The sequence below is a fragment of the Castanea sativa genome, chromosome 1 (genome assembly GCF_040712315.1).
Source record: "Castanea sativa cultivar Marrone di Chiusa Pesio chromosome 1, ASM4071231v1".
Classification (NCBI taxonomy): domain Eukaryota; kingdom Viridiplantae; phylum Streptophyta; class Magnoliopsida; order Fagales; family Fagaceae; genus Castanea; species Castanea sativa.
Genome location: NC_134013.1, coordinates 27,204,291 through 27,276,379, shown reverse-complemented (window position 1 = coordinate 27,276,379; position 72,089 = coordinate 27,204,291). Strand labels below are relative to the sequence as shown.

The window sequence follows — 72,089 nt, the reverse complement described above, 5'->3', positions numbered from 1 at the left end:
TGGGCTTTTTGAGCCATAATCCTGTTATCTTCTTAGGATTAGGACTCAAACCATGACCTTACAATTGGCACCGTCTGTAGGAAACTGCTTGAGCTTTAGTGAAACTAGCGTTCAGTCATGGTGGGTTCAGGGCCAAACCGGGAGGAGTCTGTGGGATCCCAACGTCAAGATCAGTTTCTCAATCTTGAGCGAAGAAGGGACTGAGGGGTTAGTGTGCATACCACACATACCAGTAGGAGCCAGTCCAGGAGTTGGAGTCACATCTCTCACGAGGCAACTACTAGAAGTATGTAGTTAGAAATTGATTTTTTGCGAAGAAAGTTATGCCGTGAGCGACGTAGAGGAACTCCTTCAAGTTTTGACAATTCTTCTTACTGTGAAAGTGACAATAGCTACCGCCTAGGTCAAGGACTCCTCCTAGTGAGTCTTTCTCGTGTGATGAGAAGCGTCGTGGTAGGCGAAGAGGGAAAAGTTTGTCCCATAAGGGCCTGGGCAATGATGCCATGAGCAAGGCTCTGAATCAAATCTCCAAGTTATCTTTTACTAGGAGAATAGAGAGAGGAAAGCTTCCTCAGCGGTTTACTCAGCCAATGTTCACCATGTATAATGGCAGGACAGACCCTGTGAAGCACGTGAGCCATTTCAATCAGAGAATGGTTGTTCACTCTAAGAATGAGACTTTGATGTGCAAGGTGTTTCCATCCAGTGTAGGGCCAGTAGCGATGAGATGGTTTGATGGTCTGAAGGAATGTTTTATTAATTCCTTTAAGGAGATTACAAGGGCATTTAGCTCTCGGTTTGTAACTTGTAGTAGGATTCCTCGGCCATTGAACTCCTTGTTGTCTATGAATATGTGAGAGGGAGAAACCTTGAAGACGTACTCTAACAGATACTGGCAGATGTTTAATGAGATTGATGGGGGTTTTAATGATGTGGCTATAAGAACATTCAAGGTAGGCCTACCTGCCGAGCACGATTTGAGGAAATCTTTAACAGGGAAACCAGTTAGTAGTGTGTGTCAACTCATGGACCTTATTAATAAGTAAAAAAGGGTCGAGGAGGACTAACAATAAGGTATAGGGAAGGCTAGGGTGGTCTCTCGGGATAGAAGGAATGTTAAGTCAGACAGATACAACAATAACCAGCCTCGGAGGAATTTTACTGGGCAATCTGGATCTACTAATGCTCAGATGGTTAACATTGCGTTTTGAGAACCCGTGCATCAAATCCTGGAAAAAAAAATCAAGAATAAGCCATACTTTAAATGGCCAAACAAGATGGGAGGGGATCCCACGAAGCACAATTAGAGTCTTCATTACCAATACCACCAGAAGCGAAGACATACCACAAAAGATTGCAAGACTCCATGGAGTCATTTGGAGCAGCTGGTTAGAGGTGGGAAGTCAAAGCAATTTCTGTATCAGCCCAATGGGTAAGGAGGCCAGATAGGGTCAGGAATTCAAAGAGATGCTCCTTCAAGACCACCTTTGGGCACAATCAACGTTACCCTAACTACTCCAAGGAGAACTAGCTCTCGCCCCTCTAGGCTGATGTTCATAGCTCGGTCACTTGTAGAGGATTCCTCCCCTTAACCGAAGAGGAGTAGGGTGGAAGTTTGACCCACGCTAAGTTTTTCTAACGAGGACAAGGTTGGTACCTTGATGCCACATGATGATGCCTTAGTGGTTACCCTCAGGATAAGGGGTATGATGTGAAGCGGGTGTTAGTTGACCAAGGCAGTGGGGCAAAGATTATGTATCCTGATTTGTATAAGGGGCTAAAGTTGAAACCTAAGGATTTGGCATGCTACAATTTACCTCTGGTAGGTTTTAATGGGAAAGTTGTTATTCCAAAAGGCCGGATTAGACTATCAATACAGAAAGGTTCAGAAGTGGTTAAGGTGGACTTCATTGTAGTGGATGCTTACTCTCCCTACATTGCCATTGTGGCAAGACCTTGGCTTCATGCCATGGGGGCTGTTTCTTCCATCCTACACTTGAAAGTGAAGTACCCATCCGAGGACCAGGTTGAGGAACTAGTCGGAAGCCAATCTATGGCTAGGCAATGCTTAGTGGCTGTAATTAGGCATCAGGCTGAAGGCGAGTCCTCTGCTGAGCAAGAACTATAGCAATCAAGGATGCCAAATTTATCTATGGGGATAGAAGGGGCAAAATGTGAGGAGTTAGAAAGGGTTAATATAGGTGACGATGGGGAGAAATTCTTCAAGGTCGGAGCTCAGTTGCCTGCTTAAGAAAAGGAATAGCTGATAGTGTTTCTCAGAAGGAATATTGATGTGTTTGCATGGAGTTCTTATGAAACTCCTAGGGTCCAAGTTTTATTTGTCATCATTTAAATGTCAATCCAATTGTCATCCCTAAAAAGCAACCACCTCAGCATTCATCTAAGGAACATTCTGATGTTGTCAAGGAGGAGGTGAACAAGCTTAAACGGGCTAGGGCTATGAAGGAGATGTTTTACCCTGAGTAGTTGGCCAATACTGTGATGGTAAAGAATAAAAATGGGAAATAGAGAGTATGTGTAGACTTCACAGATTTGAACAAAGCTTGGCCTAAGGACCCCTTCCCATGTCTTGAATAGATCAATTAGTGGATGCAACTGTAAGCCATCCTCGGATGAGCTTTTTAGATGCTTTTCAAGGTTATCATCAAATACCATTGGCTTTGGGTAACTAGAAGAAGACAACTTTTTTTTCGCCTACTGGAAATTACCACTATAAAGTGATGCCTTTTGGTTTAAAGAATGTAGGGTCTACCTACCAAAGGATGATGACCAGGATGTTTCCGCAACTAGGAAAAAATATTGAGATTTATATAGATGATATGATGATAAAGAGTAGGACAGAGTCCAAGCACATTGGTAACCTCGGAAATATCTTTGGAATTTTAAGGAAACACAAGCTGCACCTTAATGCTTCCAATTGTTCTTTCGGTGTTAGTTCAGGTGAATTTTTAGGTTACATGGTCACTCACTGTGGAATTGAAGTCAATCCTGATCAAATTAAAGCAATTAACAATTTGCAACCCCCTCGAAATCCTAGGGAAGTCCAAAAGTTAACGGAAATGATTGCTGCCTTTAATTTATTTTATCTCTCGATCAGCAGACCTATCTTCCAGTTGTTGAATAAGTGGAAGGGATTTAAATGGATCGAGGAGTGTGTCCTGGCCTTCCAGCAGCTCAAGGAATACCTTTCTTGGCCACCCATTATGTCTAGGCCCGAGAAGGATGAAGTTTTGTTTGCCTACATTGTTGTAACTTCTCATGCGATAAGCTTAGTGCTGATACGAGTTGAAAATGGAGTGCAGAGGCCAGTCTATTATGTAAGCAAGTCATTGTACGAAGCAGATTTTTGTTATTTACCATTAGAGAAGGCCATCTTGGCCGTTGTACATGCTACACGTAAGCTCCCCCATTACTTCCAAACTCATACAATCGTAGTTTTGACCCAATTTCCTCTTCAATCATTACTGCGGAAGGTTGATTACACAGGAAGGATTGCCAAGTGGGGTACAATTCTAGGGGCTTTTAACATCAAATATATGCCTCACACTTCTATTAAGGGTCAAGTTCTTGCAGATTTGGTGGCCGAGTTTGCTGAGCCTCTTTTTGATGAGAAAGAAGAAAAGCAAAACATGGATAGAAAAACAGTTGATTTCCTTGAAAGAACCTCTATCCTGGAGGGTGTACATTGATGGTACTGCTAATCAAAAAGGATATGGAGTGGGGCTAGTTGTGGTGTCTCTTGAAAAGATCATTATTGAAGTTAGGTTTCGTGGCCCACAACAACGAAGCTGAGTATGAAGCTTTGTTGGTAGAGATGGCAATAGTTCAGAAGATGGGAGGGAAGGCAGTAGAAATATATTCAAATTCAAGGTTGGTTGTTGGACAGGTAAAGGGAGAATTAGAAGCCAGAGACCTGAGAATGCAAGGGTATTTGGGTCAAGTCAGGCATTTACAATCAGGGTTTAAGTCTTTCACCTTTGGAAGCAGAAATACACACGCCGACTCTCTTGCTACGCTTGCGACCTCCTCGGCGCAGGGTTTACCTCGGGTCATCTTGGTTGAAGATTTGTGCAAGCCTGCTAAAATGAAGAAGGAAAGAGTGCAAATTCATCAAATCAGAGTAGGATCAAGTTGGATGGATCCCATTGTTTTGTTCCTCAAGGATAACATCCTACTCGAGGAGAGAGGAGAGGCTGATAAAGTGCGAAGAAAAGCTCCTCATTACTTGTTGTCCGAAGACCAAAAGTTGTACAAGCGCTCTTTTTGGGGCCATATTTGCTGTGTATCCATCCCGAGGCATTGGAGCCCCTTTTAGAGGAATTTAATAGGCCAAGAATGTATTGACCCCTTGTGATGAATTAATTGATTAATTAGCCAAATTTATTAATTAATCAAATTAATTTGCAAACGCGTGATAGTACAAACAAATCACCAATTTACTAAAGTATGCGGTGGAAAATAAATTGACATGGTGGTTTGTTTACGAATGGGGAAAACCTATACGGCAAAAACCCCACCGGGTGATTTTAAGGACATCACTTCCAAGAATTCATTATTATCACAACAAGCAGTTACAAGTAAAAGAATCACAGTACCTTATACCAACCTACAGTTGAACTCTTACCTCAATACCCAATTGGACTTGTTCTTTAGTGACAATCTTTCATTTTCAATGCACAGCTCCCAGTACGTAACTAACCAATTGCACGGATTCCAGTACGTGACTTCAATCACCAACTAGAGAAGATTATTGGCTGCAAAATTCTTCAATTCATCACACGATGAGAATCGAGAAGCTCCTTGGTCACGAAACCCTACTGTGTACAAACACAACAGTTTCTTCACAAGAAAGATGAATTAGGGCAAATTCTGTCTCTAGTCACAATTTGCATGAACAAACTTTGCTCAACACTTGTGCAACTTGTGTCTTGGTTTTGCAACCTTTGATGGCCCTTAAAATAATCCTTTTATATATCTAGGGTTGTGAGAAAAGAAAGCCTAAACATACAATCACGGATTGGATGAAAAATAGACCAGAAATTCTGAGTTTCATAAACCTCGATAAATACCTTAGCTGTCGAGCAGCTGTCAAGCCTCGGGCTTAAACAGCTCTTTTAATCCTCGATAGATACTAGCTGTCGAGTTACAATAAACAGCACTTTTCACACTTGAATCTTAGACAAACTTGCATGGCTTCAATACTTAGGCTTGAAACAAGGTTTCTTGAAGTATTAAACACATCATAGATCTACCCAATTACATGTAAAGTGTGTTTTGTCAAAGGATTACATAAAATAGTGACATATGTTTCTAACATTGAATCACATATGTCCTAAAAGAATTACATGAAGGGATTTGCGGAAGTCATATAGGGGGCAGGTCACTGTCTCATAGGGCCCTCACTCAAGGGTATTAGTGGCCAGGTATGCAAGAGGAAGCACAAGAATATGTGAAGAGATGTAACCAATGTCAGAGGTTCGCTCCAAACATTCATCAGCCATAGGGTGTTCTCAATCCTCTATCCAATCCTTGGCCTTTTGCTTAATGGAGATTGGATATTGTGGGGCCCTTCCCCAAGGCAGCAGGAAAGAGAAGGTGGCTTTTGGTCCGCACTAATTACTTCACTAAGTGGGTTGAAGCTAAACCCTTGGCAAACATCAGAGATGTGGATGCTAAGAGGTTTGTTTGGAAAAATATTGTCACTCGGTTTGAGATTCCTCACTCCCTTATCTCGAAAAATAGGCTCTAGTTTGATAGCAAAGCTTTCAGGGGGTGCTGTTGTGAAATGGGTATCAAGAATAGGTATTCAACTCCAGCTTATTCACTGGGGAATGGACAGGCCGAGGTTGTCAATAAGGTCATAGTAAGTGGGCTCAAGAAGATGTTGGATGATGCAAAGGACAAGTGGCTAGAGGAGCTGCCACATGTGTTCTGGACATATCAGACTACCCCTCGTAGGTCAACAGGGGAAACGCCTTTTTCAATAACTTATGGAGCCAAGGCGGTAATTCCTCTGGAGACTAGGTACCCAACATTAAGGACAAATTCGTTCACTCCAGGCAGCAATGACAGTCTATTAAAGAAGAGCTTGGATTTTATTAAAGAGCGGAGAGAAAACGTCATGGTTCAGTTAGCATACTATCAGTAGAAACTCAAACAAGGGTATGACTCAAGTGTAAAATTGAGACCGTTAGCACCTAGAGAAGTGTTAAGAAAAGTTGTGGGTACTACAAAAAACCCAGCATGGGAAAAGTTGGGGCCTAATTAGGAATGGTCATACCATATTACTTCAGTAGCTGGTATAGGTGCTTATTTCCTTAAGGACTTAGACGAAAATGCTATATCACATCCTTGGAATGTAAATAATCTGCGAAGGTATTATTATTAATGAAAAGTAGCTCTGCTAAGTTTTTATTCTGATGTTATGTGTTGTCTTCATTATTTGCTTAAGTATTAAACAGAACATTGGTCATGTTTGGCTCCTCGGACCACATACTTTGGGTAAATTAATATTCTTCATTACATATTTAAGTGTTAAAAAAAACCTTGATTATGCCTGGTTCCTTGAACCACCTACCTTAGGTAAATTAGCACTACCAAACATTTAACTAAGTGTTAAACAGAACCTTGATTATGTCTGGTTCCTCGAACCACCTACCTTGGGTAAATTAGCACTACTAAACATTTAACTAAGTGTTAAACAGAACCGTGGTTATGTCTGGTTCCTCGGACCACCTACCTTAGGTAAATTAGTACTACCAAACATTTAACTAAGTGTTAAACAGAACCTTGGTTATGTCTGGTTCCTCGGACCACCTACCTTTGGTAAATTAGTACTATCAAACATTTAACTAAGTGTTAAACAAAACCTTGGTTATGTCTGGTTCCTCAGACAACCTACCTTGAGTAAATTATCATTGTAAAGTATCTAACTAAAAATTAAACAGAACCTCGGCTATGTCTGGTTCCTTAGACCACCTGCCTTGGGTAAATTAACATCTCTATGACTCTGAGAATACTAAACAGAACCTCAGCCATGTCAAGTTCCCTGAACCACATGCCTTGGGTAAATTAGTAACCAGACTAGCCATGGTGTATAATCAAAGTCCTCATTGTGGTAATTTAGTTGAAAATGCGCACTTGAGTATCATTTAAAGCATTTGCAAGTATATCCATGATTAGTTCATAAGCTAGTTGTCATCTACAATTCCTTAAAAATGCTGCTACGGGAAAGGTTATAAGGAACCGTGGATGGTAATTATGCAGGGTCCTTTAAGTTAATTATGCTTAAGGTATGCTTTTGAAGTTAATAGTATATTTTACTGAGATTATAAACTTGGATGGTTCAACCTATTCAGTTGTTGATTGTATGGGATGTGGCAACTACATTATCACTTATGCAAATAACTAAATGAAGCTATATCTCATTTTCATATTGATTAAGTATTAAATAACACACAAACCATGCTAAGATTCGTATAAATATCACAAGTATAGAAGAAAAGCTCATAATTTTCATTAAGCTAAACCTTAAGAAAAAGGCAAATTGATTGCAAATTTTGAAAACAAAAACAATAGTTAAAAAAAAAAAAAACTATTCTAAGAATTATTTGATTTTGAGTACAAGCATGTCTTTCGCTGGGGCCTTGGCAGACTAGATAAGGGTTACAATTGAGGATGCTGGACCTTTACCCTTGAGGTCCTCTTTGGTGGGCATAGGAAGAGTAGACAAGACAATCTCCATATTGTGGGAGGCTTCTTTCTTTTTGGAGGGGTCCTTGGGGGCAACTGGAGGCTGGGTGGCATTAGGGACCACTTCCATGGTTGTGTCTGCTTCCTTTTCAGCAACCACAGACTGCTTTGCCTCTTTGGAAGGGCTGTTAGAAGAAGGAAGGACCTTGGCCAGGCTGTCCTTGCTAGTATCTGCCTCCTTGGAGGCAGCGTCAGCCTTGGAGCCTAAGGAGCTTGAGGCACAGATGGCAGGAGGATAGTATACACTCTCTGCTCTCTTAAGGGTAGAGGAGGCCTCAACCCTAGCTTGGTTTAGTGCCTCATTCCACACTTGGAGGCAGTAGTACCTACACACCTCTAAGACCTTAGACCTCAGCCTCTGCCACTCTCGCTTCATATCCATCCCGCTCAGCTTGGTCCTTGGCCTTCTTAGCCTCCTCCAACTTCTTTGTTAGGACTTTTATTTGGTCCTTAGCTATGGCAAGCTCATCCTCGGCCTGGCGGAGTTGCTTGCGCTGAGCCTCTGCCTGCTTCTCCGCCTTATGCAAAGCAGCCTCGATGCTCATCTTCTCCTTGTCAGCTTCAGTGAGCTTGGTGTTCAGCTCCTAGATCTTTCTCACTACCACCTTGAAAGCCTCCACGACAGCAATACGCCTAGACTCTTCATCCTTCATCAGTCTATGGGAGCTGTTCACTATTTCCTCGGCTCTGTGTGCAACTTGGACAGCCTTTCAAGGAAGAAAAAAAATATAATACAAAGGTTAGAGAAAGCAAGTATAATTATAAGTATAAAAGAGCCAGTTAGTGGACTTACCAGAGCGAGGTCCCTCTTCAAGCTGAGGAACACCTCATGCTTCCTCATTGACCTCAGGTCGGCTATGTCCCCAGGTAGCAGTAAAGCCTGCTCCACGACATTGGCCACTGTTAGGACATATGTGTTTCACTTGTTAGGAACATATGTCATTATTTTATGTAATTGGCAAATCCTTTGACAAAATGCACTTTACTTATATTTGGATAGATCTAGGATGTGTTTAATGCGTCAAGAAACCTTGTTTTAAGATCAAGTGTTAAAGCCATGCAAGTCTGTCCAAGAAACAAGTTGAAGAAGTGCCTATCATTAAAGCTCAACAGTTGTCTCGACAGCTTCATCTATCGAGCTTTAATAAGCTATTCTTGCCCGAGGCTCAACAGCATCTTGACACCTCTAGCTGTCGAGGTTTAAGAAAAACAATTTTTCAGATCTATGGATATGTCTTTGGGCCTTCTTTTCTGATAACCCTAGACATATAAAAGGATTATTTTAAGGGCCATCAAAGTGGACACAATTTGCACAAGCATTGAGCAAAGTCTGTTCAAGCAATTTGTGACCGGAGACAAAGTTCGGCCTAGTTCATCTCTTTGTAAAGAAGCTGCTGTGTTTTTAAACCATAGGGTTTTGTAACCAAGCATCTTTTTGTTCTTCATTGTGAGGATGAACTGAAGAACTTTGCCGCCAACATCTTTCTCAAGTTGGTGATGAAAGTCGCGTACTGGGATCTGCGCAATTGGTTAGTCACGTACTGGGAGCCGTGCATTGAAAATGAGAGATTGTCACTACAGAACAAGTCCAATTGGGTATTGGGGTAAGGGTTCAACTGTAAGTTGGTATAAGGTACTGTGATTCCTTTACTTGTAATCGCTTGTTGTGATAATAGTAGATTCTCGGGAGTGGTGACCTTAAATCACCCGTGGGGTTTTTGCCTTAGAGGTTTTCTCCATTCGTAAACAAATCACCGTGTCAATTTATTTTTCGCTGCACTTTAGTTAAATTGGTGATTTGTTTGTGCTACCACGCATTTGCATATTAAATTGGTTAATTAATTAAACTTGGCTAATTAATTAATTAATCCATCATAAGGGGTCAATACGTTTTTGGCCTATCAGCCACGTATCTAGCCTTCCCTTGTTGGAAATCCTTGATGGAGGCATCAGCGAGTAGGGAAACTCCATCCAGCACTATAGTAGGAGTTGAGGCTGGAACCTCGACCTGAAAGTCACCTCTTTGTCCACCATCGTCTGCGTTACTCTAGCTTGTTTAGCCCCCTTTTGGGGCTTGATCTCCTTTGAGGAGTGGCTTTTTCCTCCTTCCACCGCCTCTTTACCTCTTTGATCCCTCTTCCTCTTAAGGTCAGCAGGGTTAGGTCGGTGAGCTTGGGTGGGTGAAGGGGTGGGAGGTTTGGTCTGGGCAGCTTTCTCTGGCGCATTGCCTCTGACTTGGGACTCCATCAGGTCCCGAAGGCTTGATCTAGTCTTGCGTTGGAGTACCATGGCGTCTGGGACGATGGGGTCTTCCTAGGAGTGACTTACTTGTGCTAGAGGAAAATGGCTAAGGTCACCAACTAGGATTTCTGGGGATGGAGGTAGGTTGAAAACTTCAAAGTCATCTTCGGAGTCTTGGACTTTAACTATCTTTTCCTCTTCCTCTTCTTTAACAACAGGCTGGGAAGGGGTGGCTTCCTCGGCAATATACTAGAGCAGCAGGGTTACTTTTAGTACACCTTCTGAAGCAGGGCTTGGATTAAGGAAACTCAGGGCGGCAATGTTTATTTGGTGCAAGTGCAGGTCTTTCACCTTGATCACACACTAGGGCGCCTGAAAACTAGACGAGAGAGGGTTGTAGCCGAGAATGAGGTGGACCGCTCTTAATTGTCTATCCTTATGAACGAAGACCTCGGCCTTAATTATTTTATCCAAATCCTACTGATTGACGAGGTTTAGGTTCGGAATAGCGGCGTACTTATCTACAAAACCATCAGGAAAACAAAGAAAGAAAAAAACATTGTCAAAAAAATAGCATTAATCAAAGAAAAATTTGAAGATGTCAAAGAGAAAAAAGGGTGACTTTAAAGTAATAAACCTAGACCTAAAAACCCCACCTGGTGTCCCATCTCTCGTCAGGCAGTGGAGGCCATCGTGTCACTCCCCTAAGACAATTTGAAAATCTTTATTCATGCTTTTGTTAGACTTAGGGAGGTATGAGATGAGCCTAAGCTCAGGAACCCTAATATTTAGATAGTATCCCTGACATTTTAGGTTGTGAAGGTTGTAAATCTAGTTGACATCGTGGTGGGTGAGGTTTAACCCATCTTTTCATTAAGGGCATCTACACTACCCAAAATCCTATTAGGAGCACACTGGGTGGGAGAAAGCCTATAAGCTATTAGGTAATCCCTAATAACTCTACCCATGGGGATTTTCATCCCTCCCTCTATAAAGGCGATCAAAGGGATTACTACTTCTCCCTCCTACATCATTGTGTGTCATTCCCCTTGTTTGCAGTACCTAATAGAGACCCCTGGTGGAATTCGGTATTGAGTCTTAAAACTCTCTATACCCTCTAGGGTGTCTACTAGGTAAGCGAATCTCCCAATGTGAAAAGAAAGTTAAAGAAACTAAAGAGACGAGATCAAAGTGGATAGGCCGAGGAAGAGAAAGATCTAAATAAACTGGAAAACAAAAGGGACCGAAGAGAAGAAAGAAAGAAAAAATTGCTAAAAACAACTTACGAGAAGGAAGAAAGGCTCCTTGAACTAGCTCTTGAAATTTGATAATGCAAAAAGTGAAGTAGATAAAACTTCTGAGCAATATATATATATGAGAGAGAGAAAAGCAAGCGAGAAAATTCCCGCTCGAATTCCCATGAAAACCCCCAGCCGTTGGATCCCCATCGTACCGTAGAACGTGGGAAACACGGAGCCGCAGGAATTAATTGTAGGCGTGTCCTGAATGCCGAAACGTCAGGAGCGTGCTTCTAAGCAGTTGAAAAGACACCTACATAGACAGAAATGATGTAAGAGAAGAGCAAAATTGGAATTATAGTATCAAAATCCCTTTCTTTTCTAAGGAGCAAAAGAAGGAAATTTTGAGGGGTTATTGTAGGTATAAAGGGCCTAGGAGTATATATTGAGTCATGGACCTTGTCTGAGGATGCTTAGTAGTTCGAGGACAAGTAGATGATAGGGAAGAGGTACGAGTCAGAGTGCCACGAGCAAATTATGACTGCGAAGATTTGGGAAGGAAGTCCGAGAAGGAATGCCTCCTCGGCTAAGCAGAGCAGAGGTTAGAAGGTTTGGTCTACCATCAAGAGCAACACTCTAGAAGATTCTACTGGTAGGGATAAGCATCAGGGGAGCATAGTATAAAGGGAAGCTAAGAAATATCTAAGGGAAAGCTACTACCACCGCATTGAATGCTCTGCAGCTAACACTCTAAACAATTATGATCAACCTTACAGCTACCCACCAAAGGCTTCGGGAAAGTGCTAATGGGACAAGAATCAAAGCCAGCAATTTGACCCACATGTGAAGGGTGGAGATGAAGAAAAGAGGAGTATATAAGAAAGAAAGAAATCCCTTACAATAGGGGGGATCAGAGGATTGATAGAAAAAAAGACTGTAGCAACAAAAACTGAAATTGTAATATACTCTAAGAGCAATATATCCAAGAACTATTCTCATCAAACATTGCCGAGGAAGGATTTCTTCACATAATAATTTTTTTTTCTTTACTTCCTCGTCATCTTTAGTCCATCACAACCCTTATTTAATTCATTAAATCCTAGTTTTTAGTCGATTCTCTACAAATTCATTATGTTGGGCTTTTTGGGCCTTAATCCTGTTATCTTCTTAGGCTTAGGACTCAAACCGTGCCCTTACAATTACAATCCAAATTCTTCATCTAATCCTTTTATTATTATAATTTATATGTTGATAAAAAATTTTAATTTGATTATAATTCAAACTCTTCATCTAATCTTTTTTTTTTAATTTAAAAAACAAAAAACAACAACAATCTTCATCTATTCATTTTTTTTAAATTTCAATTATATTACTTCGTTAAAAAAAAAAGAAAGAACAACATCATACCCTTAAAAAAAATAAAAAAATAAAAAAAGCTAAGCATTCAACAACAAAATCTTCCTCTTCACACGTAACTTTTTTTTTAGATGATTATTGTTCATACCGATTTACCAAAAATGTTTTTGGATAAAGTTTAAAAAAAATTGTAAACAAGGTAATAAATATTTGAGTTTAAAGTAAACACATTCTCTTTCTTCTTCTTCTTCAAAAAAAAAAAGTATCTATATAAAATAAATGCTTATTCTTCAAAAAAAAAAAAATTTGTTATAAAAGAAAAGTTTCCTTACATAAAAAAAATATTTTCTTTTTTCTTTCTATTCATATGATTTTTTTTTTCCACTTTTTATGGGATTTATGAGATAGCAACAAACTAATTGATTAGAAATCTTAATTCCAATAAGATTTAAATTCTAAATCAAATTTCTTCATTATTATTTTTTCATTTTGTTTAAGCTGTTTTTTTTAACTTCAAAAAAATTAAGAAAAACTTCTCACACACGTTTTAACCCAATTCATAATATTAAACTTTCGTACTCATTTATTCTCTTCTATAATAATTGATTCAGGTTTTAGTAATAATATTTTTATCAATAAGTTTTTGTTAACATGATTTAAAAAATAATTGAACAGAGAGATAATTTATTAATGTGATTTAAACTCCACAAAAACTTTTTTAAGGGATTGGTTTAAAAATTTTAAAAATAATTTTATAATTATTAACTACTATGCGCTAACTTCTAACTACCAAAACTCACAATTGAAATACTAATCCATATGAGATACTACTTCCAAAGATTAATATCTTAGCTATCATATATTATATGCTGACTTTTTCTTTTTTTTTTCAAAAGAAGCGTATCTCTCTCTTCCCACAAAACAAATGGATTATAATAAGAATTAGCTAGACAAAGGTAAGACTACACCATCTTTTTTCTACAATAAATGTTAAATTCAGATTATTTTTCATGCATATACACACACATGTAGCATGCAACGCACAGGATTTAAACTTTAAGTTTAAACTTAAACTTGGTAAGGTGAAACTCACTTAAGTTTCATGCCTTCTTCCATACTTTCAAAGACAAAAATTAAATTCTCATGTGAGTCTCTCTCTACTTCAAACTTTTAAATGCTTAATAATTTAAATTATTCTTAATTATTGAATTGAGGTTTCACTTAAACATGATTTCAATTATTATTTTAGATAGTTTTTAACTATTAAATTCAAGGTTTTTCTATTTAAATATATGTGATTAACTGAGCCTTAAAGTTTAATGTATTATTGAAAATCATTTTATATATATTTTTAGGTACCTCTAGTATCTTCCATTCAATTTTATATATATATATATATATATATATATATATATATATATATGCATTTTATGATACCTTAGTTTCACACAACATGCATTCATTATGTAACTTAAAAGTAAAATATTCATTTTTTTTCATTATTTATTTTAAGTAAATTAATAAAAAAAATATTTACATATGAATTTTGATTAATTCGTGCATCGCACAGGCATAATGCTAGTATATATATATAAAACCAAAGTCTCTGAAACTCTCACAATTTTTCACGTTAACACAATATTTAAATAAAATTATCATTTTATTTAAATAAAATTATTTTTGTTTAGTCCAAAATTAACAAGAAGTGAAATTTTATCTCTCTAACAAAGTCCAACTTAAACTTAAACTCAAACTCATCATTATCATTTTTTTTAAACAAAATATTTTCCATGTCAGCATAATATTTAAATAAAATTATCATTTTTTAAAAAACTGTTTAGTCCAAACTTAACAAGGAGTGAAACTCTATCTCTCTAATAAATCCAACTTAAACTCAAACTCATCATTATCATTTTTTATTAAAAAAAAAATATTTTCCACTTCAGCACAATATTTAAATAAATTATCATTTTTTTTAACTGTTTATTCCAAACTTAACAAGGAGTGAAACTCTACCTCTCTAACAAGTCCAACTTAAACTCAAACTCATCATTATCATTTTTTTAAACAATTATTTTTTATTTAGTCCAAACTTAACAAAAGTGAAACTCTATCTCTCTAATAAGTCCAACTTAAATTTAAACTTAAATTCAAACTCAAACATTGATAATTTATCTCCAAATTTGCTAGGTTAATCATGGACACTATAAAAGCAAAGCAAACCCCAATATTTTTTTTAAAGCCGAGTAGAGGTATGAGCTCTTCTTATGTTATTTTCTTTTCATCTACTTTGTTAAAAAAAAAAATTATTTTATGGTTTTTCATATATTTTTTAAAAATTAATTATCGTATATGAACCACCAAACTCTTTTTAGCCATTTTTTACAAGATAAAAAAGTTTGCAATAATTGAAAATTTTTTTTCGAATGTAACTCATCTTTCTCTTATATTTCTCTATTATTTAATCATATAGGTTTTGTTTTATTTCAATAATTTATAAGTTGTGAATCATCTGATTCTTTAATATTTTTTGATCTTTTAGAAGTTTTAATATCAAAATTTTTGAGTTTTTTTTTTGCAGTATCTGAAGCTATCTGACAAATTTTTTGTAAGCCATTGCGTGTTTAAGCAATGACTTCTTTATCAAATTGTAGCACAAATTGAAGTCACACAAGAGCAAATCATGCAATGGTATAGTTTCTTAAATTTTTTTATAAAATTATTTAGTTTACCTCACAAATAAGTAGGTTCCCGTATATAGCACGGGTTAGCGACTAGTATTGCATTAAAGCAAAAGGAAATCACCACAGTTCAGTTTATTGTTGATACGAAGTTCAGAACAAAGTGCTTGAGTAGCAAGAAATCAAATGGTTAAAGTGCTGAATTGCCTATGAAAATTTGCAATATGTTATTCTCAAAATTTCTTGCATCAAAATTGGAATGTATTTGACCTTTTTTAAGGAGTTGCAGTACAAATGACACTTCTACTCTGGTTAAGTACATGATAGTGAATATGAGATCATGATTCTCAGTCAGCATTACATGTGATTTAATTCATCAAATGAAACAGGCCACAACTCTATTTAATATTTTTTTTATTTGATGTTAATTTTAACAAATCTACCATTATATTTTTTTTTTATATCTTCCATGCTTGCAAAATTTCAAGAAGATTAAAGATCAATAACTTCGACATCAAATAAATGTTTAAATTTCAAATTCTTATAGTATAAAATTATGCATAAAAAATTAGTTTATTGGCTGAATAATAAATAACTTTTGATTGATACAAAATTGAAATGTTGTTAAGGACATAAAGAATATACAATATGAAAATTAGTTTTTTAAAATATGTAGTTGTAGGGGTATTGGGCCCAATAGCATATGAAGGATGGCCCAACGAAGTATTTTGGGCTGGAAACCCAAAATCCGAAGACATCAAAATGGCCGTGGACTATTTACATATCCAAACACGTCCGAGGAGTAGATTTGTCCTCGGATTTCAAGGCCGAGGACATAGAAAGAGAAGTTTGGTATCCCTGGGTTATATTATAATGAGTCCTACAATTATGGGGATGCACGGTATACGTGGAGGGCGAGAGAAAGAACGGTGGAATGTCTAAAAATAAAGCTGCTACCACCGCCCATACATTAAAAGCTCTGTAAATTGATACACTGACTGTATAGATGGAAGGATGGGACCTGAACATCGAGCTTGGAACTTGGTCCCTAATCCCAGCGGGCTTTAGGGAAGAATGGATGGGACAAGTATCCAAAAAGGGGGATTGCAACCAGAAAAGTGGAAGGTGATGAAGGGAAAGGAAAGGATATAAATAGGAGGAAAAGCATACGAAGAAAAGGGGGGACTTTTCTGAGTAAAAGAGATAGAGCCAATAGTAAATGATAATCAACACTTGTATCCAAACTTGAGAAATATCATTAGAAACCATCCTCGGACACAATCCGAGGACGATTTCTCAGTCTTACTCTTTGCAAACGATTCTTTGTTCTGTTCTATTGGGCCCAAAGCCCGTTCTTTTTGTAATTGTCTAAACCATCCTTGAAATCTAAATTACAAGCCCATCCTCTACAAATTCATTGTAAAGAAAGGTCTTTCAAGCCCATTTTTCTCCCAGTCGTAGTTTGGGAACTTGAATTGTGTCCTTACAATTGGCGCCGTCTGTGGGGATTTAGTCTTTAAGGAAGTTTAGGACATCATGGTAGGATCAGGACCACAACGCAGTGCGGAGTCCGTGGGCTCTCAGCGTGAGGATCTCTCCTTGCATCCTGATCACGGAGAGAACCGAGAGGGAAGTGTACATACTACACATACCATCAGAAGTGCAAGTCATTCGCAAGGAGGAAGCGAGCTCCTTATGAAAGAAATGCCGGGGCCATGCGAAGGAGATTGACGGCCTAAAGAGGAGATTGCGCCACGAGAGGCGAAGGAGAACTCCTCCGACCTCGACCCCTCTTCGGAAGGATCCGAGGATGACAATTACGGGCAAAGATCCAGAACTCCCCCGGGTGAATATGCCTCTTCCGAAGAAGACAATGCGCATGGGAGACGTGGCAGAGACTACCCCACAGGGGCTTAGGAAATGACGCAATGGGAAGAGCATTGCACCAAATCTCCGAGTCACCCTTCGCGCGCAGATTGGAAGAAGGAAGGTTGCCTCGGCGCTTCACACAACCGGCCTTCACTCTTTACAATGGTCGGACGGATGCTGTAGAGCACGTAAGCCACTTCAGCCAGAGAATGGCAGTGCATTCCAGGAATGAAACTTTGTTATGCAAGATTTTTCCTTCTAGCCTAGGGCCCGTAGCCATGAGATGGTTTGACGGCTTAAGGGCAGGCTCCATTGATTCTTTCAAAGAGCTTACTAGGGCATTTGGTTCTCGCTTTATCACGTGCAGTAGAGTTCCTCGTCCATTGGATTCTTTACTATCCATGGCCATGAGGGAAGGGGAAACCACGAAAACATATTCGGACCGGTGCGGGAAATGTTCAACGAAATTGACGGAGACTTTGACGATGTAGCAATAAGGACCTTCAAGGTCGGCCTACCAACGAGCATGACTTGAGGAAATCCTTAACGAAGAAACACTGTCGAAGCGTACGTCGGCCGATGGATCGCATCGACGAGTACAAAAGGGTTGAGGAAGATCGGCGGCGGGGAAAGGGCAAGGCGAAGGTTATCCCACAAGAAAGGAGGGATTTCGGGTCGGACCGATACAACAACAATAGGCCTACGCGGGATTTTTCCGGGCGGTGGCCACATACCCCCACAAGTGGTCAACACCGTCTTCGGGGAGCCGGTGCGGCGGTGTTGGAGAAAATAAGGCATGAGCCTTTTTTCAAATGGCCAAATAAAATGGCAGGGGACCCTTTGAGACGCAACCAAAATCTCCACTGCCATTATCACCAGGAGAGAGGTCATACCACCGAGGATTGTCGCACTTTGTGGAATCATCTGGAACAATTAGTTAAAGAGGGAAAGCTGAAGCAGTTTCTGTACCAACCCAACGGGCGAGGAAACCAATCAGGAGTGGCAAACCACGACGGTCCTTCATCCAGACCTCCTCTAGGTACTATCAACGTCATTTTTGCGGCACACGGTAGGGTGGCTCGGCTCCTTTCGGGGTAATGTCGGTTGCTCGAACATTGGCCGAGGAGTCACGGGATCGGCCGAAGAGGATCAAGGCAAGTATCCTGCCAGTCCTAAGTTTCTGCGAAGAGGACAAGATGGGGACCATCCGGCCTCATGATGATGCCTTAGTGGTAACCCTCGAATTGGGAACTATGATGTAAAGAGGGTAATGGTTGATCAAGGTAGTGGTGCGGATATCATGTACCACGACCTATTTAGAGGCTTGAAGTTAAGAGTTGAAGATCTTATGCCATATGACTCACCCTTGATAAGCTTCGAAGGGAGAGCTGTCGTTCCAAAGGGACAGATTAGACTGCCTGTGCAATCAGGTCCAGAGGTAGTAGACGTAGATTTCATCGTGGTCGATGCCTACTCTCCCTATACGGCTATTGTGGCAAGACCTTGGCTGCATGCGTTAGGGGCTGTTTCCTCAACCTTGCATGTCAAAATCAAATTTCATTACGGAGATCGAGGTGGTGGAGTTACTTGGGAGTCGGTACGTGGCTCGACAGTGTGTCACGGCTGCAATTCTGCGTCGACCAGAACCAGACTCCCCGTCCTCGGCTAACGGTGAAGCATAGCAATCAAAGTCTCTTCCCATAGCCGAGGTAGATGAAGCAACGTGTGAAGAATTGGAGAAAATTATCATAGACAATGATCCTGAAAAGTTCTTCCAGGTTGGAGTTCAATTGCCGCAGGAAGAGAAGACAGAGCTGATTTTATTTTTAAAGAAAAATATGGATGTATTTGCTTGGAACGCGTATGAGGCCCCTGGGGTTGATCCGAACTTCATATGTCATCATTTAAGGGTCAATCCAAATGTAGTGCCGAGGAGGCAACCACCTCGGAGGTCCTCAAAGGAACATTCGGAAGCCGTCAAAGAGGAAGTGCTCAAACTCAAAGCGGCAGGGGCTATCAAAGAAGTGTTTTATCCTGAATGGTTAGCCCATCTTGTGGTGGTGAAAAAGAAGAATGGGAAGTGGAGAGTAGGTGTTGATTTCACAGATTTAAACAAGGCTTGCCCAAAGGACTCATTCCCGATGCCTCGGATTGATCAGCGGTTGACGCTTCTTGTTGGACATCCTCGGATGAGTTTTCTTGATGCTTTCCAAGGTTATCACCAGATACCTTTAGCCGTTGAGGACCAGGAGAAGACAGCATTCGTCACTCCTACGGGAAATTATCATTATAAGGTAATGCCTTTTGGCTTGAAAAACGCAGGGGCTACCTACCAAAGGATGATGACGAGGATGTTTGAGGCACAGCTAGGAAAAAATATTGAGGTATACGTGGACGATATGGTAGTAAAGAGTAAAGAAGTTTCTGCACATCTGGAAGATCTGAGCAACACTTTTCAGAAGCTAAGAGAGTATAAATTGCGGCTCAATGCCTCTAAATGCTCTTTCGGTGTGGGGTCGGGCAAGTTTCTAGGATATATGGTGACTCACCGAGGAATTGAAGTGAATCCTGCTCAGGTTAAGGCAATAAGCAGCTTACACCCACCTCGGAATCCTAAAGAGGTGCAAAGACTAACAGGTATGACTGCTGCTCTCAACCGATTTATATCTCGGTCCGCGGACAGATGCAGGCCTTTCTTTCAGTTATTAAATAAATGGAAGGGTTTTGAATGGACCGAGGAGTGTGCAACAGCTTTCCAACAGCTAAAAGAATATCTCTCGCGACCACCAGTTATGTCTCGACCGAGAGGTTGATGAGATTCTGTTTGCATATATTGCGGTGGCTAAACATGCGGTTAGTACGGTTCTTATCCGAGATGACAATAACATCCGAGAGACCGGTGTACTATGTAAGCAAATCGCATGAGGCCGAGCTGAGTTATTTGCCACTGGAAAAAGCTATCTTGGCTGTGGTACATGCTACACGAAGACTTCCCCATTACTTCCAGTCTCATACGGTTGTTGTTCTTACACAACTCCCTCTCAAATCAATTTTGCGAAGTGCAGATTATATGGGAAGAATTGCCAAATGGGGAACTGTCCTAGGAGCCTTCGATATCAAGTATATGCCTCGCACCTCTATAAAGGGGCAGGTCATCGCGGACCTTGTAGCAGAGTTTGCTGAGCCTTCGTTAGAAGACTATCAAGAAGGCATGGGTAAAAAATCAGTAGGCATGATTTCGTGTGAAGGGCCTCCGTTATGGAAAGTCCATGTTGATGGAGCAGCAAATCAGAGGGGATCAGGTATCGGATTAGTTTTGATATCCCCAGAGGGTATTACTTTTGAGAAATCCCTGAGATTAGGATTCTCGGCCACCAACAACGAAGCAGAGTATGAAGCGGTCCTCGCAGGGATGAACATGGTTCATAAAATGGGAGGAAAGGCGGTGCAAATGTTCTCGGACTCACTATTGGTGGTAGGCCAAGTAGAAGGGAAGCTAGAAGCAAGGGATTCCAGAATGCGAGAATACCTAACCCAGGTCAGGTTTATGCAATCTAAATTTGAGTCCTTTCTACTATTGCATGTATCCAGATGTGGCAATACCCATGCCGACTCATTAGCCACACTCGCGACGTCCTCGGCACAAAGTCTACCACGAGTTATCCTCGTTGAAGATCTGTTGAAGCCCACTGGGACGGATGGTAACTCCACTCAAATTCTTCAAATTAGGACAGGACCTAGTTGGATGGATCAAATAGTAACATTTCTCAGAAATGACATCCTACCTGGAGAAAAAGCTGAAGCGGATAAGGTTCGCAGAAAAGCCACTCGTTTACGGTTATCCGAGGACCAAAAATTGTACAAACGTTCCTTTTCGGGACCATATTTGCTATGCATACACCCCGAGGCAACGAGCTTCTTTTGGAAGAGCTACACGAAGGGATTTGCGGAAGTCACACAGGAGGAAGGTCTTTAGCTCACAGGGCCCTTACTCAGGGCTATTGGTGGCCAAATATGCAGAGAGAAGCGCAAGATTATGCAAAGAAATGTGACCAATGTCAAAGGTTCGCTCCAAACATACATCAACCAGGTGGAGTCCTAAATCCTCTATCTAGCCCATGGCCTTTTGCCCAATGGGGCTTGGACATTGTTGGACCCTTCCCCAAAGCAACGGGAAACCGACGGTGGCTTCTCGTGGGAACAGATTACTTTACCAAATGGGTTGAAGCTGAGCCATTATCAAACATCAGAGACACGGAAGCAAAAAAGTTTGTATGGAAGAATATCGTTACCAGGTTCGGCATCCCTCATACTCTCATTTCAGATAACGGTTTACAATTTGATAGCAAAGCCTTTCGGAAATACTGCTGTGATCTGGGCATTACGAATAGATATTCCACTCCGGCTTATCCCCAAGGAAATGGGCAAGCCGAAGCTGTCAACAAAGTAATAGTGAGCGGACTCAAAAAGAGGTTGGGTGACGCCAAGGGGAGGTGGGTGGAAGAACTGCCACATGTCTTGTGGACGTATAGAACTACACCACGAAGATCCACAGGTGAAACACCCTTCGCCATGACTTATGGAGCCGAGGCAGTAATCCCCTTAGAAACTGGGTTCCCAACTCTGAAGAAAAGCTCCTTTATTTCAGATAGCAATGATGATCTATTAATGAGAAACTTAGACTTAGTTGAGGAACAGCGAGAAAGCGCCATGGTTCAACTAGCTTATTATCAACATAAGCTCAAGCAGGGATATGATTCTCATGTGAAACTTCGACCTCTTGGACCAGGTGACTTAGTATTAAGGAAAGTTTTGGGCACGATGAAGAATCCTGCGTGGGGAAAATTGGGGCCCAACTGGGAAGGACCTTATCGTATTACTTCGGTCGCAGGAATAGGGGCCTACAATCTGGAAGATTTGGACGAGAATGTTGTACAACGTCCCTGGAATGTAAATAATCTACGAAGGTACTATTACTAAATAAAGGGCACTTCGGCCGTTCTTTGTTGTAAACTACATTATATTCGTTATCTTCATTCGTCTAAGTATCAAGCTGAAACTTGGTATGCCTGGATCCTCGGACCACATACCTCGTCTAAATTGATATTCTTTACTAAGTGTTAAACAGAACCTAAGTTACGTCTGGTCCTCGGATCATCTACTTTGGGAAAATTAACACTTTAAATTTATTCATCTAAGTATCAAGCTGAAGATATGCAGGCAAGGACCCTCGGACCACATACCTCGTCTAAATTGATATTCTTTACTAAGTGTTAAACAGAACCTAAGTTACGTCTGGTCCTCGGATCATCTACTTTGGGAAAATTAACACTTTAAATTTATTCATCTAAGTATCAAGCTGAAACTTGGTATGCACGGATCCTCGGACCACATACCTCGTCTAAATTGATATTCTTTACTAAGTGTTAAACGAGAACCTAAGTTACGTACGGTCCTCGGATCATCTACTTTGGGAAAATTAACACTTTAAATTTATTCATCTAAGTATCAAGCTGAAACTTGGTATGCCTGGATCCTCGGACCACATACCTCGTCTAAATTGATATTCTTTACTAAGTGTTAAACAGAACCTAAGTTACGTATCTTCATCGGATCATCTACTTTGGGAAAATTAACATTTTAAATTTATTCAACTAAGTGTCAAGCTGAAACTTGGTATGCCTGGATCCTCGGACCACATACCTCGTCTAAATTGATATTCTTTACTAAGTGTTAAACAGAACCTAAGTTACGTCTGGTCCTCGGATCATCTACTTTGGGAAAATTAACATTTTAAATTTATTCAACTAAGTGTCAAGCTGAAACTTGGTATGCCTGGATCCTCGGACCACATACCTCGTCTAAATTGATATTCTTTACTACGTGTTAAACAGAACCTAAGTTACGTCTGGTCCTCGGATCATCTACTTTGGGAAAATTAACATTTTTAAATTTATTCATCTAAGTGTCAAGCTGAAACTTGGTATGCCTGGATCCTCGGACCACATACCTCGTCTAAATTGATATTCTTTACTAAGTGTTAAACAGAACCTAAGTTACGTCTGGTCCTCGGATCATCTACTTTGGGAAAATTAACATTTTTAAATTTATTCATCTAAGTGTCAAGCTGAAACTTGGTATGCCTCGATCCTCGGATCAATTACTCGATCCTCCTGGAGTATCAAATTTCAATTCAAGTTGTTGCTAGTAACTTTGGTAAAAGACGAGAAGATGATATTTATGGAATGATATGATCAGCATAAAAACAAAAAAAAATATATGTATAAGAATCATCTAAAAAACAAACATTCATTCTTGTATTAAATTCCAAAAAAGTACTTTTGCACCTATACTTAGGTATTACACTTGGAGACAAAATAAAAATAAAGAAAGGAAAGACAACAAGCAAGTCAGCATTTCAGCTTAATCTTCAGAGGGCCTTTGGAGTCTTGAGGAGATGGAAGCTGAGCCGAGGACTCAACGGCAATTCCTTTGCCTTTGGGATCATCTATCAAGGTTATTGGGTTAGCTTGATCACCCAACTCATCCTTTGAAGATTCCCGAAGATCACTTGAAGGCTGTACGTCTTCAATTGCCTTTTCTTGTGCAGGGTCAAGTTGTTCAGGGGCATCTTCAGGAAGAGTTGAGTCTTCAGCCAAATCACCCCTTATCCTCGGATGATCCACAGGCGGCTTCTTGTGCGGTGTCGGGAATGGAAGAAGCGCGAATTGCGGGAGGATAGTAGACACTCTCTGCTTTCCAAAGAGTGGAAGAGGCATCAACCCCGGCTTGGGAAAGTGCCTCATTCCACACTTGGAGGCGGTAGTGCCTACATACCTCGGGAACACGAGCCTTGAAGGTTTCGGTGACCTCCTTCACGCCTTTATCATAACCGTCTTGTTCGGCTTGGTCCCTCGAGTTCTCGGCCTCTTCCTTTGCTTTCTCGGCCTTTTTCTTCTCCTCGATGGCTTCTTCTTTGCCCTTGATGGCTTCTTCTTTGGCCTTCTCGGACTCGTGCGGATCTTTCTTAAGATCCTCTACGAGCCTTCGAGATACTAAGAGGTTATCCTCGGCTTGGCGAAGCATTAGACGCGATCCTCGGCTGTTTAGTCGTCGTTTTCGGATCGGCCTCTAAGCCCGCCTTGGCACTCTCAACCTTAGCCAATTTTGCTGTGACCTCCTGCAGTTTCTTCTTATGAAGGTCCGAGATCTTTTGAGCAGTTTCACGCCTGGACTCCTCGGCCCTCAGAGACTTATAGGAATTAATGGCAATCTCTTCCGCCCTATGGGCAGATTGAACGGCCTACAAACAAAAACATATAAACCTTAGACGTATAGATATATATAGGAAATAAAAACAAAAGTCAAGGTTTTAGAGAAAACTCACCATTGCAAGCTCCTTCTTCAAAGTCATGAAGACGGTGTGGTCCCTTTTCTTTCTCAGCTCAATCATATCCTCGGGGAGTAACAGTGCTTGCTCCAAAGCATCTGCGACGCATGCCGCTGTCCCTTCATCGGAATTTCTAATGGACGCATCCACGGTAATGACCTCATCGTCCATAGAAAGGTCAGGAAGCCATACAGGGGCGCGTACGACCGCCTGTTGGTCGGTTCTTCTTTCCGACCTAGTCTGTATGGTGCGGGCTTGCTTTGCACCCTTTTCAACCTCGGGCTCCTTGGATACAGAACCCTTTCCTACCTCCACAACTTCCTTCCCTTTCGGCTGATCCCTTTTTCTTTTGAGATCAGCTATGTTGGCACGTTGAGTTTGGGAGGATGGAGGAGGAGGAGGAAGCCTAGCTTCAGGGCGTTTGTCAGCACCCTTTTCTTGAGTCCGAGGGCGCACCTCTTTTGGAGGTTCTTGGACTCTAGGGTCCTTGTCAGCGCCCTCAAGGACATCTTTCAGGCTGGGTTTAATCTTTCGTTGAATGCCCATAACATCAAGTTCTTCAGTAGTAACCTTTGAGATTGGGGTAGAAGTGCCGAGGATGGAAGTTGAGTCTTCAGGAGAGTAGAGTTGATTAAAAACCTCGAACTCGTCCTCGGAATCTGGTACGTCAACTTCTTCTTCTTCTTCTTCTTCTTCCTTTACAGTAAGGTAGGAAGATGCAGCTTCACCAGAGGTTAAAATTGTGGAGAAAGGAACTGTGGGAATCCCAACTGGAACAAATGGTGGCGGTTGGATTGGTTGGGTGACCAAGGTACCTTGAGGAATGGTAGTCCCCCCCGGTAGCAAAAAACCCTCCACAGCAACGCTAATCCGAGGAAGACGAGGATCGCGGGCTTTAATCACGCACTTCGGCGCCTGAAAGGCTTTTGATATTGGAGTGTAGCCGAGGATAAGATGAGCCGCACGGAGTTGACCGTCGGTGTGCACGAAGATCTCGGCTTGTAGGATCCTATCCAATCGCCCGAAATCCACAAGGTTAGGATGACGATCCGCTGCGTGTGGATCTGCAGAGTTGTCCAAGTAAAAGTGGGTAAGAGTAAGTAAAAAGACGAAAGATAAAAGTATGTAAAAGAAACTTCACCTGGAGTCCCTTCCCTTGTCGGACGGGGAGGCCGTCGTGCCAATTTCTGATATGATCGGGAAGTCATTTTTTAGGCCCTTATTTGATTCGGGCGAGACATTGAATTAGCGACTTACGGGTGTCTAGACTTTAGGTAATATTCATCTTTTTTGCTTAGGTGATGGAGGTTATAAACCCGAGTTCACGTCGTGGTGAGTGAGCCCTAGGTTCATCTTCTCATTTAAAGCGTCTATGGAACCTAAGATCCTAAAGACATTTGGGGCACTGCTTGGGTGGGAGCCAACCTAAAAGCCCTAAGATAATCCCTAGTCACGGTTCCCATGGGGATTTTCATTCCCCCTTCGATGAACGCAATCATCGGGATTACAACTTCCCCGTTTTTCTTTTTGTATAAAACTCTTCCTCGTTACGGTACCTAATGGATACATCCGAGGGAATTTTGTACTTAACCTTAAGCTTGTTCTATTTTTTCGTTTGAATCCATCGGGGACGCAAATCTACCCATTCTTTTTGAAAAAAGGCGGGGTGTGGAGAAAAAATAACTATGCCGAGGATGAAAGACACGGTGAAAAAGAGAAGATGGGAAAGAAAAGAAACAAAAGAAACAAAAAGGCTGATAAGGAGGGGCGAGTATTGAAGAACTTACTTTTAAAAAGGAAGAAAGCACGGTCACCTCGGACGGGGTACTTGATAGACGAGAGAGAGTACGGGGAGATGAAAAGTGTGGCGAGGTACGTTATGAGGTTTACGTAGTGTGAAGAATTTTGAAGAAAATTAGTATTTATATGTCGAGAAGATGTTTTAAAGCGGGCGAATTCCCGCCTCAACCCAAGAATCGCTCTCGACCGTTGGATATGTGTCATATTAATGAAACGTGGGGGACATAGAAGCGCCAACAATCAATTCGGGGGCGTTTCGCATACCGAAGCATTGGGAACACGCGATGGGTGATTCGAAGTTATCTCTGTCAACAATGTTGCCAAAAGTACGGGGTAACGGGGTCTTTTTAAGTCGAGATTCTATTTTTCTCCCGAGGTGAAAAAATAAAGAAACTCGAGGGGCTATTGTAGGGGTATTGGGCCCAATAGCATATGAAGGATGGCCCAACGAAGTATTTTGGGCTGGAAACCCAAAATCCGAAGACATCAAAATGGCCGTGGACTATTTACATATCCAAACACGTCAGGAGTAGATTTGTCCTCGGATTTCAAGGCCGAGGACATAGAAAGAGAAGTTTGGTATCCACAGGGTTATATTATAATGAGTCCTACAATTCTGGGGATGCACGGTATACGTTGAGGGCGAGAGAAAGAACGGTGGAATGTCTTAAAATAAATCTTCTACCACCTCCCATACATTAAAAGCTACGTAAATTGATACTGATTTGTATAGATGGAAGGATGGGACCTGAACATCGAGCTTGGAACTTGGTCCCTAATCCCGGCGGGCTTTAGGGAAGAATGGATGGGACAAGTATCCAAAAAGGGGGATTGCAACCAGAAAAGTGGAAGGTGATGAAGGGAAAGGAAAGGATATAAATAGGAGGAAAGGCATACGAAGAAAAGGGGGGACTTTTCTGAGTAAAAGAGATAGAGCCAATAGTAAATGATAATCAACACTTGTATCCAAACTTGAGAAATATCATTAGAAACCATCCTCGGACACAATCCGAGGACGATTTCTCAGTCTTACTCTTTGCAAACGATTCTTTGTTCTGTTCTATTGGGCCCAAAGCCCGTTCTTTTTGTAATTGTCTAAACCATCCTTGAAATCTAAATTACAAGCCCATCCTCTACAAATTCATTGTAAAGAAAGATCTTTCAAGCCCATTTTTCTCCCAGTCGTAGTTTGGGAACTTGAATTGTGTCCTTACAGTAGTCACATTAATTTTTTTTTTTTTAATAGAAGTTGTAGACAATGACTACAACTAAGTTTGTAGTCAAATTTTGTCCATATTTTATTAAACATGTCCTCATGAAACTTGAGGCCATTAAATTCAACCATGTGGTTCATTAGTTAATGTTTTATTAGTTAATATTATCACATGTTTCTTGAAAATTTGAAATATTTGTCTTAATTTGATGATTTTATTTCTATTAAACAATAGAATTTGATATGGTTTATATTTTGTTTTGTTGAACTAAGGTTTACATGGTTGGTAGATTGGAGTCTCATGCATTCCATTAATTTTTTTTTCAAAAAAAAAAATTTAGATCCACTCACATTCCACGTGCCTTATTTTTTATAAGATAATAGTATACTACTCTACACTTTTTTCCTCTATTTGGTTGATGGGAAATTGTGAGGAAAAAAAAAAAAGAAAGAGGATTGGGTTTTGGGAATTTTAATGTTATTCAAAATTTGAGTCAATATTTTTGTAAATTTTCACTTAATTTGACAAGATAGTAGTCCATACCCCTAAATTTAAGGTTTTTTTTTTTTTTTCTTTGCTTGGTTTGTGTGAAAGATCACGAAGGTAAAGAAGTCTGGTTTTGGCAATATTTTTTATTGTTGTGAACTTTGAGGAAGGTTTGTGACTTTGAAGTTTGAAATTTTGTTTAAGAAACTGATGTTGTTGGGTGCAAGGATGTTAAAATCGGGATCGTATATAGGATCATGGGAGGTAGGTAGGACTGTGAATCATAAGATCGGATCATGGATCGTAAGATCCTACCTATTTTCAGATTTTAAGCAAAAAACCTATTGATAGTGACTTTGTATGTTATATAATCACTTAAAATATGAACCCATCCATTAAAAAAATTGCATCATAAAATGTAATTTGCACGCACTACATCGTTTTTATGCGATTCTAACGAAACAAAATATATTTAACTTTTGACATAATGTATCTAAAAAGTTCAGTACATATTTAATTAGCAACTAAGTACCAAAATATTATCTACACATTTGGAAAATGTTTTCTAAATTCTAAGTTTCATATCCAAAATAAGTTAGGCTAATTAGCATATAAAAACTGGCAAACTACAAATTTACAATATGTAATCCAAAAGAGAATTCTCAATCTAAGGTAAACTAGCTAATTACAAATATGAAATCCAAAAGAGAATTCTCATTCTAAGGTTCTTCTAATCTAATCACTGTCATTGTTATATCTCATTTCATCATTTATATCCTTCCTAGTATCAACATTCAAAACGTTAAACTTAAGTACTATAGGTTTTTTTGAGATTTTATGTTGACATAGGGGTAAGTTTGGGACTTCAATTCATTATTGGGCTTCTGATAACCCGTTGAGCTTGTGGGTTTAGGCAAATTATCTTACCCAAATGGATCCCACTTAAAAAAAAAAAAAATCAAGCCAAATGGTAGGATCCCATACGATCTTACATACAATTCTACCATTTTTGTGATCCTGCTATGATTTTAAACTTTTTAGTGAAGTGGCATCGTAAAATCATAAGATTTTACAATCCAGATCGTGATTTTGACAACTATGGTTAGGTGGCTATTATAAGTTAATACTTGATGAACTACTTTATGCATATAATACGTAATCAATTTTTTATATGCGGGTACGCTTGGATTAAAGGCCAATGGTATTAAGCTAAAAGTTTTTTTTTTTTTTTTGAGAAACTAAAAGCAATAAGTCTTAAATATGAGATATGTTGACTGAGTTCTACGTTTGAAATTTTTTGGTATAAAATTTTCTCGTGTACAGCACATGTTAGCAACTAGCCAACTAGTATACACATACTAGCCAAGACTGGAATAAAGGATTATCTTGGATCTAAAATGAAATATTGATGATGATTTCCTAATATCACAAAACAGATTGCACTACCAAAAAAAAAAAAAAGGGAACAAGCTACTTACTCTTAATGGTGAAAGTGAATACTTTGGTTCCGAATTCTTTCATTCGAAATGAATCATATATTAAAGGTAATTACATATTTAGCTTGCTCATTCCCTTGATTAACATATGCTAATTTATGTCTGTAGAATGTTGCATTGGGCTTTGTTTGAAGTGTGACTTTGGGAGAAGCCAGGAGCTTGAGCCATGGTCCAAAATTATAATATGGGCTTCGCACTCTGAAGATTGATAAAAATATGAACTAAAAAGAATCATAGCAGTTGATCTCAAGTTGCCAACATAGAAGGACTGAAGCCCAGCCTAGGAGAGTCAATCCCAAGGCCTCCTCTACTGGGCCGAGTAACCAGCCTCCAAAATAGTTTATTCTTTTCAGTCGGTAAGTCCAAAAACCGAGTTGGATTTACACCATACAATTACCATTTGATTGTAAAATGTAAAATTTAAATATGTAAGAAATAATAATAACATTTAACTCTCACAACAAGTGGTTCCACATAACCTTATCTAATTCAACCAAATACATAATAGAATAACTTTTTTATTTATATTATGAGAGAGAGAGAGAGTTGTTACAGACTATTTTTCTACCTATCTATTTCAAAGTTTACCTCGAATTACTATGATCACAAATAGTCAAGTTTCCGCCCAAAGAGAATGATGCGTGATCATTTTAGGGCATATGTTTTGTCCTTAATATTTAAGATAGACACTAGAACCCAAATCAAACTCGACCACAAAAATCTCTTACGGAGGTTTGGGGTTTTGAATTGTTAGCTCAGTGGTATTGGTACCCGCTATTTAAGATTTGAACATTCATGTAGCAAATATATATAAATAAATAAACCTAAAAAAAAAAAAAGTCTTTCATATGGAAAATCCGAAGAAGTCTACATCACATTACCATGCGCGCATAAATACAATACATAAGCCAATTTTCATCTCAGAGAAATTTAAATAATAAAAATAATAAAATAAAAAAGGAAGAAGTAATATCCACTAGAAGTCTAATAAACCATCTTTCTTAGAGGAAGCATTTCGACTGCTTGAGAGGCTCCATTGATCTGAAAACTCCGCAGAAGGCACTGCACTACCACACTTTGCCACGGTCCTCACACTCTCTATCAACTCTTGGGTACGAGCCTCTTGTGACAATATCTCTAACAATTGCTCAGGGCTTATCACAAGCTTCACTTTCCAAAACCTACCATGATTGTACCTAGAGAAGACTTCAGTGTATGACCTCTTTAGCGCACCTTGGTAATCAAATGACATCCTATATGGTGCAACCAACGATGCTGGTATACTATTAGATCGAATATGACCTTGTCGAACAATCTGGCCTTGTTGTTGTGTGTCTGTTGTTGCATTGAGTGGGAGTAGATAGTATGACTGTCCTGCCACAAGTTCTTCATGGTGAGAGAGTGGTTTCCAGAAAAGATCATGACTTCTAAATATGCCATGGCTTGGAAACTCATTGGTGATGGAACCTACAGTAATTGGTGCATAAAACTCCATGATGCCTCCATTGGAAGTGACCACTTTGATTACACCACCATCAACATCTCCCAAGCCTCCAAAGATACAGTTTCCCATGATCTCTAGCTATCTAACACAATGAAACTTTAATTGTGGTGGGTTTTGGAGGACATAAAAAAAAAAGAGGGAAAGTAATGGAGGGATAGGTAATCGTCGGTGGGATTCTTCTTTGTAGCTTTCATATTCCAACCACCAAAGAAAATAAAGTACCAACAAAAGATAGAAAAAGAAATGTGGCCAAGCCAAGCCACTAGTACCATTATATGACTAACAATATCTTGCACTGTCAAGTGGTCCAATAATTCATAGTTTGATACACTGAAAGACAAGTATTTTATTTTGGGAACATGGGCAATGGTTGAACCTAATTGATCCTTTGGGGCCCATATAGCCAGAGAGAATCCTAGACATTGATCAAAAAATTGTTACTCAGTCAACATTAGAATCAACTGGTCAATGAGCAAGTGACCGGAAGCTTAGCCTTTGGCTTCCTTTCCACTTTCTCTTTATCAAAAATCAAACTTTGGTCCCACATTATTACAGCTACCAAAGTGAAGTGAGGAAAATAACCTTCTATTGTGTTCTTCACCATTTACATTATTCATAAAGTGTCTTTGGTTTCAATTAGTTAAATTGATGAAGGGTTTTGTCTGATTTTATTTTCAGAAGGGTCGAAGAGTATTTTAAGGAGTTAAAGATAATTCACCTGAAATTGATGAAAGTTTGGCAATTTCATTAAAGAGTTTTAGGGGATTTTACTATTTAAAGTAAAACAATTTTAAGGCTAGGCTGTGTTTGGTTCAAAATATTTTTTGAATAGGAAAATATTTTTAATTGCTTAATCGTATTTTTGAAAATGCTATGGAAAATTGGTGGTGACAAAGACCAACAACGACTAGGGTTGGCTATGGACACCAAAGACATTAGTGGGCAGTGGTGGTTGGATAGCTGACAATAAGAAGGGTGAAGGTTTGATTGATGAGTTTTGTGTGAGACGGAAAATGATTTATGAAAAATAAAAGTATAAACCAATTTTTGCTATAAATGTTTTTATTTTACGGTGAACCAACATTTTCAATTGCCTCAAACACCTGCAAATGCGAAAAATAATTTCCAAAAATCAAATCACATTGAACCAAACACAACTAAAATTTGAAGCTTTTAGTAAAAAGCTCTACAATTCGTAAAAAGCACTAATATTTATAATAATTTATTGAACATTCAAAATTTGAAAGAGCTTTTTAGTGAAAACTATTATATCGCAAAATCTTTACTAAAATAAAATCCTCCTAGAGAAAATTTTATTTCCTACCTCAATGTCAAACGGAAATAAAGAACTTGAATAAAAAGATCTAAATTTGAAAGAACCCGAACAAGTAGGAAAAAAAAAATATTTATCTTAAAATAAAAAATAATTTTTAACACACTCTTAATCGATTTTTTTTTTTTTTTTTTAAGAAATGGCATTTGATAGTCCAACAAAAAGAGAAAGGGTTGTATTGATAACCAAGCTATTCTTTATTTGCCATTCATGAACAGATTAACATCCAAGTAATATTAAAACGTGATGTTATTGGTTAACTTAAAGAACATATGGTGCTGCACCAGACTAAATCATTGCCCTAAAGCGAAAGGTTTGCTCTCTTGTTTTTTTTTTTTTTTTTCACTTCTTTTGTTGTTAAGTCTAAAGCGAAAGATCTCTTTGTTTTTGTTTTTCTTTTTTTGGAATTAACATCTAAAGCGAAAGATTTCACACCTTTAGGTTTCAACTTTCAACCTTTAGCCATATTGTGTTCAACAAATTTTTCAATTATATGGGTATAGCATCACACTTCTTTATCAAATATATGAGGGTATTTGTGACGTGATATATTAACTGTCTTCAAAAACTGTTTTTGAAAATTTTGCACACATACAAACGAATAAAAACGGCACAGAGTTCACTATTATAGTATTATGTATTGGTGAAATAGGTTATAGGTTTGACAAAGATTGAACTCTTATTATTGTTATAGGAAAAATTCTTAAGTACTCTCAAATTATGAATAAATAGAGTTCTATTCTCTTATATTTATAATAGATTCTACCATGAAGTTAATAAATAAAATTCACTCTAAATGTGAAAAGAGGAAGTATAATTTTTTCGTGCTACAAGAAAACCCAAGTATTACTCTTGCAATGAACACCTGTCTGTGTGGACCGCATTTTGATGACCACTATACATATTAGCTTAGCTCAGCCTTATCATACTAGTTTTAAGTTTGTCAAGAGTATAAAAAATAAAATAAAATAAAAGTTTTAAGTTTGTCAAAGTGGTCCATGTACCATTTTCCACTTTTGTAGACACGTGGCTATCAATTTTTTAATCCTATGACGCAAATTAAAGGTTAGTGAATAGTGACCATGACATAGTCATGAGAGCATCTTCATCGTGACCAAAGAAATAGAATATTAACATCTTCATGTAGTGGTAGTTCAACAAATAACCCACAAAGATGAAGGAAAGAAAGCAAAATCAGAACATAAATATTTAAGTGGGAGACCATGCACAGAAATGCTGGAAGGGCCATTGGTTGCACTTCTTGGAAGTTGCCCTCTTCGTGACTATTAGGACATGGCCCTTTGCAATCTGCATCAACTACTTGTCAAAGTACACAAGTTTTCTCATAAAGTAATGTGCTTTTTTTCATTTAGAAGCCGAACGGCAGAATAAGGGAGTGTGTATATGCACTAATTTGGGGTTTAATTAAATATTGAATTCAATCAAAAACCACCAAGGCAAAACAAAAACACGGGAAATCACCCCATCTCCATCCTGATAACAAAAACGCTTAGTTGGAATAGACGACATGGGATTCTTTCCAAAATTATCATACAAAACAGTACACTTAGCAACATTGACGAGTGACAAGAGATGGAGCTAAGCTTTGAAAGAGAAGGACTACATTTAGTGTAGCAAGGGACAGAATTAAGAATTTTTATTTAAGGGCTTGAGTTATGGTAATCAAGACAAATTAAATTACGCGCAAGTGCACGCACATATATATGTATAGAAGCAAATAAAAAGAACTAATCTATATTACGCGCAAGTGCACGCACATATATATGTATAGAAGCAAATAAAAAGAACTAATCTATAGTAATACTGTGTATCACATAATTGAGATACATTAATAATCAATTAAAAAAATTTCTGCACACTCATCTTAGGGTCTAAAAATTTTTAAAAAAAAATTCAAAGAACATGCAATTGAGTTGGAGTTTTAAATATGATTTTGATGATAATTTGAACATTATGCTCCGACACAAAGTTAGTGGGGAGGTTGAAAAACATTGATGTCATTATCCATATTATCACTAATTATGTTCTTAAAAGATCGGGTAGAAAAGACTATCCTGAAGATTTGGATGATTTGCTTAATTTTCTTAGCATGATACGTGACATACGTGAATGTGAAAGGAAAGAGGAGAAAATAATTGTTAAGAAAGTGAGGAAAATAATTGTTAACCATCCAGCACTATGGTCAAAGATGCATTTTGTGACCTGCACGTGACCTTCATGCAACTTGTCAGCTCACAAGTGACATATGAAAGAAGAAGAATGAAGGTTATCTGATATGGCCGTCACGACCTCTTTGCGACAGGCTAGGTCGTGACTAACCATGTTGCGACCCGCCTAGTTGCAACTGGCATGCATTTGATTCGAGCTTTTGTTGATTTAATTATATGCCAAATTTACTAATATTTGTTCACTTATTTCAATGTATTTTTTCTAGGAAAAATGTATTTTTAGTAGAATATACTTGAGTCTACACCTGACCTCCATGTGACTTGTCAACCCGCGAGTGACACGTGGCAAAAGAAAGAAGAATGAATGTTGTTTGATATGGCTATCGCAGGTCGCACCTGCCAAATTGTGTCTGCTATGTAGATAGGACAATTTATCAAACAAAAGTATCATAGGATACCACTTTGTACACTACATTATACTTTAAAATTGGTCTGGTATAGTTCTTTTACTAAATTATCAAGTTTTAATAAATTAAGTGTTGTTTATTTCACTCTATGTTACTGATATGAAGTATATTCGTTTACTTTGATAAAACTTGGCTGGGTACAATGATGTGCATCTTCCTGTCAATCGTTATGCATTACTTGTCATCTTGTTCCAGTGCTGGCAAAAATTAGTTTACATATTCTTAAAGGTCCTGTCTACATGTTCTCTCATAACTTGTTTGAATTTCAAAGAAAGTATTTATGCTCTCACATTGTGGAGACTTTTTTATATTGTTGGATATTACGATAATTAATATTTTTTTTTTGGGCATATCTATGTTTAAATTGCTATTTTAGTTTAAGAAAACGTAGAAAATATATATTGAAACTCATTCTTTTCTGTCGTAGTCATATCTATTGATTGAGGTCTTGGAGTTATGGTTTTGAAACCCGGACCCTTTCATGCATCAGGAACCGATTTCCTAAAACAAAAACTTTGAACATCTCCCTTTCCAGGTTCATTAAATGGTCTAGGTTTTAAAGCCATGATTCTATCTTTATTGTTAGTCCATTGGATTTTATTTTAGGTGAATTAAACTAATTAGATTATTCTTTGTGTCAATTAAGACTAAGGTTTAGTTCTAGTAGTCTATATTAGAGAGCTTGTAGCACTCCAATGAAGCGAATAAAATTGCTTTAGGAACTTGGGAAAACTACATAATTGGTCATTAACCTTTACGTTATATTTCAATTTAATCCCTAACGTTTCAAATGTGTCAATTTGGTACCTAACATTTTGGTATTGTATCAAAATGATCAAAACCATTAAATAATGGATAAAAAATGTTTACGTGGCTAACGATGAAAAGAAAATATTATTTTTTGCCACATAGGCTATCACATGTGTTGCCACATTAGCATAAACTTTAAAAAAATTAGTGCCACGTGTCCAATTTTTTTTCCTTTCATTTTCTTTTGCTTTGCTTTCTTAGGGAACAAACGGGATTATAAACCTAGAATTGAAAATTCAACATCATTTTCCATTCATTTTCCCAGCAACCAAACTAGGGAAAAAACAAAACTTTGAAGCACAACCCACTTACCCAATTTCTTGTTCTTCTGGCTCATTGTCAACACTATCATGCTTATTGGAATCAAGATTTTCCTTTTATTTAATCTCAACCAATAATCAAATCTTTTACCCTTGCTCTTCCTATACGCCGTCAAAGTGCTATGTTTGTTGTCATCATCTTATACGTACGTCTTATTTAATCTCAAATCCCAATCCCACCCAAAGATTAAAATAGTCCATAAATTTCTTTAGTGTCACTAACAATTTGTTGCTAGGCCTAGTGTCAAACTTTATCAGCATCAATCCAATTACACCAAAGAGCTTTGAAAATATTAGTGGACTTTGTGGAGGGCTTTTAAATTTCTGTAAGTAAAATAAATATTGTGTATTTTAAGTTTTTTTTTTTTTTTCTAGAAATGGGTTTGTCGTTAGTTTCTCAATTTTCGCTTTTTCATTGGTATTGCTTTTCCCTTGTTCTATTGGTGGGAGAATGGTAGGAAAATGAAGTCTAATTTTTCAATTATGGGTTTTTTAATCCCTTTTCTTTCCTAAGAAACCAAAGTAAAAGAAAATGAAGGGAAAAAAAAATGAAGGGCATGTGGCACTAGTTTTTTAAGTTTATGTTGACGTGGCAATACATGTGACAGTTGATGTGGCGAAAAATAATATTTTATTTTGACCATTAACCACATCAACATTTTTCATCCATCACTTAATAGCTTGGACCATTTTGACATAATACCAAAAGGTTAGGGACCAAATTGATATATTTAAAATGTTTGGGATTAAATTGAGATATAGTGAAAACTAAAAAGGTTAAGGGCCAATTATGTAGTTTATCTTAGGAACTTTTATTGTTTTGGGAATTTTCATGTGGCTTGGTGCTAAGACAATTTTTATATTTAAAATCATACTTGCTGCTGTTCCACTTTCTCTTTATCAAAAATCAAACTATGGTCCCACATTTCTACAACCAAAGTGAAGTGAAGGAATTAACCTTCTATTTTGGTTTTCACCATTTACATCATTCATAAAGTGTATGTAAAGTGTCACTAAAAAAAACTCATTCTACACCAGCGTTTTTTTTTTCCCGCACTTTTCAGAACTGCCATTCTAGGTCAACCTATAGCAGTGTTTTTAGAAACTACTAGTATAGGTTGACCTATTACGGTAGTTTAAAGCTAGTACTTTTTAAACCACTGCTATAGGTCTCCTATAGCGACGGTTTTTGAAATCGCTAATATACGTGAACCTATTACGACGTTTTAAAACTGCCGGTATAAGGTTGAATTTCAATATTCAACTTTAAAACCGCCACAATGGACTTCTTCAATTGGAATACATATCCTGACAGTTTTAAAACCACTTCTTTAGGATTCTTCATATGTAAAACCTATTCAGGTGATTTCAAATTAAAATTATTATTTTTGATTAATTATTATTTTTAAATAATTATTGTTACATTAATATTTTTATTTTTATAGATTTTTTTATTTTAAATGACCTATTACAGCGGTTTTAAAACCACCGCTATAGGTTGCTAATATTGAAGACCTATTGCAGGGCTTTAAAAGCACTTTTAAAAAGGCCTACAGCAACGCTTTTGAAACCGCCGCTAAAACCCGTATTCAGAAAAGGCTTATAGCAACGCTTTTGAAACTGCCGTTATAGGCATTTTTAGCCGGTATGAAAAAAAAGACCTATTATGGCACTTTTGAAACCACTGTTATAGCTCATATTTAAAAAAGGCCTATAACGGATCTTTTAAAACCACCACTATAGGCTATATTTAAAAAAAAAATAAATAAATAAAATAAAATAAAAACTATCCCAGGGCTTTTAAACCACCACTATAGCCTATATTTAAAGGAAAAAAAAACCTTATAGCAGCAGTTTAAAAAGCGCTGGGATAGGGTTTCAAAACCGTCGGGACCTATACCGGCGATTTTAAAAATGTCAGTGTAGGTAAGGTGGGCCTAGTGCCACACTCATTATAAAGCGCCAAGAAAAAAAGTGTTGGGATAGGCCTTTTTGGTCTATACCTGTGCTTTTTGGGGCTATCCCAACGGTTTAAAAACGCTGGGATAGCCCTAATTTTTTGTAATGTGTGTGTTTGGTGGTGTGTTTCAGTAAGTTCAATTAATAATGGAGTTTTGTCTAATTCTGATTTTAAACGAGTCAGATATTATTTTAAGGAGTTAAAGTTCATTTTCTTGAAAATTAACAACAGTTTCACTAAGGAATTTTTGGGATCTTTGGAGCTTAAAACAACTTTAAAGTTAGAGCTAAAATTTTTATATTCTAGAAAAAAAAAATTTAATTCATTTTTCATATTTTATAAATTTAAAACTTTAAAGCACTATTGATTATAATATGCTAAACACAAAATACTAAAAGTTCTTTCGGTGAAAACTCTTGTAGTCCGTTTGAATTAAGGAAGAGGGAGGAGGAAGAGTAGAGTAGAATATAGTAAATTTGGCCGAAAATTAACCTATTTTTAGTCAAATTTACTCTACTCTACTCCCCTCCACTCCCATTCTTCTCCCCTCAATCCAAACGGGCTCTTAAATATCACAAAAACTCCATTACATAAAATTTTATAGTTAAAATAACTCTATTTCCTACGTCAATGTCAAACGGACACAACAACTTTTTTAATTGAATAAAGGATATAAATTTGCCCTTATTTTACAAAACCAAGCCATTCAGGGATTAGGTCAAATACTTATGCAAAAAAAAAGTGAGGGGTTGTATTCGTAACCAAGATATTCTTTCTTTGACATTCATTAACAGATTAACATCCAAGTTATAGGGTATCTTTTAAATTCATGCAACAGACTATATCATTGCCATCAAGCGAAAGATTAGGGGGCACACCTTTGGGTTTCAAATTTTAGCCATATTGTGTTCTACTAATTTTTCAACACATATGTTTACAATTATATGATATGATATAGCATCACAATTCTTATCAAATGTATGAAGGGTATATGTGAAGTTATATATAACTATCAAATCGGTTTTCAAAATTTTTTTAAAAATTTTCCACATGTACAAACGAAATCAAAACGGTCCTCCACACAAAGTTCACTATTATGTATTGGTCGCAAATGTCCATGGAATAGGTTTGACAAAGAGTGCACTCTTATTACTGCAATGGACACTTGCCTAATCATACTAGTTTTTTAGTTTGTCAAAGTGGTCATGGACCATTTTCCACTACTATAGACATGTGGCTATCAATTTTTTTATCCTATGCCGAAGGTTAGTAACTTTGAGCATGACATGAGAGCATCTTCATTGTGATCAAAGAAATAGAAAATTAACATCTTCATGTAGTGGGAATTCCACAAATAACCCAAAAAGATGAAGGAAAGAAAGCAAAATCAGAACATGAATATTTTAAGTGGGAGACCATGCACAGAAATGTTGGGAGTGCCTTTGGATGCACTTGTTGGAAATTGCAATCTACATCAACTGTTTATTGAAGTGCACAAGTTTTCTCTTAATTTAGTAGTTAGAAATGGCAGAATATGGGCGCCTGTGTATACGTTAATTTGGTATACGCTAATTTGGGGTTTTAACACCATTAATGATCAAGCCATATAGAAATTTAAATTAGCTTCTTGATGTTGAAGATACTGGTCTCAGAGGGTTTTAACACCATTAATGATCGATCCATATAGAAATTTAAATTAGCTTCTTAATGTTAAAGATGCTAGTCTCAGACCTAAGCCCAGATTGAAGCAAATCACTGAAGCCTGATAGGATTGGTTTTTAGGGATCGTAGTGCCAGAGGTTAAAGATGATTTCTTTGATCTTTTGGGAGTTAACCATTGGAGGTTGTTGCAAGATTTGAATTATATTGACACACGTGCAACGCACCGTTTCACTCACTTCTAACCATATCACTTCTATTATATATGTTTGATTCTTAAGCTTGAAACGATGTCGTATAGGTACTGTTCCAAGTAAGTTTTAGTTAGAGGTTTGGGCACGTAATACCGTTGCATTCTGTTGAAATCTATTTCCTTGATTCACTGGCTTGATCCGCATAATGTAGAAAGTTAGTTATGAGATTAAGACTAATCTTTGTACTATATAAACACTTGTACTCTACAGTTTTTAATTAAGCAAGAATTCCACAATTACAATCTTTGCTCTCTCTCTCTCTCTCTTTCTCACAGACTCACTCTTCTTCTTCGTCTTCTTCTTAGCTTTATTGTTCTTTCTGTTAATTTTTGTTGCTATTACTTTCTTGCTTCGGTGAGAAAATTGTGCCAGACTTGGTTTTACTTCATGGTATCAGAGTGTATTCTTCTCATAAACTTGAGCCAAGAACCAAGCAGTGTCTTTTTCTAGGGTACTCTCCTACTTCTAAGGGATATCTGTGTCTTGATCTTCAGTCTAAATTTGTATACACTTCCAGATATGTTTGGTTTAATGAGACCTAATTTCCTTATTCTCATTTCTCATCACAACCACATAGTCCTACTTCTTCCTTCTCAGACCTCTCTGCCTCTCTGTGGTTGTCATATCTGCTATTTCTCCATTCTTCCAATCATCCTTCTCTTCTTGGTTCTTACATACCACCTTCCTCACATCAGACTAGTCCTACACTCTCACACATTCCTTCTCCACTTCAGTCTTCCTCTCCTATTGTCCCTCACTCTCACCCTAGCCTTCCTACTCCCTTACCAAATAGCACCACAGGCTCCTCTCCAGCCTTACCACATACTCCTCTTCCTACACTTTCTATTCCCCCTTTGCCTGACTTCTCTTCTACTAATATTTCCTTACATTCTTCTCTTACGACCACTAATCACCATCCTATGCAAACTAGATCCAAGAGTGGTATTACTAAGCCTAAGTCTAAAATTTGTTATAAGATTGTCCTAGATCATACATACACAAAACCATCATCTTATAAAATTGCCTCCTAATATCCCTAATGGTGTGAGGCTATTGATGCTGAATTTCAGACTTTACAAAGGAAAAATATATGGTCTCTGGTTCCTACTCCTCCTCATGCTAATTTGGTTGGGTGCAAGTGGGTGTTCAAGCTCAAATCGAACAGTGATGGGTCTATTGCTCGTTACAAGGCTAGGCTTGTGGCTAAAGGCTTTCATCAGCAACCATGTGTTGACTACTTTGAGACCTTTAGTCCTGTCATCAAGCCAGCCATAGTGAAATTGGTCCTTGTAATTGCTATAAGCTACAACTAGTCCTTGAGGCAATTAGATGTCTAATGCCTTTCTTCATGGTTATCTCAAGGAAGAAGTCTTCGTGCAACAACCACCAGGATATGTTGATGCAACCCATCCACAATATGTGTGCAAATTGCACAAATCTCTCTATGGTCTTATGCAAGCCCCAAGGGCTTGGTTTGAGAGATTTACCTTCCATCTTTTGCACCTTGGTTTTGTTGCTTCTGTGGCTGACAGTTCCTTGTTCATCTACCATTCTCATGGCACCATCATCTACTTATTGCTCTATGTAGATGATATCATCATCACAGGTAACAGGTCCTTTCATATTACCTCTCTCATTGCTGCTCTTAGCTTTGCTTTTGAGATCAAGGACCTTGGTTCCCTTCATTACTTTCTTGGCATCCAGATAACAAGGTCTCAGTTTGGTCTCACTCTTACATAGACTAAATATGCTACAGATGTTCTTCACAGGTTCCACATGGAGAATGCTAAGCCTACTAAAACTCCTTGCTACCCTTTTGTACGATTGGTTCCTCATGATGGTGTTTCCTTATCTGATCCCTCTGAGTATCACAACATGGCTGGTGACCTTCAGTACTTGACCTTTACTAGGCCTGATCTCGCCTTCAGTGTGCATCAATTGTGTCAATTCATGGTTTCTCCTACCACTGCTCATCTTGAGGCTGCTACTTTCGTGGCACTCTCCATCATGGGATCTCTTTTACTCTTGGCCCTCTCTTACTGCTTTCTCAGATGCAAACTAGGCTGGAGACCCTTCAAATTGTCGTTCTACTTCTGGCCTTCCTATGCTTCTTAGTCCAAGCCTTGTGTCTTGGTCCTCTAAGAAACAACCCACTGTCTCTCTTTCTTTCACAAAAGCTGAGTATCGTGCATTGGCGTCCACTGTTGTTGAGATTTCTTGGCTTCGCATTCTTTTCAAGGAATTGTGCATCTTTCTTCCTCACAATCCTGTCTTGTGGTGTGATAATTTTTCAACGCTTGCTCTTGCTACTAATCCTATCTTCCATTCGTGCACCAAACATATTGAAGTAGATTATCATTATGTTCGTGAGAAGGTTTTTCGTCGCCATTTGAGCATTCGTTTCGTGTCTGGTAAGGATAATCTGTCTAATTTTCTCACCAAGCCGTTACCTACTCCTTCATTTCTCTTTCAACGTGGCAAACTCCTGGTAGATTCCTCCTTCTATCGTTTGAGGGGGGATGTTGAAGATACTGGTCTCAGACCTAACCACAGATTGAAGCAAATCACTAAAGCATGATAGGATTGGTTTTTAGGGATTGTAGTGCCAAAGGTTGAAGATGATCTCTCTGATCTTTTGGGAGTTACCGTTAGAGGCTGTTGCAAGATTTGAATTATATTGACACGTGTGAAACGCACCATTTCACTTATTTCTAATTATCAATATGCACCGTATCACTTCTATTATATGTGTCTGATTCTTAAGCCTAAAACGGTGTCGTATAGGTACTGTTCCAAGTCAGTTTTAGTTAAAGGTTTGGACGCGTAATACCGTTGCATTCTGTTGAAATCTGTTTCCTTGATTCACGAGCTTGATCCGCATAATGTGGAAAGTTAGTTATGAGATTAAGATTGATCTTTGTACTCTATAAACACTTGTACTCTACAGTTTTTAATTAAGCAAGAATTCCACAATTACAATCTTTGCTCTTTCTCTCTCTCTCTCTCACAGACTCACTCTTCTTCTTTGTCTTCTTCTTAGCTTTGTTGTTCTTTCTGATAGTTTGTGTTGCTATTACTTTCTTGCTTCAGTGAGGAAATTGTACCAGACTTGGTTTTTCTTCACTTGACAAGGTTCCCCCCTAATTAAGTATTGAATTCAATCAAAACCCTCCAAGGTGAAACAAAAACATGCGAAACATCCCCATCTCCATCTTGATAACAAAATTATCATACAAAGCAATCCACTTAGCTACATTGACAAGTGACAAGAGATGGAGCTCTGAAGGGGAAAGATTATATTTAGTACACTAAAGGGCAGAATTAAGAATTTTTATTCAAGAGGCTGAGTTATGATAATCAAGACAAAGTATGCGCACGCGTGCACACACATATATGTATAAGAACAAATGAAAAAGAATAAATCTCTAATAATATTGTAAATCACATAATTGAGATTCATTAATGATCAATTAAAAATTCTGCTGCATATTTATCTAAGGGGTCTAAAAAAGAAATGTTCAAAGAGGGTTTCATAGTTAATGCACTTGCCTTACGAGTAAACCCCACTGCTTTGGGGAGGATGTTTGCTAGTTGCTATGTTGCTGCCTTTGTTCTGAAATTTTGGATCTCATTTTAGTGTTTTGTCAGAGAAATTTTGCTGGGAATAATCCATAGCACACACAAAATTTTATAATATTTTTCGCAACAGTTTAGTTGGTAAATTTTTACTAGTTCTATTTTGGGTGCACCTCTTACATAATTCTTTCTTACCACTAACAATCTTTCACACACACTTGCGGTGCAAGTGTAAGCGTGGATTTTATGATTTGACCCCAATTATTGAATGAAGTTTGTTTCTTTGTTTAGAGAAATGTACGAGTAATTTCTTTCTAGTCCTCTGGAGTATATCACAATAATGGTAAGCTTTCAACATAGAAGCATAATTTCCTACTTATCAAAAGTAACATATATTTCCTAAACAACAAAAAAACTGCATGCCTGCTCACTTCCTTCAGGGATGGTCTCCAGCACGGGTCTCCACCTTGACATAGACCCTTTCTGAATCTCCAAGAGCTTCTCCTCCACTGATATGTTCTTGGACAGCAATTCCTCAAGCTGTTGCTTTGTAATAATCACTTTTATTCTCTTTGTACCACTACTTGTGCCCTCCATGCCTAGTGAAGAAGAAGAGTAATCTGAACTAGATAGTGGGAGAAAATAATAAACATGACCAACCTTTAACTCATAATTCAATGGAAGTTGCCGCAATGGTCTTTTTGATAGGCCAATTCCATAACCTGAGAAGTTCATCAAGACATTCTTAACAAGCATAGGCCTTGTGTACTCTAAAATCTTGCCATCAGTTTTCATGACCCGTAAAACCACTTGGTGGTTACACTTGCACATAGGTTTTGGTCCTTTAGGAGCACAGGACATACTGATAGACTTTCTTTTGGGTTTGCCAAGAGCTGAGCAATTTCCCATTGCTGTTGAATGGTTTTGGATGTAGAGGAGGAGGGGATGCAAATTAAGTAAAGTAGGGACGTTATAAATAGGGGGGAATTAATGCAAGTTTTTAAGGGGAAAAGTGATGTGAGCCATCAGCCATATGTATATTGGCATTTAGTATATGAAAGGTTTGTTTGTTATGACGTGTGAGTAGACAATGACCTTTCTGTTACAATAAAAGGTATAATTATTTACGTGATTGGTTGTAATTATAATAAAATAGTTAAGATGAATGAATGTGAACATAACGTTTTTACAATTTAAACTTACCATTTTAACAAGTAGTGAAATTTTATACTTCTTGAATCCTAACATTGATAAAAATATCGTCTTTGATCCATTAAGAGAAAGATAGAACTTGCAACACGCATGGAAAGAGTGAGGAAGAGTTAGTCCAGGTGAAGTCTAAGCCTTGCTTATTTGGTTAATTCCTCTATACAAATTGGCTATGCCTCAATTCATTCTTTCTTCTTTTCCCCAATTGGTCATAGTGTTCAAGTTTTAATATTAGGTTATTTTGACTTGGTAAGTATATGAATTGCAAATCATTGACCATAAATAGATCCCTCGTGTACTTAATGAGCTAGCCTCACAAAATGTCCATATTGCAAAAATAAAGTCGGCGTTGGTCCTGGTCCTGTGCCCCTTGTTAATGGGTAACTCTACATAGTATACAAACTGATGGTCCAGTAAGGCGGATTATATTGTCTATGGGCTTTCTTTTTTTTTTTAGGATGACGTACACAAAGCATAAGCAAAACGTAAGTGAAATTAATGAATTCATTCACTGTATATATCCAAATTGTTAGATTTGTAATTGTATTAAGTTTTATTTACTTTTTTTTTTTTTTAATATCTTCGATTTTGAATTAAAAAATTAACAATTAACAATATATATAAATGGCGTGCATGCACTGTGTCACCATGAATTTTAGGCTCAATTGCAATGTTCCTTCAAGTATCAAATGGAACAATTTATAAATGATCTTATTGGAAAATACTATCAATTGAACTTGTTCTCCAAATTCACTCATTAAGGGCCCAAATTATTACTCCTACAAATGTTTGCCAGCTATTTATTGCCCCAAAAATATTATAGTGAAATGTTCCGGTTTGCAAATTTGCTTGACATGATCAAAGATCAACCACCGACTGGATTGGCTTGCCTGTACCGTACGCAACTATCTTGAAGTAGTAAATGACAAGAACTATGGAAAAAAAAAATTGTGTAGCTCGATATTGGGTCCACTCTAATAAGTTTTTAGGACGCTTAGGCTTAAGAATTATCTTTGATAATTTACTATGAATATGGTTATGCCCACCTTAAAAGATTTCATACATGGTACATAAATAATTTGAAAGTATAAGATTTGAAATTCATAGTCTACTTTATAATAATTACATTTTATCACCACGTCAAACTATTAGTAGATATTTTGCCAAAAGTTTAGGATAAATATGGAGACAAGTTGGACTGGACTGAGCTGGAGTTGAGAATTGAGACTGATTAGCTAAAGCATAGGGCCTCTAAGGCCACCCCAAGATCGGCCCAATTCATCTTAATTAAAACATAACATAGCCTATTTAGGCTCAAAGATTTAAAGACTACATGCGTTTAAAAAATAATAAAATAAAACCCATTCTAGGATAAAGTATTACCGAGTTAAGCCAAGATCGCTTCTTCTTCTTCTTCTTCTTCTTCTTCTTCTTCTTCTTGGCTAGAAAAGTTAGTTGGGTTTCGCTTAAGTCTAAAGAGCAATGTTGCATGGCTAGAATTAACACAAAAAGAAATACTAGGAAAAGGGTGGAAGAAAGAAGAAGAAAAACCCCAGCAGCACTTGGTCAATGTTTCAAGCCAAATTGTCCATTGCCGTTTGGTTCTCTGTGATATGATGCACACTACAATCACATTACCATAATAAAAATATTATGGTGTTTGGTTCGTTTATTTCTACAAAAAATTATGGTAACGTAAAATTACTAAAACATTCACATTAAATTACCGTAAATTATTATAACGCAATTACCTTATTAAGAAATTGTAATTTAATAACCTTAGATTACCTACTTAGGGATGGTGGAAATTCAGTAGTAATGGATACCCAGCTTGACCCGATAGGTGCAGGTTTTTTCTTTGTGCCCAAACTTGACTGGTCGGGTACAGGTATACTATTACCCGACTCATGTGTGTGTATATGTGTATATATATTAACAAAATAAATATAACATATTTTCCCATTTTGACAGGACCCAAAAAAAAATTATAAATAAATAAAGGGTAAACTGTATTAATAGTCTATATCTTTTACACCATATATCAATTTCGTTCATAACCATTTAATTGTGTTAATTTGGTTTCTAAATTTTTTAGTGTCGTGCCAATTTAATCATAGGTGTTATCCTTTAAATGGAAAAAATCTGACATGTCGAATGGAAAAAATAAAAATTTAATTTAATTGTCATATCAACCACCAACTGTGGAGTTATCCAAAAAAAAAAACTGTCAACTGTGCAGCCAAGTCATATTTAAAAAAACAAAAACAAAACAAAGTTCACACCTAAGTTTAAGTTTGGGGAAAAAACCAAATCCCTAACTTTCTTATATTAATCTTGCCAATTTGTTAGTAACAGTTTTTAGAAGTGTAGATCGGGTTGGCCACATGCTGGTCCATGTTTTTATGGCTTTAAACATGGGTTTGTTTTGGTTTTGCAAAGTGAGAGAGAGAAAGTCAGGGAAAAAAACCAAATCCGTAGCAATGGATGATGAATGAGAAACAAGTAAGAAAGTTATGCAAAATTTTGTTTAAGTTGCATTGAGAGAGAGAGAGAGAGAGAGAGAGAGAGAGAGAGAGAGAGAGAGAGAGAGAGAGAGAGAGAGAGAGAGAGAGAGAGAGAGAGAGAACACGACACGAACCTGACACGGGTTTTTTCGGGTTAGGGTTGGGCCTTAATGGATTTGGGCCATAAACGGGTCGACCCGAAAGCGACACGATAAGAAACGTGTCATAAGCAGGTCAACTCGCATAATTCGCAATAGACACGTTTGACACGCCAATTTATTTATGTCAACCCGAAATGAGTCACTTAACACAACATGTTTAACTCATATAACAAATAAATATTTATTTTATTTTAGATTTGTCAAATACCTTTTATATCCAAAATATATTTTATATTTAAAATGAAAAGTGAGTAATACAAAAATTTACAAGGGATATAATTGAAAATTGAAATTTTATAAACCCTAGATCTCTAAACCCTACAAACCCTAAATCTCTAAACCTTTATAAATATTTAAAATTTTTTTTTTAAATTTCAACCTACTACTCCTCTCACGCAATTCTCAAACTCAAGTCTCAAGCCAGTTATCTCTCTCTCTCTCTCTCTCTCTCTCATGCGTTTATTTTTTCTGCATAATGCTATTTTTTGAAGTGTGTTTCATATGTTGCGGATTGTAGAATTAAAAAGTTTTTGTGACGGAAAATAATAATAAAACGTCAAGAACAATGTTTATATTTGTATTGTAATGTGTTATTTATTTGCATTTTGTGAACTATGTAGGTATAAATGGAGGAAACCAATAATAGCAACACGTCAAGAACATCTAAAAAAATTATTTCTAGATGGATGATATATTTAATATTATGCAGGTTGAAATAGGTTGTGTTACATTCGTGTCAACCCAACATGACTTGTTTTTTAAGCGTGTCAAATGGGTTGGATCAGGTCAACTCGCCTTATTAACAGGTCGGGTTAGGGTTGAAGGATCCTGACACGATTATTAAATGGGTCAGATTAGGGTTGAACCATTTAGTCGAATACCCCTACCTCGACACGACACGAACCCAACACGCTAACCTGAATTGACACCCCTAGAGAGAGGCATGATAGTGATGGAGAGTAATCTGGAAAGGAAGAGAGAAAGTTAGAGATGTTTTTTTCCCAAACTTTAACTCACATGAAAACTTTGGTTTTTTTTTTTTAATATGACATGACTGTACAGTGGGCAATTGATGTGATAACTAAATCAATTTTTTATTTTTCTATTTGACATGTCAAATTTTTCTATTCAAAGAATAATGACATGAACTAAATTGAAATGACATTGAAAAGTTAAAGATCAAATTGACACTAATGAAAAATTATGAACAAAATTGACATATAGTATAAAGGATGTAGACAATTTATATAATTTACCCACAAATAAATAAAAACTCTAATCTATTATCGTCACCTGAGAGAGGTATAGAGTCGTAGAGGGCACATGGCAATCTTTCCATCTTAATGTCTTACATAACTAGTAAGAGAGGAAAAATCGGATTCAGTATGGAAGTAAGTTACAAGAATTGGTAAGGCTTCCTTTGTGGCGAAAACTTTCTTCTTGATGAGGATAGATTTAAATATGGATTTAGGACAGTGAATTAGTAATTTTAAAGGGTAGTTGTTGGTTTAGCTTGCATTGATTTCGTACTCAAAGATTATGTTAATCTCCTTCTGTAATCCAAATAAAAAAAGAACAATCATAATTGAAATCTTTTTTTTTTTAAATTGATAAATAAAAAAAAAAGGCCCAGGATATATGGTTCCCTTGTTTTTTTTTTGTTTTTACTGTAAATTAAAGTTTTATTGACTTGCTACTGAGTACTGAGGTTACGTTAGGATTTGTGTATTGCTTTAAGCTCTAAGAGACCAATTCATTTAAAATTTGTCGAGCCTAAAATTTTTTTTTTAAAAGAGAGAAAATTGTGAAAGCACAAAAATAAAAATAAAAACCTTGTAGTTCACGTTATAATTATCCCAAACAAAACGCCTCCAAATCAAATGAGAGAGCACTAGATCTTCTTCATCATCATGATCAGAACCTCCTTCTCCTCCGTGCCTTCATATACGATGTCTTTGGTTTTGTCACAACCACATCATCAACAATTGCAAATTACTCCTCCGTTCCTTGCAAAATAAATCAAAACCCTCAGTTTTTCAAGTCACATCACGATGGTTTCAGGAAAGAGGGAAACCGATTTGTCACGACAGCATCAACAATGGAGGATTTGGAAAAGCACTAGCCTTGTATAAAACTTCTAGAACACTCCCACTCTAAATAGAACTCAGTATTTTATTCAATGAAGAATGAGAAAATACAAGCAACTAAGTGTAATATATAACCTCTACTCTATATATACACTATCTAACAAACTAGCAAATAACAAACTTCCTTATTTGGTGGGAAAAGCAGTTACAAGAGTTTAACTAACTACACGTGCTACTCCTAATTAAATATCACTACTTAATTCCTTAAGCCACCTGTCAAAAGCTCCTCAAAACTGTGAATGAACCGTTCATGATATGGAATGGCCTCTATAATATCCAACAGCTCATTACTTGCCCACATTTGTTCTGCCCTTGTTGCCTCTATCACTTGATCATTGCTGTTCAACTCTTCAATTCTATTATATTGCTTCTCAACCTTGCCAAGATGCTCTACTCTTGCATTCCTAAGCTACTATGATGTCTCACATTGGCACTGTCAATTTCAACACCCCCCTCCCCCTCAACAGTAAAGCTCTTGCTGCTTGATCATGTGAGGCATACTCTGGATATGCAATACAAGAAGCAAAGATATAAATCATACCTAACTTCTTAATTAATCTCACATAGATATCCACACCAAGTACTTTAGTAAAAATATCTGCTAGTTAATTCTTGGTTGAAACATGAAAGGTCTTAATTGTGCCATCAAGAATTTTATTCCTCACTATGTGACAATCTGCCTCTATATGCTTTGATCTTTCATGGAAGACTGGATTAGCAGCTATTTGTAGTGTTGCCTGGTTATCACAGTACATTAGGACTGGTTTATCATGTTTAACATGTAAACCTTCAATAAAAACAATAGCTAAGTCACCTCACATATGGTGGTAGCCTTAGACCTGTACTTAGTTTCTGCTGAGAATCTTGAGATCATGGTTTGCTTCTGTGACTCCAGGATATTAATGCATCTCCTAGAAACACACAGTAGCTAGTGAGAGACTTCCTAGTGTCAGGGCAGCCTGCCCAGTCTGCATCATAGTATGTCTTTTGCTGGAAATTTGAATTAGTAGAAAAGAGCACTCCCTGCCCTGGTGTGCCCTTGATATACTACAAGATTCTAGTGGCTGCCTTCATATGTGGGACTCTAGGTTGTGCCAAAAATTGGCTTAGTCTATTCACTGCATAGGTAATATCAAGTCTACTCAAGGTTAACTACATCAACTTGCCTATGAGTCTTCTAAATTGGATAGAATCTTGAAGCAAGTCTCCACTAGTCTTAAACAACCTCAATTGTTGTTCCATGGGTGACTTTACTAGATTGCATCCAGTTATACCTGTCTCTTTAAGTATCTCAGGAGCAAATTTTCTTTGATTTAAACTAATTCCTTTCTTGCTCCTTGCAATCTCAAGTCCTAAGAAATACCTAAGTGAACCAAGGTTTTTAATTCCAAACTTTTGGTTTAATACAAACTTTACTTCAGCAACACAAGTTGGATTATTTCCTGTGATGATCATATTATCTACATACACCAATAATGCAATGAACAAAAGGCCTTTGGTATGAACAAAGAGTGAATGATCAGCTTGAGATTGATTGAACAAAACCAAGTTGCTGAATTGTAGCTGAAAGTTTGGTGTACCATTGTCTAGAGGCCTGCCTTAAACCATAAAGGGATTTGATTAACTTGCAAACCATAGGAGGAATGGATGAAGAAGTGGATGAACTCCCCCGCCCCCTTATTATGAAAACCAGGAGGCAAATACATGTACACTTCTTCATCTAAATCTCCATGGAGAAATGCATTATTAATGTCTAGCTAATGGAGAGGCCAGCACCTAGCAGAAGCCAAGGCAAGCAACACCCTAATTGAAACTCTCTTTGCCACAGGTGAAAAGGTTTCAAGAAAATCAAGGTCCTCTCTCTATGTATAACCCTTAGCCACTAATTTGGCTTTGTATCTCTCAACACTGCCATCAAAGTTTAACTTGATTCTGTAGACCCATTTGCACCCAATAGCCGTTTTACCAAGGGGTAAGGGAGTAAGCTTCCAAGTATGATTCTTCTCAAGAGCTTGGATCTCCTTATCCATTGCCTCTCTCCAAAGTGGATCTTGAACAGCCTGAAAGAAGTGTTGGGGTTCTTGATGACAAGTACTGACTACTAGTAAATAAGATTGATAGCTTGGCTTCAAATGAGAGTAAGTGAGACCAATAGCTATGTCATAGGGTGCACTAGGAAGATGATTGGCAGGATAAAAAGACTAAGCAGCAGCACAAGAGTAGTCTTGTAAGTAAGCTAGTGGTTTAGAAGGCCTGGTATACTTTCTGACAGGTGCTGGTGTGAGGGCAGGTGCTGGTATAAGGGTTGGTGCTGGTGTTGCAGCTCCAGGTACTGATATAGAAGATGAAGGAGAAGTAACTGTAGCTTCAAGGGGTAGTAAACATCATTGGAACATGAACCAGTAGGCAACATAGGTAAAATGGAACTGATATCAGGATCAGTTGTGTCTAAAGGAACAAAATCAACTGAGGATTGATTAAGAACAATAGAAGATAAAATAGAAACATCGGGCATACTAATAGGAATAACAAAGGTGTCATTACCTGCTCTGGAAAAAGCATGAATATCAACATCAAAAATGGAAGTAAAAGGTTCTGAAACATCACTGTTTTTAATAGCAAAATGAAAGATTTCTTCATGGAAAATCAATCCCTTGAGAAAAAAACAATGTTAGTAGATAAATCAAGTACCTTGTACCCCTTTACCCCAAAAGGATATCATAGAAAAACACACATTTTAGCTCTAGGAGCAAATTTGGACCTGTTATGAGAAAGAGTGGAAGCATAACATAGGCATCCAAACACTCTTAAGTGAGTATAAGTAGGAGCATGACCAAAGAGTACTTCAAAAGGAGTTTTATGAAATAAAGGTGAAGTTGGAATTCTATTAATCAAGTAGAAAGTAGTTAATATACAATGCCCCCAAAGATGCAATGGCAAATAAGATTGAAACATGAGAGCTCTTGCTACATTTAAGATGTGTTAATGCTTCCTTTCTACAACAGCATTTTGTTGGGAAGTTTCAACACAACTTAATTGATGCAAGATCCCTCTTTAAGCAAAGAAATCTTTCATGATAAATTCTATCTCATTATCAGTTCTCATGACTTTAACCCTTTTAGAAAATTGGGTTTCTACCATAGCACAAAACTGCTCTAAAATAGATTGCGTTTGGGACTTATGTTTTAACAAATAAATTCATGTACACCTTGAGCAATCATCCAAAATGGTCAGAAAATATTTGCAATTATCAATAGTGAAAACTGAAAAAGGACCCTACAAATCACAATGAATCAAATCAAAACAAACATTTGAAATATGATAACTAGCATTAAAGGGAAATCTCTTTTGCTTAGCAATAGGACAAATATCACAATGAAATGTTTCAACTGGATCAAGGAGAGGTACATTATTATTATTCTTCATCAAAGCCAATTTGGCATTTGACAATTGCCCCAACTAAAATGCCATACATGTGGCTGAACACTATTTATAGAAAACACTGCAGAAATTGAAGAAGAAATTGATTTGCTTCCTTCCAACAAGTAAAGTCCATTGCTTTCCTTACCCAAACTAATTCTGCTCCAGAGAGCAAGGTCCTAAATAAAACACAGATTGCCAAAGAAGATGAGACAGCAAAGGACAAAGTTAGTTAGCTGACTAATAGAATTAGATTGAAGCTAAAAGAAGGAACACAAAGCACATTGTAAAGAACAAGTCTTTCAGAGATTTTGATAGTCCCAATGTGTGTGACTAAAGCAATTTCACCATTGGGTAGATTAACATGAGCATTCAATGTAGCAGTGATAGTAGTGAAACAAGAAATGGAATACACCATATGATCAGTAGTCCTTGTGTCTATGACCTAATTAGTGGCACCAAAGCTATTTCTATTAACTAGTTTGGCAGAAAAAAATTGAGTGTTTCAAAGTAGGTGTGAAAGATAAGTTTTGAATTGTACCTGACATGGTATCAATGAAATTGGTGTTGGCCAAAGACTGTGAAGAAGTTGTAGTCACACCAACAATAGCATGCATACCAGTAGCAACAGGAACACCAAAAGCTCCAGAATTCAAACCAAAAGCTCCATTACCAGTGCTCACATTGGCTATATGATGAGTATCACTAGAGCTAGTTCCAGTGTTGAAAAAGGCAAGTAATTGCTCACATTGAGCCTTGGAAATTGGACATTGAACAGATCCAATTGAATAATTCTCAGCAACAGTGGCTTAATTGAAAAAAAATTGATTAGCATTAGCATTGGACCTTCCTTTTGGCTTGTATCCAGGTGGATACCCGTGGAGTTTGTAACATTTGTCCACAGTGAGTCCAAGCATATTGCAATTAGTGCACAAAGGTCTTTCCTTTTTGTTGTTGTTTCCCTTGTTCCAATTGGAATTCCCTAAGTTGTTGCTTTTGGAATTAGCATACATTGCAACTGAATTAAGCTTTGCAAAGAAGGAACCACCATGTCCAATGCTCTTATGTGACTCCTCTTAAAGAACCAAGGCATACACTTTTCTCATTGAGGGAAAAGGTTCATACATTAGAATTTGAGTCCTAATGGTCTCAAAATTCTCATTCAATCCTATCAAGAACCTCATGACATAAGCCTTGTCATGTGAAGCACTTAGGGTTTTCATTGCTTCACATGTGCATTTTGGTAGGGGTTCATAATTGAGCAATTGATCCCAAAACCTCTTGAATTTAGTGAAGTATTTTGTCATTGTCATCAAATTTTGAGAGATATGCGAAATCTCTCTCTGAAGGTTATAGATCTTGGGACCATTGCCTTGTGAAAAAAGGTTCTTCAACTCAATCCACATCTCTCTTGTTATTTCACAGTACATGATGCTACTAGAAACATCCACATGCATGGAATTGATCAACCAAGAGAGTACCATGGTGTTACAACTTTGACAGTCTTCATACAAAGGAGAATGAGGATCAGGCATTGGAATCTTGTCATTCATAAAGTCTATCTTCTTCTTGGCAGTGAGAGCCAAAACCATAGCTTTAGACCATGAATGATAGTTTCTCATTCCAAGCAATGGTTGAGTAACCAAAATATTGCTTGGATTTTCATTAGAACTAAGAAAGAAAGGATTTGGAGGACTGGACTCAGTGTTTATGCTTGATCTTGGGTGAGAGGATTGATTATTAACAAGATCGGAGTGGTTGCTTGCATTAGGGGACGCCATTGTTGAAGCTTGTGAAGCTCTAATACCATATAAAACTTCTAGAACACTTTCACTATAAATAGAACTCAGTATTGTATTCAATGAAGAATGAGAAAATACAAGCAACTAAGTGTAATATATAACCTCTACTCTATATATACACAATCTAACAAACTAGCAAATAACAAACTTCCCTATTTGGTGGGAAAAGCAGTTACAAGAGTTTAACTAACTACATATGCTACTCCTAATTGAATATCATTGCTTAATTCCTTAAGCCACGTGGCAGAAACTCCTTAAAACTGTGAATGAACAGTTTATGATATGGAATGGCCTCCATAATACCCAACAGCTCATTACTTGCCCACATTTGTTCTGCCTTTGTTCCCTCTGTCACTTGATAATTGCTATTTAACTCTTCAATTCTATTATATTACTTCTCAACCTTGCCAAGATGCTCTACTCCTGCATTGCCTAAGCAACTGTGCTACCTCACATTGGCATTGTCAATTTCAACACCTTGACTTGGAAAACTTTGAAAACAATCATTTGTTTGAGGTCTATGATCATGTACATGATACTTGGTCCATCTTGCCAAGGCACCCATTCCTTATGCTTTGGTTGGTGAGACTAGATAGCATGTGCATGCTATTATGGGAAGGAGGGTTTTTTTTCTTAGCTAGTCACAGGGGATGCTATCCCTTCTCTTTACATTGGTGGAGAAGTGAGTATCTCTACTCTTTTGATCTCAATGAGGGTGAATGGAATGATGGCATAATGCTCCCTTTTTACCATTTTACTCGCCATAAAAACAGTGTATTTATGGAGGATACAATTTATGGATTGGGTAGCAACAACGACTTTCGGATAATTGTAATGAAAGTCCCAAAAGAAATAAAAGAACATCTTAAGAAGAAGAAGAAGAAGAAGAAGAGAGAAGAAAAAGATGGCTTCAAAATGTCAGCATGAAAAGAAGATAAAGGAGGATTTGTATATATATATCTACCCACCAATAAACCCATCCATTATCAAGTTTATTTTCCCTCCGAGGATGTGCCTTTCGTTTGTCATCCACCCGATCATAATTCCCCGACACGCTTGATTCACTGGGGGAATCAAATCTTTTATCGTGTAATCACTAGCATGGCTTATGAATTCATGATGCGCTTGCGTTCTCCCGAATTTATGGATATATGTGTACACACACACACACACACACACACACACACACACATATATATATATATATATTTGGAAGAGGTGAATAAACGTTTTATTAGCATCGAAATTTTTCAAGCCCTCTCGAAAAGAAAAGATATTTGATATCAAATGATACCATGTTAGTGGTATCAAAATTCAATAAGTGTGAGAAATATCAGCAAAAAATAACTTCCCAACTAACAATAATGAGTAGTTATTTTTACGCACACATCTCTCATTTATTGGGTTTCAATATGTGTGACATGGTTTTATTTGATACAATATATTTTTTAATCCTGAAAACATACAGAAAGAGTGGCACTAGATTCTTCCGTGCAAAGTATATGCATTCTGCCCATTATGAGATCAAAACCTCCTTCATATTGCACGGGCAAATCCTTGGTTGCTTCTCTCTTGGCCCAGTATGTATATCTTTCATACCTTTCCTCTCTTTTCTATTTTTCTTGAATATTTGTCTTTCCTCTTCCCTCTTTTCTTCATAGCATACCAATACTTCGCAGGGTACAAAATAAGGTAGGAAACTCGCCACATCAACTCACCTATCTCTTCCCTATTTTGGGGTTTTATAGTTGCTCCCATTCTTTACAATTTGTTTGGGAGTTCATAAAAGAGTGGAATGAGTAAATTGTAAAGGGGAAATGAATAGATTGGGAAAAAAAATGTATTTAGGTAATGAAATGGAAAGAAAAATGAAATCAATTAATTTTGTTTGAATGTTTTACAATAAAGGAATGAATGTAAGTAAAGAAAATTTACTACTTTGAAAAGTTAGAGAAATAATACAAAATGAATGAGTAATAGTACTTGTTGTTGTTGGGCCCATGTGGCTTGAATTGCCAAGCCCAATTTGGTCATCTAAACCAAATTGGGCTTGGAAATATATATATATATATATATATATATATATATATATATATATATATATATATATATATATTGTATTAAGTGTAGCCGTGTGTGTAGAGAATTCCAATAATCTATTAGGTATAGCCGCATAAGAGAAAAATAGAGAAGAAAAAAAAAAGTAGTCAGCTTCTATTCTTATTGTTTCTGTTAGAGAGTTTTAGGGTGTAATTGAGATTTGGGTTTTTACAGAGTGTTATTGTGCACTATTGTATCTCCCTATTTTTATAGTGAAATTTTTCCGTCATCGCCGTGGAGGTAGGCCATTTGTCAAACCACGTAAATTCTTGTGTTCTTTGTGTGTGCTTATTATTTAATTTATGCTTATTTACTATTATTGATTTGAGTCTTGGAGTGCTATTTGCACAACAGTACTTAAATTAATGAGCAAAACTTAGATACAATTCACTTGGTAATGTTACTTAGGTGCTCTTTTAAAAATTAGCCATTTGCTCTGTCTAGTTACTAATAGAGCAAAAACAGATGATGTTAACATTGTCTGCTCTATCAATTAACTAAACAAGTGGCTGATTTTTAAAATGGGTACTTAAGGAACATTATTAAGAATATATATCTAAGTTTTGGGAATTTGATGTGTAATGTTTAAAAAAGTAGTTAGCTGTGGGTTCCTTTTTTGGAAAGTACCCTAGTCCATTGATGACAAAGGATCCTGGGCCTCCAATGTTGGATGATTGGACTGGGTCTGGTTCTCCGCGGCCTATTGGGATTGTTATATGAATCAGTTTGTGTGCAAGTTACATAAAACTCTTCAAGGCAAAGATGCGATTTCCTTCTAAGTAATAAAATACCATTATAAATGTTTTAGTATAATAAAATGACAATTTACTATTACGAAATAAGTAAAATAATTATTCAAAATATTCACAATGAGAAGAAGATTAAAATAGAATATGTAAGCCTTATCTTTTATTGTGTGAACATTTAAAAGAGTTCTTTCACTTGGTTCCCCGAGCTTGATGCCATGGTACCCCGAACGTGATGTCGTGGCTCCCAAGGGTACTAGGTCTGTAATCCATGGAACTTAGAATCTCTAGTTCCTTGAACTGTAGGATCTTTTTCCATGCTTATTATGGAATGGAGTTTTGTCATTTCTTTTTACCTTTATAGGTCCTACATAAGAACAACTATACAATACACATATCTTCAAATAATAGTTAGTTCCTCAAATTAGGATATACATTCTAATACATATGCATATATATAAATGAATTTCATAAAAATGAGTCAATCATAAGGATCCTGGCCCCAATTCTCACAGACTTAGTGCTTTTGCACAAGACTTGTGGGATTTAGAACTCAAGTCCAAGTAGTTTTGCTTGGGCACTGTCTTCCAAGATAGTCAAGTGGGGAGGATTTTCGTGGGAGAGAGTGACATCTGATGTGTGCATGTTTTGGTATATATTTTTTTGGAGGCTAAGTGATATTTTGAATGATTTCAAGGATATGGGACAAATTCCTCCTCCTTGGTTCTCTTATTTTGTTCATTTCCTCTCCTCTCTTCCTCACTGAGCTCTTAAAGCTCTAAGAATTATCCTTTTGAACCTCTGAACTCTCCCTCTTTTCCTCTCATCTGAATCCCCCTTTTTTCTCCCCCTACTCCTGCTATGCATTGTGCTCCTTTTATAATGGGCATGGTTTGGTACCCCAGGTGAGGACGTCCTTGATCTGCTGGGTAAAATCATGTCCTCTAGAACCTAAAAAAATGCATTTGGGCACAAGTTTAGCTTAATTAAACAATTATAACTCAAAATGGGCATTTGACTTTATCTACAAATGGAAAATTCCTTCTTGAAAAGTCGAAGGAGTAGGTGGGCTGCTCAATGCAATGGATGACAGCTTTAATTGAAAGTAACAACTGAGAGAGAATTGTGGGGAGGTGTCATGCATATGGGGGAATTGAGTTTTCCATTGGTTCATGCATTCCAAGCAAATATATGAACCAATGGAGGCGTTTAAGATTCTCTTTTCACTAGAAATCGCTCTCTTATCCACTAAACCACTTCCCCCTTACTACCAACTCGGGATCACATGGGCTTGATTCATGGGTTACAAAGATAATACCTGGTTTTGCTGGTTTTTTTTAATGGTTTTTGCTGCAAATTTGAGCATACACCTTGTTTTTTCCCATATGTCAACCAAGGTCCTCTTCTCAAGGCTTCAAAAGTACACATCAAGGTCCTAAAGCCTTGATGTTGATTCTTCTTGCTACATATCCTCTGGTTTGACCGAGATCTTTCTTCTTGCCGCATGTCCTCTAGCCTGACCAAGTCTGGGTCCTCTTCTTTTTTATTATTATTGTTAATATTTCTTTCTTTTTTCTTTTTTTTGGGACTTTAGGCCTTCATGATTCTTCTTAACTTCATGAATTGAGTTTTCTTTTATTAAGGCCCATAGTCTTTCCTTACTTTTCATGGAATGAGCTTTTTTGTTAAATATTGGTGCTCAACATTACTTTTTTTTAATTTTTTTAAGAAACCGGTCCTCAACATTAGTTAAAATAGAAAAAGTAGGTTATTATTCTAAAATATGGAGAAAATTTTATGAAATCTGACGTCATTGCTCTAAGTCTCTAACTAATTAATTGGACGCTTATTACATTATGTCTCCTCTTTTTCTGTTTTTTTGTAGTCCATTCTCGGTCCATCAAATATGAGCCCCATTTTTTCATTTCTTGTCCTTTTACAGTTAGCTGTGATTGAAGGAAAGAGAGAGTGATGGGGAACGTGGCAGCCCCTTTAGAAGATCCATAAGTGGCAAAGGGAAAGCTGATTCTAGAGCTTGAAGTGTAATTTGGCATTTTTTTTTTTTTTTGTTGTAACAAATCTAATGATAAAGATTTCTCGTGGGATTTTTCGTAGGATGAAGAGTTTTCTTGGAATGTTTTAGGCTTTTAGATTACAAAGAGGCCTCTTAAGACTTTGCTTTGTCATCTTAAAGTTCACTCGAGTCCTTTTTTTAATTGTGTATTATTCGCTATTAAGGGTCTGTTTGGATATCCCTTATTGCTGAAAACTGAAAACGCTATAGCAAAATAATTTTTAAATGTGTGAATAGTGCTGTCGGACCTAGTTTTAAAGTTGTTTTTGCTGAAAAAAAGTACTTGCAGGTTCCGTGAACAGTGCATAGGACCCAGCCAAAAAAACACAAACACGCAAAATGCTGGGTCTACCACTATCCAAACCCAACCTAGATCACTTTTAATTAAAATTTACTAGGTTAAGGACAATTTGTTGATTTATATAAATCTAGAATGCGTTGTCCTTGACTGCATTAAAGGTCCATATGAAAAAAGTACTTGTGGATCTTGTGAACAGTGCATAGGACCCCGCCAAAAAAACGCAAACGTGCAAAACGCTGGGTCTGCCGCTATCCAAACCCAACCTAGATCACTTTTAATTAAAATTTACTAGGTTAAGGACAATTTGTTGATTTATATAAATCTAGAATGCGCTGTCCTTGACTGCATTAAAGGTCCATATGAATCTTATTTTATGTTTTTGAGTCATTCTCCTATTCGATTTAGGAGTTAATAAGTCCTTCGTTGTAGTCATTAGTATTCCTAGTCCTTTGTTGTGTGTGTATTGTCAAACCGATGGTATTTGACGTTTGTGGTTTTGTGAGAAGATGTGAAATGTTTTCGTGTCACAGCTTTTCTTGTAAGAGAAGCAGAAGAAAAGAACTAGTCTTTGCAAAAGGTTCCTTCCTTGTTAAAGTGCTATTTCATATAAATTTCTGGAAAAAGCAGGAGCCTATCTTTGTGGGATTAGAGAATGTGATTTTCTAGATATATTATATGCGTCTAACTGACAAGGTATGATAATGAATTAAATCTATGATATCAAGCTAGAGAGAGGGACTGAAAACAAGAAGATTCAATGAAATATTTTAAACAGTTTACTTGGTTAAGTGAAAATCAGATTTGAGGCATTTGTCATATGATAAGTATCTTGCTAATTGTCTTAAATGATGGTCTGTGTACATCATCCTTGGCCTTATTTACGTATTTATTTACTCATACAAGTCAATTGTTTAATTATGACAATGAAGTTATTTTTTTTCTGTATTTTGGAGTTGAATTTTGTACCTATATAAAAAGATTAGCTGATGCAGAAATCGAGTAATAAATCAAATACATTATTTCAAGTTTTGACTATTTATTAGTATGAATTAAACACACAGCCATAGGGGAATGCTTAAGGAAAACTAAGGTTAGACTTAGTGTTCGTAATTAGCTCTGTAGATTTAATATGAATATGATTGTGCCCACTTTAAAAGCTTTCATACACAGTACATGATAATAATCTGAAAGTATGGGATTTGAAACTTATAATTTTTGTTTTATAATAAGGTTTAGCTTACTTCTAATACTTTTTTTAATTGGACATATCTTTTTGTTTTAAGTATATGGTTTTTTTATGCATATTTAAATTAAATCTTTTATTTGATCTCAATAAATTTTACTAATTAAATTAATTAGAATTTACAGATTCTACCTTACTGATTTTAGCAAAATGATGGGATGAAAACAAAGGTTAGCTGGACTCGGCTGACATGGAGTTTAGAGTTGAGACTGATTAGCTCAAGCTTAGGGCCTCTAAGTTACTCAGTTACCCCAGGACCAGCCCAATTCATCTTAATTAAAATATGACATAGCTTATTTAGGCTCAGAGATTAAAAGGCTATATTTGTTTTGAAAATGTCAATTCATCTTAATTAAAATATGACATAGCTTATTTAGGCTCAGAGATTAAAAGGCTATATTTGTTTTGAAAATGTCATTCTAGGATTAAGGAGGACCATTCACAGCAGTGAAGCTAAAAATTTAGTTATTAGGCACCACAAAAAGTTACTTTATTTATTTTACCTACACACATGTTGCAACAGTAGATCTATTTTAGTTTTTAACATAATAAAATAATATAAATATCACAATAAAATAAGATATCTACTACAATAAAATAATATATTTACTACACATAATCATCACAGCCACACACATAACCTGAAAGAAAATAAAAAATGTTTATTTTTTAGCTCTAAGCTACAGTACACATCTATAAATAAATGTAAACTATAGCAATGAAGCTAAAAAATATAGCAATAGCTCCACTGAATTGTAACTTTTTATGTTTTGCTGAAGCTAAAATAGCTATACACCTTTTCCCTCGACTGCTATAAGCTGGAATTTCTCTGACTCTCTCCTATTCTTTTTGACTAGGAAAGCTAGTTGGGTTTCGCTTAGTCTAGAGAGCAATGCAGCATGCCTAGACTTGATGGAAAATGAGGGAAAAAGTAGAAAAAACCCCGTAGGACTTGGTCAATGTTTCCAATGCTGAAGTCAGATCGCAATTTTGCTAATACCGTGCACTTTTACATCCACTTTATTACCATTATTTTACGTAACGTGAGTATTGAAGAAAAAATATTAAATTTATGTGATAATGTTATTAACATTATTTACTAAGTTAAGTTCAAAAATATATATATATATATATACACCAAGTCGTCCATTGCATTTTTTTTTTTTTGATAGCCAATACTATAGAATTTTCATTAAATGAGGGATAAACCCAAACTTGAAACATCCATACAGATCTGAGCTGGAATCATTGGGGGAATATCCTCCACCCAAACTAAACTCTCAGGAACATTACAAGCATGCCTTGCAAGCATATGAGCTGCCATATTACAGCTTCTATGGACATGACCAATCTTCCATGATTTGAACGCCTGCAGCCTAAACTTCGCCCCTTCCATAACCTTTTGAATGGAGGATGGGGTGTACTTGGGGTCTGAGTTTGCATGGGCATGCATTAGATTCTTCGCATCGCCCTCAATGAAAACCTCATTCAGACCAAGGTCCTTTGCAAAGCCAATACCCTCCTCCACTGCCCTCGCCTCTGCTTCTAAGGGTCCCAACGGAAAAGGGATCTTCTTGCTCATCGCCCCCATCAACAGTCCTTCTTCATTTCTGACTACTACCCCCACACCACAGTTGCCCACCTCTTTAAAAACTGCTGCATCAACATTTACTTTGTACCAGCCAGCTTCTGGAGGCCTCCATTGAGAACCAAACCGTGGGGGCTGCTTGGGAAGGGGTGGATTTGGAGAGAAGCCTTGCCTGAATTCCTCCACATACCTGGTTACATCACTGACAACTGTTTTTGCAGGCTTGAGCTTTCCCTCATACTTGTATTTATTTCGGTTATTCCATATGCTCCACGCCATTGTTGCAAACACTAGCCAGTCAATATCCTTTATTTCCTTTTTGAGCTTCCAAAACACATCAATGAAATCGCATAATTGTTTTTCCATTTGGGAAAATGGAAACCCGATTCCTTCCAAACCCCAGCAGCTGCCTTGCAGTCCCAAAGCACATGGCTCGAAGATTCTTTCTCCCCACACCAAGCACAACCATCCCAATTTGACACCTTTCTTCTAGCTAAGCAAGAATTGGTAGGCAGAATATTTTTACATGCCCGCCATAGGAAATGTTTAACTTTACCTGGACACTCAAGCTTCCATATGGACTTCCAAACATCGCCCATTTGTGATGGGTCAGAGCATTCACCTTTGTCTTCATTTTTCTTGATTTCCTTTAACACTTTTTGAGCTATTCCATACGCACTTTTGACGGTGAAAAACTCATTGCTTGTCCAAGCCCAGATCCTAGAATCATTGGGAAGATTTTGGCTTATTGGAATCCCCAGCACAGTCTCTACTTCAAAGGGCAGAAAGGTATCTCGTACCTTATTGATGTCCCAAGTTCCTCTGTCACTGTCTAGCAAGTGCTCAAACCTCTCCACGATAGACCCTTAGCCCTTCGGGCTAAGAGCACTCACAGCAGTGGTGGTATATTGGTATACTGGTATTTTTTAGCTCTTCAAACACTAAAAAGCATGCTCCAGCAGTGGAGCTAAATCTTTTTTTTTTTAGCTCTAATGAACAGTGCACATCTATAGATAGATGTGCACTGTTCATGAGAGCTAAACAAAAAAAATATTATTTTATTGTAGTTGGTGTTGTGAATGTTTTTTGAGTTGTGAGATATATTATTTTATTGTAGAAGATATATTATTTTATTGTGATATTTATATTATTTTATTGTGTTGAAAGTTAAAATAGATCCACTGCTGCAGCATGTGTATAAATATGTATAGGTAAAATAGATAAAGTAACTTTTGGTGAAGCTAAAAAGCTAATTTTTTAGCTCCACTGCTGTGGATGCTCTAACAACCTTAAAAGAGTCGGGTGGGAATCCATCTATCCTTCCAAACATTTACGCTTCTCCCATTGCCTATGCTCCACCTCATTCCCCTCTCCACAATACCTTTGGCCTCCAACAGACTTCTCCACGTGTACGAGGTGCTATTTCCTAGTTGTGCTTCCAAAAAACTTGTACTTTTGAAATACTTGGCCTTCAGAACTCTATGAAACAGGGAATCTGGGTTTTGGATGATCCACCACCCTTGTTTGGCTAAAAGTGCTAAATTAAAGGCCTTCAGGTCTTTAAATCCCAGCCCCCCTTCCGCTTTCCTTTGGCACATCTTTTTCCATGAAATCCAAGCCATCTTCCTTTCGTTTTCCTTCTGTCCCCACCAAAAATTTCTGACCATGGCATTTAGCTCTTGACACAATGAGTTCGGGATCTTAAAACAACTCATTGTGTACGTTGGTGTGGCTTGTGCCACCGCTTTAATGAGTATCTCCTTACCTGCCTTCGAAAGCAACCTGCCCTTCCACCCCGCTATTTTCCTTCCTACTTGGTCCTTTATTCAGTTGAAAGCCTTCTTTTTTCCACTCCCCACTAGTGATGGCAAACCCAGGTATTTTTCATGTTGTCTAATAATTTGCGCCCCAAATAAGTCCTTCACCCCCTCCATTACTTCACCTCTAGTGTTCTTACTGAAAAAGAGAGATGTTTTCTCTTTATTCAGCTTTTGCCGGGATTCCCTCTCATAATCCTTTACTACTTTGCTCACTTGATTTGCCTCTTCCAATGTTGCTCTACAAAAAATTATGCTATCGTCGGCGAAGAAAAGATGGGAGATTTGAGGAGCTTCCCTGCATACTGAAACCCCCTTAATCCTCCCCATCCTAACTTCTTTTTGTAACATAGCCGAAAGCCCTTCCATACACAACAAGAAGAGGTAGGGTGAGATGGGGTCACCCTGTCGCAGCCCTCTTGTAGGGATAATTCGACCTTTCAGTTCACCATTGATAAGGATGGAGTAAGACACTGTTTTCACACACATCATGGAGAGTTGGATCCATTTTTCTTGAAAGCCCATTTTCCTCATCACCCCTTCCAGATACTTCCACTCGACTCTATCGTACGCCTTGCTCATATCAAGTTTGACAGCCATTACACCTGTTTTTCCCTTTCTTTTCATGTTTATACTGTGCATAGTCTCGAAGGCTACAAAAACATTGTCAGAGATTTGCCTTCCTGGAACAAAAGCACTTTGAGCTTCACCAATGACCCTGGGAAGGATTCTTTTCAATCTATTTGCTAACACTTTGGACACAATCTTATAAATTACGTTGCACAAACTGATTGGCCTGAACTCCGTGATTTCCTGAGGGCACTGCACTTTCGGGATTAAGCATATATATGTCTCATTCAACACACAGGGCAAACTACCAAAATTTAGAATTTGTAAGACACTTTTTGTCACATAAGGACCTATTACATCCCGATATTTCTGAAAAAATAAAGGGGACATACCGTCGAGGCCGGGGGACTTTGTCGGATGCATTTGATTAACTGCACATCTGATTTCCTCCACTCTAAAAAGCTCGAGTAAAGATTTGTTCATTTTCGGAGTAATGCAACTTTCAACACCTTCAACATTTACTTCATACCCACAGAGATGCTCTAAGCTATATATGTTGCCAAAATACTCCACAATGATTTCCTCAATCCTTTCTTCCTCTTCATGCCACTTCCCATCTGCTCCCAAAAGGCCTTCAATTTTTTTTTTCCGCTGTCTCTGTGTTGCCGTTGCATGAAAAAATTTCGTATTTCGATCTCCGCATTTCATCCACAAAGCTCTTGATCTTTGGCTCCACATCACTTCCTCATTTATGAGCACCTCATTAATCTCCTTTCTCAACCCCTCTATCTCCTCCGCAGTCTCATGCTACATATTTAAAGCTTCAAGTTCCTGTAATCTATTCTGTTTTACTCTTAAAATTTTGTTGACATTACCGAAGACCTCCTTGTTCCAACTTTGCAAATGGTCTTGACAACTCCTTAATCTCTCATGGATTTGGTAATCCGTATCATCACGGAGAGGATCCCAAGCGTCCTCAATAACCTGCCTACACCTCTCATCTCGGGTCCACATAGCTTCAAACATAAACCTTAGCTTCGCAGGTCTTTTTGGACTTGTCCTCTTCAGATATAGTACAATCATACAGTGATTTGAAGCAGACATGGCCAAATGGTGGACACTAGCCTCCGGAAACATTTTCCTCCATGCTTCATTAGCAACTCCTCTATCTAATCTAATTAGTGTCCTCTGTTCCCCCAACCGACCATTACACCAAGTATGCCTCTGCCCCACAAAACCTAAATCTAACAACCCACACCTGCTTAGGCATTCCCTAAAATCCCTCATCAAAGTTGCATCCCTCTCCACCCAACCTAGCTTCTCTTCAGCATGGGGTTATTTCATTAAAATCCCCACAAACAACCCAAGGCATATTACATTGTCTACTTAAAGCTTCTAATAAACTCCAAGAAATTTTCCTCTTACCCGAATCAGGATGGTCGTAGAACCCAGTAGCTCGCCACGGAGCTTGTCCCGCATCGCCCTCCACCACGACATCGATGTGAGAATTTGAGCAACTCTTCAACCTTATTTTAGATCCTTTCTTCCAAATCATAGCTAATCCCCCACTTTTACCGTCACTCGGCACAATAATCCCCTCCGTATACTCTATTTTGCTTTGGAATCCCTTCATCTTGCTTAAGCTCGCTTTGGTCTCCGATAGAAAGACCAAGATCGGGTTTTTTTTCTTCACCTCGTCGGTGAGAGTTCGAACCGTTGGGGGTGATCCCAGACCCCGGCAATTCCACACTAGGAAACTCATTGAGCTCGGCGGCACTGCATCGTAGTCGCCGCCTCTCCGCCATCCGTGTTTGTGTTTTCCTTCCCAGCTGCTCTATTCTCTCTTCGCCCTTTACTGCGTTTAGCTTCAGTGAGGTTTAATTCCAACTCCTTCAAAGGAACCGGGCTCTCACGTTTTAGCTTGCATTGGACTATAGGCTTGTCATCACTTGGGCTTTGTTGCTCATTACCATTTGTGGGCCGGTTCTCCCTTGCTATTCGCTTCCAGTGCCCACTCTTTGGGCCTAAACACTCTGCAACCCAGCCCACTTCCTCCTTGTAAATCATGGCCATTGGATCTTGGGCTGCTTCAGCGCTATTGGGCTTTGCTGCACCCTGATGTTCCTTTGTCTACTGAACATATATTGCTCTCTACTAAACATATATTGTTCCTTTGTCTACAAACTATTTTGTAGTTAAACTTTGTCCATTATTTTCTAGACAAGATTTTTATTTTTTAATAAATTTGGATAATTGTATTTTTTTGGTTGTTTGTCACTTTCTTGTTTCAATTGGGCACCATTTTTTAATAAGGGCATATGAGTAAATTTATACAAAATCACTTTTTTCATCCCTTTACTTTTTCACTCCCAACTAAACAAAAATAAGGGAAATTAAAATTTTTTCTATACTCTTTACTTCTATATCCTCTATATATATTCAAACTAAAAGTATATTATACAAATTTTCTAAACTTAAATCCCACACATGACACAACCCACGTTTTTTTTTTCCTTAAATTGCATCTTATTAAGTTAATATTTTATTAGAATATTAAGTTACAAAGCTCATGACTAATAAATCCATCTTACTTATTGTTTTTTGCTTTTGAATTTGCATACAAGATATTATGCCAAAGGAAGTTTACTACAAAAAGCAAAACAATAGACACTTATTTAAGTTCTTAGTTCTCTTATGTAGGTTTTATTTATTTTTTTATATTCTCAAATTTTGAACTCCTGTGTATGTTTTGATTTTCAAATTTGGTTATTATATTTAATTTGTGAGTGTGTTATTTTTTCCAATTAGGTTATCACTAGGAAAAAATTGGTATTGAGGAATTATTTTATTTATTATTATTGTTTGTGCTTTTTTTTTCTAAAATTGTTTGTGCTAATTAAAACATAGATTAAACATAACTCAAATAAGAATGATCAAACTCTTTCCATATCTTATATTAAGAAATTAACACAAAATACAAAATGAATTTTAAAATATAAAAATAGATTAACACTGATAAAGTTTAGAATCTAAACGATCAAAAATTAAAGTAATTTTTTTATTGAAATCATTTACTTATTTTATAATTCATTATTATTATTCGTGAGCGGCAAGGACCTGACATAAGTACAAGTACTTGGGCCCTCAACTTATTTGTTAGGGGGTTAAATCTCAATCCTACCTACGGGGCTCCAACTTCGACCTAGTCTCCTTCCCTCCGACCATTAAGTCTCCATCTTAAGTCTCACCCTTATTTTCTTACCTCTTCCCTCTTTTTCCCCAGTTTCTCTCTTATCACTTTCTTCCACTTTTTTCCAACCCCCTGAACTATGGCCTAGACCTCCTTTTATACCCCTCCGTGAGTGGGGTGACCATCATTTTTATTCTCACTCACTCACGTATTCCCACACTCTCAGAATCCCAAGGGATCCTTACAAATTCAGAAGATTCCCTTGAAACTTTGTGAGGGTCCTTTTTTGACAAATGTCCAGGCCCAAAATAGAAGCAAGGAGAAGCAAGGACCCTGGGCCTTTTAGTTATGGTGTTAAGGGACTGGACTTGGCTCATCGTAGCTAAATGGGCTGATTACGAACCAAGTGGTATGCAGAGCAAGAATCCTACAATACACACACACTAGCAAACAAGGAACGTGCATGTATTGAACATCATAAAACAATAAATGAGCAATGTGATAAAGCAAAGATACAGAATAAATGATGGGGATCCTTAAAAAAATGATGTAAGATATCTCGTTGTCTTTTCTTAATTGTGAATTACAACTTGCTCACTAAGAAGTGTTACAAGATCCAAATGAACTCAAAAATTATAGACTTAGATGGTTCTCTAAGCCTCTAAGACTTGAAAAGTTTGAATCCCTTTGAATCCAAGTATGTTCTATAGTGGCTATTTTTAGGATACCGGATAGTATTTTTCTTTCTTTCAATACTTTCCTTGAGAGTTTTCTCAAAGATTCTATTTTGATTTATTGTTGCTGAATGTCCCCTTCACTATTGACTGATTCCCCTTTTATAGTGTCATTTCAGGGTTCCGGGATACCACTAGTTCACTTCCTCTGCTCCCCTGGGTACCAAAGCCCCTGTTGTGCCAGTGGCTTTAATGGCTAGTCCCTTCCTTATTTCTCATAATTTTCTTATTTTGGTGCTTTTCTACCAAAAGCTTCTTACTGATTTTCCATTCTAGGATGTCCTTAGAGAGCTGACCTTCAACCTTTCTTCTTTCAAGGCTTCTAATCCTTACCTTTTCAAACTTAGCTTTTTGAGCTGTTTTTTCCTTTTGTCATTTTCTCAGATGGGCCGATTCCATCCCTGTCAGATTGAAAGTTTTCCTAGGTACTTCCCTTCATGGCTCTTTTTGCTGGGCTTCCCGAGGTACCAACCCCTTATTCACGAATTGTTACTCTCCAAGCCTTCTGGCTCCTTTCTACATCATTGGGTGGTTGAGAGGGACGTTTCTGTTCTTCGTTCCTTGTGCTTCTTCGCACTCTTTTTGAGCTATCTCAATCTTATTTGTTCTACATGTTTCGAGGATCCTGAGCCCCTCGCAGTCTCCGGTATCCCGGCCCAGTTCATACCATTGGATTCCCTTTCGATTTTTTGGGATTTTTCCTTTCTTCCCTTCGTTTCATGGGCCTTAAGGCCTATCCTTTCATGGGTGTTGGACTTTAAATCCTTTTAATGGACTTGAACCTACCATCCCCTTTTTGTGGTGAGCTCAACCCTTTTGTTTTCTTATTTTCCATAGAGTGCACTCATTGTGCTATTTTTGGGCCTTGGTGTTATAACTTTTTTAGACCTCAAAAAACTTGTTCCAAATGCCGATTAAGGCTCAATAATGGATTCTTGTCATAATCGTTGTTTTTCGGTTACCGGCCTCTTTTAGACTGCGTATAGAGTTCCTCCATAACTGTTTCAGACTCCCCACTCTAAAAGGACCCCTCAATTAGGGCTGTGCTGAACTCCTAATGCTCGGATAGTGGTTGGGTTAGATATGAGAAAATTTGGGACAGTCTTTCCATGGTATCCCAAACTCACTACCTTCAATGGGCCATGGGCTTCGTGTCAAGCTTTTCTTGTATGGTCGACTCAGTCCATCAGCCCAATTCACCCACACTATTTATTTAATAATTTAATTTTAGTTTTTTTTTTTTAATTTTTTGAATTTCCATATGAATTTTTATCAAATTGTGCACCGTACGAAAATAATACTAATTATTATACTAGAATAGAAAAAAAAAAATTACACGTTAAAAATGCTCCAGCGCTATGGATCTCTACAAATGAAATGAGCGTTTGGACTTGGGACGCACATGGAACTTACCAAATGGCGCCATTCTAGCATTGCGCGTAGCCAAAATACTGTAGTTTACATTATCGAAAATTTTACTGAGTATTGATGATGCACACTAACGTTCGTAGGTGGTGGATCAGCCAGGTCTTGTCAATTTTACTGAGTATTGATGGTATCATATGAGAGGATATCTCATGCGCCTAGTGCATGAGACATCTCTCTCCCAGCCAAGTGAGCCCCACAGGTGTGGGGCCTACTTGGCTGAGAGAGGGATGTTGTACGCATACAAGATTTTTTTCATATTGATGATGCACACCAGGTTTTGCTAGTTAGCAAATTGCGACCTGACGACTTCATCACCTCCAGGATGGAAAATTGAGCAATAAATTACAGGAACCAACCCACCCACCCCTATAATGTTACTTTATATCCATTATCCAGTGCAAGACACAATGCAAGAAATAAGAATTGGAAAATGATAGATATATTATGGAAATTATACAAAAGTGAAATTCCAATTTCTAATAATAACCAAAAGATGAAGAAACTGTCTTTCAAAAAAAAAAAAAAAAAACCAAATTGGCAAGGATCCCATGACTCTTATATATAAACTGTAACAAGCTACGATCAACCAAAGTGTTTCTCAAAAAACTTATGCAAGAGGCTATACAGCAGTCCAATCTAATTGAAAGTTGTCCAAATCAAAAAATTTGCAATCAAATTTAGATCTGCATTTTGTAGAAATTAGAGAAGGATATATTTAAAAAACAAAACCATGCCATGTAGTAAATCAGATCACATTAACTCTTGTTATTGTCAAATCACATGTCCTCGTCTCAATCTGGAAAATTGAGATGACACATAACTAATTTTATGTTTTGGAATTTTTCCTGTTATGGATCTTTCCAACCCACAGAAAGGTCGACAGAATAATTTTGTTTTTCACTAAATATGGAATGTTTTATGAGCAAGCACAACTTGATCAACCCATCTATAATGACAACATGTGTCTTGGCCAAAGGTCGACAGATTTGGCGTTTGGTTTCTGAAGATAAACCTACCTATCCCTTTATTTTATGGCAAGCTAGCCATAGAAGGCAGAGGTGTAGTCAGTGAGTACTAGTTCCATTGCAAATTGCAATGTAGGAATTTTGTAACTACAAATGGAAGGTTGCTTTAATTTGCTTTGGTTTTATTAATTAGGTGGGACAAGAAAAGCATGTGCAAGGTGCTACAAAGGAAAGAGAGAGAGCATTTTTGTCTTGGGATTTCAGATAGTGTTTGTTTGTACACTTCTTATCCATATTTACTGTGTATGATTTTCATTTACATTGTTACTATCATGTCCAATTATATGCACTTGCATTTAATGCAAAATAAATGATACGGATGAGAGGGAAAATTATTGTATAGTGCCCGACTAAACTCCCTCTGTCACAGAAAGGTGGACCCCATGATGAGTGGTACCCATCCCTTTGTAAGAG

The 72,089-nt window shown here is 37.4% G+C and overlaps 4 protein-coding genes across 4 annotated transcripts; 1 reads left to right on the top strand and 3 right to left on the bottom strand.

Annotated features, from left to right (window-relative positions):
• The first annotated feature begins 5,806 nt into the window (after positions 1 to 5,806).
• Positions 5,807 to 6,169, top strand: LOC142623938 (uncharacterized). Its single transcript, XM_075797426.1, has one exon. The coding sequence runs from the start codon at positions 5,807 to 5,809 to the stop codon at positions 6,167 to 6,169; it is 363 nt and encodes a 120-aa protein (XP_075653541.1).
• Positions 6,170 to 30,370: 24,201 nt separating this feature from the next.
• Positions 30,371 to 31,271, bottom strand: LOC142622261 (uncharacterized). Its single transcript, XM_075795707.1, has one exon. The coding sequence runs from the start codon at positions 31,115 to 31,117 to the stop codon at positions 30,521 to 30,523; it is 597 nt and encodes a 198-aa protein (XP_075651822.1). The 5' UTR covers positions 31,118 to 31,271; the 3' UTR covers positions 30,371 to 30,520.
• A 12,744-nt stretch (positions 31,272 to 44,015) lies between these two features.
• On the bottom strand, positions 44,016 to 44,525 carry LOC142623920 (uncharacterized). The gene has a single exon (XM_075797408.1). The coding sequence runs from the start codon at positions 44,523 to 44,525 to the stop codon at positions 44,016 to 44,018; it is 510 nt and encodes a 169-aa protein (XP_075653523.1).
• Positions 44,526 to 62,515: 17,990 nt separating this feature from the next.
• LOC142623911 (uncharacterized) lies at positions 62,516 to 63,190 on the bottom strand. Its single transcript, XM_075797395.1, has one exon. The coding sequence runs from the start codon at positions 63,188 to 63,190 to the stop codon at positions 62,516 to 62,518; it is 675 nt and encodes a 224-aa protein (XP_075653510.1).
• Between the last annotated feature and the right edge of the window lie 8,899 nt (positions 63,191 to 72,089).

Coding starts and splice junctions, on each gene's coding strand:
- LOC142623938 (XM_075797426.1), top strand. CDS start 5,807: ATGGGTATCAAGAATAGGTATTCAACTCCAGCTTATTCACTGGGGAAT.
- LOC142622261 (XM_075795707.1), bottom strand. CDS start 31,117: ATGGGAAACTGTATCTTTGGAGGCTTGGGAGATGTTGATGGTGGTGTA.
- LOC142623920 (XM_075797408.1), bottom strand. CDS start 44,525: ATGGGAAATTGCTCAGCTCTTGGCAAACCCAAAAGAAAGTCTATCAGT.
- LOC142623911 (XM_075797395.1), bottom strand. CDS start 63,190: ATGGCGTGGAGCATATGGAATAACCGAAATAAATACAAGTATGAGGGA.